General features: G+C 36.9%; 2 protein-coding genes and 1 long non-coding RNA gene across 9 annotated transcripts; 2 read left to right on the top strand and 1 right to left on the bottom strand.

The window, feature by feature from the left end:
* Nucleotides 1–18188: 18188 nt before the first annotated feature.
* Nucleotides 18189–24978, top strand: LOC128245879 (putative nuclease HARBI1). The gene is made up of 4 exons (XM_052964099.1): nucleotides 18189–18723; nucleotides 19176–19277; nucleotides 19519–19596; nucleotides 24800–24978. The coding sequence occupies exons 1-4, from the start codon at nucleotides 18189–18191 to the stop codon at nucleotides 24976–24978; spliced, it is 894 nt and encodes a 297-aa protein (XP_052820059.1).
* A 1123-nt stretch (nucleotides 24979–26101) lies between these two features.
* LOC128245478 (uncharacterized) lies at nucleotides 26102–44847 on the bottom strand. 2 transcript variants are annotated; one of them, XM_052963660.1, is made up of 5 exons: nucleotides 44763–44847; nucleotides 33082–33661; nucleotides 32330–32488; nucleotides 31881–31938; nucleotides 26102–29590 (listed from the first exon to the last, which is right to left on the bottom strand). In XM_052963660.1, the coding sequence occupies exons 2-5, from the start codon at nucleotides 33631–33633 to the stop codon at nucleotides 27312–27314; spliced, it is 3048 nt and encodes a 1015-aa protein (XP_052819620.1). In that variant the 5' UTR covers nucleotides 33634–33661; nucleotides 44763–44847; the 3' UTR covers nucleotides 26102–27311. The 2 variants fall into 2 exon arrangements, with proteins under 2 accessions (XP_052819620.1, XP_052819621.1); XM_052963661.1 differs by lacking the exon at nucleotides 44763–44847 and adding an exon at nucleotides 39059–39175.
* Nucleotides 44848–52557: 7710 nt separating this feature from the next.
* Nucleotides 52558–69098, top strand: LOC128203763 (uncharacterized). 6 transcript variants are annotated; one of them, XR_008256043.1, is made up of 6 exons: nucleotides 52558–53085; nucleotides 63082–63217; nucleotides 63464–63567; nucleotides 64618–64695; nucleotides 65593–65699; nucleotides 66996–69098. It is a non-coding gene; the product is annotated as an uncharacterized LOC128203763 (long non-coding RNA). The 6 variants fall into 6 exon arrangements; XR_008256040.1 differs by having other exon boundaries at nucleotides 52559–53085; nucleotides 67004–69098; XR_008256039.1 differs by having other exon boundaries at nucleotides 52561–53085; nucleotides 65593–69098.
* Nucleotides 69099–72089: the final 2991 nt, after the last annotated feature.

Here is a 72089-nt window from a genome sequence, read left to right as displayed (position 1 = left end):
TACTGTCACAAGTTAGCGAGAAATGCTGGCAATGTCAGGACTTGAATATAATTTATAAAAAACACTATATTAAACGACCCTGTCCACTGAAACACGGACCACATTATTATGTGAAAAACACAACCACTAAAAACGTTGAAAACACAGTCAGACGACGGCAAATCTTTCCCTCTACACGAGGGGAGACATAATAAAAGTATAACTGTTAGTATATTCTTATTTCTCTGCGAATAAATAAAGCGAAAAACTAACCTGTGTCTGTGTAAACACTTTCCTGCAAAAACGATGGCAATTGACCAGAATGCCTTCTATTGTGGTCTATGATATGTGTGTGTTTTGTTTTTTTTGAAATGCCATTCTGCATTCTTTGCATAAAGTCGGAGTCTTCATATTCTGAAATGAAACAAATGTTACAAAATCATAAGTCTATCAAATCAGCAAGCAATCGTAGACATTAAAAGTACAAGAACACTTTCTTTCTCAAAATTGAAAAAAATGAAGTGTTATTAAGCAGTTATGTGTTACTGTTTACCATGTATAATGAATACAAACACGCTTTACATATACGATGACAAAAAGAAGTGGAACACCCTTTACAAAAACTTCAAGCCCTTTATATGTCAATTGCGAATATATTGTTAAAAAACGGGACTGAATTTTAGTGTGATAACACATGTTTCCATGATTCATGAAAATGAGCCCATCATTTAGGCGACTCCGTCGGTCTAACTGTTAAAACGCGTTCATTCTTCCATTGCCACTGCATAACAATGCGTCTTTTCGAACATGGAGCAATGTTCAATAATGAATTTGAAATAATAAATAAATTTATAATAACTCGTTTTAGCACCAGTCAGTGAAATAATGAGTATATACACTGAAGGTTGTAAACGACCGTGTACTTTATCAAACCTAAAATGTCATTGTACTTTATCAATTTGGTTTTAGTTCATTTTCGCCTTTATAATAACTATGAGAAGTTCAACAATACACGCTGAAAACTTTAAAATAAATAAAATTTGCTTAAAATAAGATTTGTGTATGAATTATTTACGGCTAACTTGAAGTAAAGCGATAAATTTGTCAAAAGCCGTGTACTTTGCCTTAGCTTTCAACTCTGAGAAATCAGTTGGTCAAGATTTTCAGAATATTAGAGAAAGTTCTTTATTACCGTGGATAGAGCTCTTAAATGCGGGGTTTATGGTCTTTATTTCACAATTTTTTTTTCAAATATTAAGAAAGTTATCTTTAAAAACCTTACCTGAATCGAGACTTGTTGGCATTTGTTGCTGTGCACTTTACCAAATAAGTCACATGGGTTCTCCACCGTGATAATACTGGTAGAAATGTTCAGTATTCATTTATTTATTTTGAAAAAAGTTAAATAAAGACCGATATGTTCCCTACAAAAGTTGCACTTAAATCAACTACTTTTTCTCTTAAAAAAGCTTTGTTAATACTTAAAACGCCATAATTGGACATTTCGTATAATCAGTTTGTTTTTATTTAATTATTATGATAATAACTGGCTACTCACTTGATGTAAACAAGAAAAATACATGGACATGTTAGCAGATGTTCACTTATGCATTCATGACAATTTCCTATCAAATATTATCTTAAAAGTATTTTAAATTACGATTAGACACTAATACACTGTTTTACTAATTAAAGGGCAATAACATTTGTTAGACAGAGCAAAATGGGACAGAGGTGGCAACAGCCCGTGATGACCAACTTTCCTATGAAGTCTTATGAGTGAAGGTACAATACTGTTGGAGCTTAATTCTACACAAGATATGTACTTCATACACTGTTTTACTACTTAAAGGGCACAAACACCTGTTAAACGAAGTGAAAATTCATAAAAATCACAGATGCATAATTTCCCATGCTAACCAACATTTCAATGATGTTTCATGAAAGTAGGTGTAATACAATGCTGGAGATGATTTTAGTGTAACATTATGCACTTGAATATTCAATATTTTCATTTCCTTACATGACATGAATGTCAACATATTGTGGTTTTCTGGTGATAACATTTGCCTTTTGTTTATTATAAATTAAACAAAACTGAATCTGGCATCAATATTGTTATTACTCCTCAATGTGCTTTTATTTACACATTTGATAATTGTGTATATATACGAATACGAATAAAACAAATAATGTTTACTTTAACAAAACACATATATACATGTAAATACCACTTTTCTGATAAATGTGTAACAATGTTTCCAATCTACAGCATATCAATTAATACTAATTTTAAATTGCCTTCATAAAAATAACTTACAATGGGTTTTTACTATGATAATCCATTTGCGCCATAAGCGCCACGTTTTGTTGAAATAAGAAAATACAGCTTTGAAGTAATTATCATTTTTTGGAAAAAGGTTTTGTACATGTATGTTTTTTTCAAATGCAATTATCAGTTCATTAATGTGGACATATACAATACTGACTTACCTATTAACATTAATAAATGCATGGCCATATCACCATTATAAAATTCACTTTCAAAAACATTCACATAAATATATCCATAAATGTATTTAAATGTATAATCATAGAACAACAAATATAAACTACAATAAAACAAAAGAGAAACAGGCTCAGCCATCAAAATACACCAGCAGTTAAGACACCAAAAAATGGAAAGTGGACTCAAATGGTCCACCATTTTTCATCAATAATGTTTGTACTTGGTAACAAACTACAAATTTTTGTATCACAGTATATCCACTTAGTCAAAATGCAAACATTTCTATTAATTCAGATATGTACACTTTGTTATAATTACAGCAATTCTACAAGTTATGAAGATCTTAATATCACTGTCTATCACAGCGTGTGCACTGTGTCACAAATGCTATAACTTTGTATCGCGTACAGCAAATCTAGGTCTGGTTGGAATGGTTGGTATGGTGACGTTTTCCACAACAGTACAGTCTCCATCATTCTGAGCCTTAGCAACAGCTAGATGGATGCGCTGTACCCAGGGCTCAATGTTTTGTTGGCCTTTTGCTTTAAACACATAGTTCTGGTCTGTTGTGAAGATTTCAAACGCCTTTGGAATATCACGAATGCCTTTTCGAACAGCTTTCACACTCTGTATTTCTCGCACTGGTAATGTTTCTTTTCTCTATAAAAACAAATTAATTTCATGATATTATAGATGGTTAACGCAGATTTATTTTTATTAAACTAAGCCTTAACTTACATTGATAGTAATATTGCTTGCCACCGCACCATACAAAGATGAACAAGACCATCGGTATATTTGTAACATTCACATCCTTTTAATGTGTAAATTTAATTAAATTTGTGGTGAATATTTTAAGATGAATATTTTTTTTCATTCCTTATACAAGAACATGTAAGTTATCACATTGACACTCATAATCAGATATCTACTTGGCACTGCATGTTTGATTTGCACTCTATTTACAGGGATGTCAAACAAGCGAACGTCTGAACAAAATCCACACGGTGTGACCTTGACATTTGACCAAACAAAATGAGTTGAAATGCCTCCTTCTCATATGTGGAGAACATTTGTGATATTATAAAATCTCCTACTGGAATAATTACAGCCAGGACAAGACAAAATGAAGGTATTTTCACCTTAAATAAATCCTTGACATGGAATTTTGACCAATGACCTTAACGTGTGACATTGACCTTTGACGAAAAGTCTTTGGTCTTGCACTTAACAGCCAGCTTCACATGATGAACATTTGTGACAAATCACTTAAAACTTACCAAGTGCATTATCAAGTTGGACTTACTGATGGACAAACAACCGGACGCATTAACATACACCTGGTTGACCGCCGTTGTGGTAACTATGTCTTTCTCGCATACCGGACGTGTGTTTCCGGTCATGTGACCAGTGCTGGAAAAACCCTTCTTACATACCCCATGTAAGATGAGTCACGCGCAACAACGCGCCACTTCTTATTTCATTTATTTCAGTATGGTTTATGAAAGATATAGTATGCCATTTCAATAAAGCGCAATCAAATATATATGTTTGCAAGACTTTTAATTAAAATCAAAAATAATTCATCGTAAAAAACGCTATTTTTAGTTATTTAAAATTACTGCGCTCTATGACGTCAGTAAACAACGTCGCACGCGCTTTTTGGTGTAATTGTACAAACGTTCGTTTTTTCTACGTCATTTTTCCACAAATTTATAATTTTAGGTATGCAAGAAAAAATATCAATCATGTTTTTCCGTTCCGGATCGAAAAATCCGACCATCGGGCACGCTGCGTGACCGGTAACTCGGCAAGCCTCGTTACCGGCTTACGCACGTGCCCTCGGGTCGGATTTTTCTATCCTTACCGGAAACACATGATAGATACTTATAATCTCACTTCAAGCAGACGCAACAAATACAGAGTGGAATAAAATCTCAAGGTGATATATGTTTCACCATGCCCTTACCTTCAGCTAACACAATCTAATTCCAGTTAGACTTTGAAGTCACATAGGAATACGGTCTAATGTCAGTTAAATTTAGGTTATGTAAAGTGTTACATATGGAATTACTTACCTGTAGGTCTAATTTGAGTTAAAAAACAGTGAATATAAAGTGTAACATACCGAATCACTTTTGCTGTACTTTATCTGGCTGCCAAAGAGAGTGAAGTATCGGGTCTTCCACCGCTTCAGAAACTTCCAGCGCCCTTTCTTCTCCTTCAACTGACCCTGTCCAATAGAGAATAGTAAATATTCTATTTTAGAAATTATAAACAGCTGAGTCGTGACTGGGCTGCCAGCGGGCAGTGAAATCTGGCAAAATTCAAGTGTACAGAAACTATCATGCCTGGATTGCTATCGTGCATCAATCACCAGTATAATTCAAGTATGATTTAAAAATTCAAATATTTAAAAAAACTGTTAACATACAGCAATGACTGGACTTCCATCAGGCATCAGTTCAGACATTTTCTCCGGGTGGTTACACATGAAGCAGGCCCAGTACTTGCGTGGGGCGTTAAACTCGAACACATCAAAGTATCGGTCACCATGGAGCTCCTGAAGCAAGGCATCGTGGTCCTGGAAAATGTTTGGGTAAAACTGCATTCAAATGGAGAGAACTTTTATGTATAATTAAGAATACATTCAATATTTGCTTATAAAATATTTATTTTGGAGAAACATTTTTTAAACAGTAACAGATATAAACATTTTTTTTAAATCTAATTAGATTTAAATAACAAGCATATGCAAACCAAAGACATTTACATATATTTACTTTATTTACCGCCAATACATGATCATTAGGGATGTTACTTTTGCTGATGGGAAGGATGAGGTGACAAATGTGATATAGCCACTGTTTCCTTTCTCCGGGTAGAGCGCATCCCAGCAATGTTTAAGGCTGCTCATACTTAAATCCTGTTTGCTTAATGCCGAGGCTGACTGGGCCTATAAATAGACAGAATGTCATACAGTATTTCTATTCATAGCCACCATTTCCTTTCTGCCAAGCAATGTTAACAGCTGTTCATACATAAATCCTTCCGACTCATAGCTGAAGCTGACTGGGCCTATAAATAGATAGGATGTCATACAGTATTTCTATTCATAGCCACCATTTCCTTTCTGCCAAGCAATGTTAACAGCTGTTCATACATAAATCCTTCCGACTCATAGCTGAAGCTGACTGGGCCTATAAATAGATAGGATGTCATACAGTATTTTTATTCATAGCCACCATTTCCTTTCTGCCAAGCAATGTTAACAGCTGTTCATACATAAATCCTTCCGACTCATAGCTGAAGCTGACTGGGCCTATAAATAGATAGGATGTCATACAGTATTTCTATTCATAGCCACCATTTCCTTTCTGCCAAGCAATGTTGACAGCTGTTCATACATAAATCCTTCCGACTCATAGCTGAAGCTGACTGGGCCTATAAATAGATAGGATGTCATACAGTGTCGCTATTTACAGAACTTAACGCCTGCTGGCCCAGTGTAGACGCTGACAAGGTCTTTAAATAAATAGAATGACATGCAGTGTTTCTATCTAGAGAGATTAAATCCTGCTGGTACAGGGTTGACGCTGACTCGGTCTATAAATAGGATGTCATACAGTATTGCTTTATATAGATCCTAAATCCTTCTGGCCCAGGGTTGACGCTGACTAGGTCTTTAAATAGACAGGATGTCATTCAGTGTTGCCAGCTATAGAGCTTTAATCCTGCTGGCCCAGTCCTGACGTTGACTAAGTCTATAAATAGATACGATGTCAAATAGTGTTGCTAACTATAGAATTTAATTCTGCTAGCCCAGGGCTAACGCTGACTAGATCTATAAAAATGTGAACAACTACTTTAAACGTCAAGAATGAATTTCTTCATTAGTGTGAATTTCTTCACTTCAACTTGACTCAAAGAGTTCATACATGGACAGCCTGGAACAAGTGTGAATATTTCTTCAGAAGTGTGAATTTCTTTATTATAACTTTGAATTTCTTCACTTTGGACTTTAAAGCTTTGGACTAAAATATTAGGCTGACTTAATATATCCGGTACAAATGTCTTGACTTACACTTTAGACTGTTTGTAATCATAGCCCCAGGTCTTGAAAGCTTTTGAATTAAGTATCAAGCTGAATTTATAATATTCGGTACACATACTACTTTTTACTGTCATCCTTCAGTTGATGGACAAGTATTCGCACACTGCTAGATCCGCTCTGGGACAGGCGACTGATCTCCTGCATGTGGTCAGCCAGTAAACTGTGGTGTTTCAAGCCCAGGGCCTTTATCTCCTGAAAATACATGACGCTTTGTCGGTATATCATTAATAATACATACCTAAGGCTGTAGCCACCTCCCCAGTCTGTATATCATCATCTCATATACACAAAATAATGGTTGTAATTTAAAATGGTCTTATATTAAAATATGACGTAAGCAGTAAATGATGTCATAATGAAGCCCCCATGCCTTCACATGTATTGAAGGTCATAAAGATAAATAAATATTCTTTTTTATTTTTCTAAAAAATACAAGATGATAAAAAAGGTTCAGAAGAGACTTATATTCTCTTGTTGCAGTGTTATATAATATAATGAAACAAAGCCAAGCAATATTTAGTTGTGTGTTACCTGCAGGATGACCACAAGAGAGGCCTGGTCAGACAAACCTGATAACAGGCTGACCAGATAACCCATTGTTCTCACGGCGTGTGGCTGAAATAAAAAAATAATATAATTAACTATATGATGCAGGATTAGAATATTTATTGGTATGAAACCTGTAATGACCAACAGAATAGCTTTGTTTAAAGTCGTAGTGCACGTGAAAACAAGTTGTTTCAACTCCTTTTTACAATTCTAAATTTAAAATATTTGTTTTGGTAATTAGCAGTCTACCAACTGATTACAGCATGATCAACTATTGTATGTGTAACACTTAATGAATATCTACATATTATGAAATACAAATGTCGTCTTATGTTCAGCTATAATTGAGCCAACCATTAGCTCCCACAATATGCATGTACAATTGCAACTGCTAATGCTGAAAAATCAACTACTAAACCTGTGAGCACAGTACGGATTCTGCCGAATGTGCATTACTGCATAACTTGAAAATATATTAGTAAACAAATGAATATTAAACCATTTGCCATGGAAACTATTTAACATCAAGGCAGTGTCAACTACTTTAACATGTGTTTATGAATCCAGTTGCATCGTAAACTCAGCATTGAGACAGTGCACCTGCACCCTAAGCACTGCTTCAATTTAACCTGTTGTCATGGTAACCAATACATACCATTGAGACAGTGCCGATTCAGTAAGCACTGCTTGTATTTAAACTGTTGCCATGATAACTACTAAACCTTCCACTGAGACAGTGCTGACACCTTAAGCTATTGTATTTAACCGGTTGCCATGGTAGCCATTAAACCCAACAATTGAGACAATGCCAACAACTAAAGCACTGCTTGTTTTGCTATCTAACCAGTAGTACCTTCCAATGAGACAGTGCACCGACTGCTTTAGCACTGCTGGTATTTAACTTGTTGCCATGGTAACTACTAAACCTTCCACTAAGACAGTGAACCGACTGCTTTAGCACTGCTGGTATTAAACTTGTTGCCATGGTAACTACTAAACCTTCCACTAAGACAGTGAACCGACTGCTTTAGCACTGCTGGTATTTAACTTGTTGCCATGGTAACTACTAAACCTTCCACTAAGACAGTGAACCGACTGCTTTAGCACTGCTGGTATTTAACTTGTTGCCATGGTAACTACTAAACCTTCCAATGAGACAGTGCACCGACTGTTTTAGCAATGCTTGTATTTAACTCGTTGCCATGGTAACTACTAAATCTACCAATGATACAGGGACGATACGTTCTTAACCACGGGTGTATCATTCTGGTTGTCATGGTTGCCACTAATCCTACCAATGAGTTAATATAGACATTTTCTTAACAACTGGTTTATATTTATTCTCAATATCATCAGTTATGTTTCAAAATACAATTTAAATGAGATATGGTAAAGTATAAGTAAACATATATCATCAAGATTAAGAGAACGACGTAAACAACATTAACAAATATTTAAAATAAAATCTTCAAAAAACCCATTGAGTAGTGGATGGCACTAGCGTGTATAAAAATATCTCATCAGCATATTATGATAATCTACAGGCACTTTAGCCCCTCCCCAGCCCAAGCATTAATCCTGTCTTCGACCGAAAATCTGTATAAACCAGCAGGTTCAGTGGAAGGTTTAGTAGTTATCATGGCAACAGTTTAAATACAAGCAGTGCTTACTGAATCGGCACTGTCTCAATGGTATGTATTGGTTACCATGACAACAGGTTAAATTGAAGCAGTGCTTAGGGTGCAGGTGCACTGTCTCAATGCTGAGTTTACGATGCAACTGGATTCATAAACACATGTTAAAGTAGTTGACACTGCCTTGATGTTAAATAGTTTCCATGGCAAATGGTTTAATATTCATTTGTTTACTAATATATTTTCAAGTTATGCAGTAATGCACATTCGGCAGAATCCGTACTGTGCTCACAGGTTTAGTAGTTGATTTTTCAGCATTAGCAGTTGCAATTGTACATGCATATTGTGGGAGCTAATGGTTGGCTCAATTATAGCTGAACATAAGACGACATTTGTATTTCATAATATGTAGATATTCATTAAGTGTTACACATACAATAGTTGATCATGCTGTAATCAGTTGGTAGACTGCTAATTACCAAAACAAATATTTTAAATTTAGAATTGTAAAAAGGAGTTGAAACAACTTGTTTTCACGTGCACTACGACTTTAAACAAAGCTATTCTGTTGGTCATTACAGGTTTCATACCAATAAATATTCTAATCCTGCATCATATAGTTAATTATATTATTTTTTTATTTCAGCCACACGCCGTGAGAACAATGGGTTATCTGGTCAGCCTGTTATCAGGTTTGTCTGACCAGGCCTCTCTTGTGGTCATCCTGCAGGTAACACACAACTAAATATTGCTTGGCTTTGTTTCATTATATTATATAACACTGCAACAAGAGAATATAAGTCTCTTCTGAACCTTTTTTATCATCTTGTATTTTTTAGAAAAATAAAAAAGAATATTTATTTATCTTTATGACCTTCAATACATGTGAAGGCATGGGGGCTTCATTATGACATCATTTACTGCTTACGTCATATTTTAATATAAGACCATTTTAAATTACAACCATTATTTTGTGTATATGAGATGATGATATACAGACTGGGGAGGTGGCTACAGCCTTAGGTATGTATTATTAATGATATACCGACAAAGCGTCATGTATTTTCAGGAGATAAAGGCCCTGGGCTTGAAACACCACAGTTTACTGGCTGACCACATGCAGGAGATCAGTCGCCTGTCCCAGAGCGGATCTAGCAGTGTGCGAATACTTGTCCATCAACTGAAGGATGACAGTAAAAAGTAGTATGTGTACCGAATATTATAAATTCAGCTTGATACTTAATTCAAAAGCTTTCAAGACCTGGGGCTATGATTACAAACAGTCTAAAGTGTAAGTCAAGACATTTGTACCGGATATATTAAGTCAGCCTAATATTTTAGTCCAAAGCTTTAAAGTCCAAAGTGAAGAAATTCAAAGTTATAATAAAGAAATTCACACTTCTGAAGAAATATTCACACTTGTTCCAGGCTGTCCATGTATGAACTCTTTGAGTCAAGTTGAAGTGAAGAAATTCACACTAATGAAGAAATTCATTCTTGACGTTTAAAGTAGTTGTTCACATTTTTATAGATCTAGTCAGCGTTAGCCCTGGGCTAGCAGAATTAAATTCTATAGTTAGCAACACTATTTGACATCGTATCTATTTATAGACTTAGTCAACGTCAGGACTGGGCCAGCAGGATTAAAGCTCTATAGCTGGCAACACTGAATGACATCCTGTCTATTTAAAGACCTAGTCAGCGTCAACCCTGGGCCAGAAGGATTTAGGATCTATATAAAGCAATACTGTATGACATCCTATTTATAGACCGAGTGAGCGTCAACCCTGTACCAGCAGGATTTAATCTCTCTAGATAGAAACACTGCATGTCATTCTATTTATTTAAAGACCTTGTCAGCGTCTACACTGGGCCAGCAGGCGTTAAGTTCTGTAAATAGCGACACTGTATGACATCCTATCTATTTATAGGCCCAGTCAGCTTCAGCTATGAGTCGGAAGGATTTATGTATGAACAGCTGTCAACATTGCTTGGCAGAAAGGAAATGGTGGCTATGAATAGAAATACTGTATGACATCCTATCTATTTATAGGCCCAGTCAGCTTCAGCTATGAGTCGGAAGGATTTATGTATGAACAGCTGTTAACATTGCTTGGCAGAAAGGAAATGGTGGCTATGAATAGAAATACTGTATGACATCCTATCTATTTATAGGCCCAGTCAGCTTCAGCTATGAGTCGGAAGGATTTATGTATGAACAGCTGTTAACATTGCTTGGCAGAAAGGAAATGGTGGCTATGAATAGAAATACTGTATGACATCCTATCTATTTATAGGCCCAGTCAGCTTCAGCTATGAGTCGGAAGGATTTATGTATGAACAGCTGTTAACATTGCTTGGCAGAAAGGAAATGGTGGCTATGAATAGAAATACTGTATGACATTCTGTCTATTTATAGGCCCAGTCAGCCTCGGCATTAAGCAAACAGGATTTAAGTATGAGCAGCCTTAAACATTGCTGGGATGCGCTCTACCCGGAGAAAGGAAACAGTGGCTATATCACATTTGTCACCTCATCCTTCCCATCAGCAAAAGTAACATCCCTAATGATCATGTATTGGCGGTAAATAAAGTAAATATATGTAAATGTCTTTGGTTTGCATATGCTTGTTATTTAAATCTAATTAGATTTAAAAAAAATGTTTATATCTGTTACTGTTTAAAAAATGTTTCTCCAAAATAAATATTTTATAAGCAAATATTGAATGTATTCTTAATTATACATAAAAGTTCTCTCCATTTGAATGCAGTTTTACCCAAACATTTTCCAGGACCACGATGCCTTGCTTCAGGAGCTCCATGGTGACCGATACTTTGATGTGTTCGAGTTTAACGCCCCACGCAAGTACTGGGCCTGCTTCATGTGTAACCACCCGGAGAAAATGTCTGAACTGATGCCTGATGGATGTCCAGTCATTGCTGTATGTTAACAGTTTTTTTAAATATTTGAATTTTTAAATCATACTTGAATTATACTGGTGATTGATGCACGATAGCAATCCAGGCATGATAGTTTCTGTACACTTGAATTTTGCCAGATTTCACTGCCCGCTGGCAGCCCAGTCACGACTCAGCTGTTTATAATTTCTAAAATAGAATATTTACTATTCTCTATTGGACAGGGTCAGTTGAAGGAGAAGAAAGGGCGCTGGAAGTTTCTGAAGCGGTGGAAGACCCGATACTTCACTCTCTTTGGCAGCCAGATAAAGTACAGCAAAAGTGATTCGGTATGTTACACTTTATATTCACTGTTTTTTAACTCAAATTAGACCTACAGGTAAGTAATTCCATATGTAACACTTTACATAACCTAAATTTAACTGACATTAGACCGTATTCCTATGTGACTTCAAAGTCTAACTGGAATTAGATTGTGTTAGCTGAAGGTAAGGGCATGGTGAAACATATATCACCTTGAGATTTTATTCCACTCTGTATTTGTTGCGTCTGCTTGAAGTGAGATTATAAGTATCTATCATGTGTTTCCGGTAAGGATAGAAAAATCCGACCCGAGGGCACGTGCGTAAGCCGGTAACGAGGCTTGCCGAGTTACCGGTCACGCAGCGTGCCCGATGGTCGGATTTTTCGATCCGGAACGGAAAAACATGATTGATATTTTTTCTTGCATACCTAAAATTATAAATTTGTGGAAAAATGACGTAGAAAAAACGAACGTTTGTACAATTACACCAAAAAGCGCGTGCGACGTTGTTTACTGACGTCATAGAGCGCAGTAATTTTAAATAACTAAAAATAGCGTTTTTTACGATGAATTATTTTTGATTTTAATTAAAAGTCTTGCAAACATATATATTTGATTGCGCTTTATTGAAATGGCATACTATATCTTTCATAAACCATACTGAAATAAATGAAATAAGAAGTGGCGCGTTGTTGCGCGTGACTCATCTTACATGGGGTATGTAAGAAGGGTTTTTCCAGCACTGGTCACATGACCGGAAACACACGTCCGGTATGCGAGAAAGACATAGTTACCACAACGGCGGTCAACCAGGTGTATGTTAATGCGTCCGGTTGTTTGTCCATCAGTAAGTCCAACTTGATAATGCACTTGGTAAGTTTTAAGTGATTTGTCACAAATGTTCATCATGTGAAGCTGGCTGTTAAGTGCAAGACCAAAGACTTTTCGTCAAAGGTCAATGTCACACGTTAAGGTCATTGGTCAAAATTCCATGTCAAGGATTTATTTAAGGTGAAAATACCTTCATTTTGTCTTGTCCTGGCTGTAATTATTCCAGTAGGAGATTTTATAATATCACAAATGTTCTCCACATATGAGAAGGAGGCATTTCAACTCATTTTGTTTGGTCAAATGTCAAGGTCACACCGTGTGGATTTTGTTCAGACGTTCGCTTGTTTGACATCCCTGTAAATAGAGTGCAAATCAAACATGCAGTGCCAAGTAGATATCTGATTATGAGTGTCAATGTGATAACTTACATGTTCTTGTATAAGGAATGAAAAAAAATATTCATCTTAAAATATTCACCACAAATTTAATTAAATTTACACATTAAAAGGATGTGAATGTTACAAATATACCGATGGTCTTGTTCATCTTTGTATGGTGCGGTGGCAAGCAATATTACTATCAATGTAAGTTAAGGCTTAGTTTAATAAAAATAAATCTGCGTTAACCATCTATAATATCATGAAATTAATTTGTTTTTATAGAGAAAAGAAACATTACCAGTGCGAGAAATACAGAGTGTGAAAGCTGTTCGAAAAGGCATTCGTGATATTCCAAAGGCGTTTGAAATCTTCACAACAGACCAGAACTATGTGTTTAAAGCAAAAGGCCAACAAAACATTGAGCCCTGGGTACAGCGCATCCATCTAGCTGTTGCTAAGGCTCAGAATGATGGAGACTGTACTGTTGTGGAAAACGTCACCATACCAACCATTCCAACCAGACCTAGATTTGCTGTACGCGATACAAAGTTATAGCATTTGTGACACAGTGCACACGCTGTGATAGACAGTGATATTAAGATCTTCATAACTTGTAGAATTGCTGTAATTATAACAAAGTGTACATATCTGAATTAATAGAAATGTTTGCATTTTGACTAAGTGGATATACTGTGATACAAAAATTTGTAGTTTGTTACCAAGTACAAACATTATTGATGAAAAATGGTGGACCATTTGAGTCCACTTTCCATTTTTTGGTGTCTTAACTGCTGGTGTATTTTGATGGCTGAGCCTGTTTCTCTTTTGTTTTATTGTAGTTTATATTTGTTGTTCTATGATTATACATTTAAATACATTTATGGATATATTTATGTGAATGTTTTTGAAAGTGAATTTTATAATGGTGATATGGCCATGCATTTATTAATGTTAATAGGTAAGTCAGTATTGTATATGTCCACATTAATGAACTGATAATTGCATTTGAAAAAAACATACATGTACAAAACCTTTTTCCAAAAAATGATAATTACTTCAAAGCTGTATTTTCTTATTTCAACAAAACGTGGCGCTTATGGCGCAAATGGATTATCATAGTAAAAACCCATTGTAAGTTATTTTTATGAAGGCAATTTAAAATTAGTATTAATTGATATGCTGTAGATTGGAAACATTGTTACACATTTATCAGAAAAGTGGTATTTACATGTATATATGTGTTTTGTTAAAGTAAACATTAATTGTTTTATTCGTATTCGTATATATACACAATTATCAAATGTGTAAATAAAAGCACATTGAGGAGTAATAACAATATTGATGCCAGATTCAGTTTTGTTTAATTTATAATAAACAAAAGGCAAATGTTATCACCAGAAAACCACAATATGTTGACATTCATGTCATGTAAGGAAATGAAAATATTGAATATTCAAGTGCATAATGTTACACTAAAATCATCTCCAGCATTGTATTACACCTACTTTCATGAAACATCATTGAAATGTTGGTTAGCATGGGAAATTATGCATCTGTGATTTTTATGAATTTTCACTTCGTTTAACAGGTGTTTGTGCCCTTTAAGTAGTAAAACAGTGTATGAAGTACATATCTTGTGTAGAATTAAGCTCCAACAGTATTGTACCTTCACTCATAAGACTTCATAGGAAAGTTGGTCATCACGGGCTGTTGCCACCTCTGTCCCATTTTGCTCTGTCTAACAAAAGTTATTGCCCTTTAATTAGTAAAACAGTGTATTAGTGTCTAATCGTAATTTAAAATACTTTTAAGATAATATTTGTTAGGAAATTGTCATGAATGCATAAGTGAACATCTGCTAACATGTCAATGTATTTTTCTTGTTTACATCAAGTGAGTAGCCAGTTATTATCATAATAATTAAATAAAAACAAACTGATTATACGAAATGTCCAATTATGGCGTTTTAAGTATTAAGTGTTGTTTCTATTAAAGACAACACCATTTGCCTATGTTTTCATAATTACAGTTAATTATTTCGATTGCTGTAGTAATTTTTTTAGAATCTTGTAACTAACATGTGAAATTCTAAATTGTTAAATTTCTTTCAAAACCTAACACTTTTTATAGTTTTTTTTAGTTTTAAAGCTTCAGTTTCCATAAATTAATGCCAGAATATACATTAAGCATATAAGCATCTTTTAGAGTGCAACACAACAAATTAGGAAATTCTTGACTCTAAGGTAAAGGCACATTCTTTATTAAAACATAAATAAATCTGTAATAGGGCTCCAGTATGGGTCGTCCTGTATTGGTCTTCTGTAAGGGTCTTTGGTGTTCATAAGGACATTTTTATGTTGTTAACCTTTTCAAATAGAGGTGCAATATATAACGTTTGTAGAAGTAGTATTAAAATTAATCAAAACTGGTTTAAAGCATTTGAGAGTACTGCAGCCATATTTAATACACAATGCTATCACTATGAGCTAGCTTGACTGTCAGGGGTGTAGCTAGCCTTATATTCGTGTGGATTCATTATAAGGCGGCTAGGCTGTTCGCGGGCATGCTCCCTCGGAAATATTTGATAACCAGGGTGCATTCTGGGCGTTCCGAGGTGGTTTTTAGTACTGGAAAATGGACAGTTTTAGGATCAAGTAGTCAAGTACGCATAGTGCAACTTTGGCTGTTTTTTTTGTCAAAATCATGTGGATTCAGCCGCGTACTCGCGTATAGTCAGCTACGCGCCTGACTTTCAACTATTAACCTATGAACATCTGTGTCTTGTTACAATCCATACCTTAGTCGTTTTTTGTTAATCTTTATACTAACTATACTGGTTATGGAGCCTGACATTTATTTTGGTCTTTTTATCTGTCATCAATGTCGACAAATGTTCTTGACATAATAATTGTGATGACGTGTTTTCATAATAAAAAAACATATTCAAAAGTCGTGTTTGTAATTGATTGGTCTTAGATGTAAGAATATCTTATATCATAAATGTTATAATATCAATCAAAAAGATATGACGTTACATCATCAAAAAATATTAAGCGATATATTTTTTTTAGCGCTGTAAATTGTCTATAAGAACTTATGACATAAATGACCCTATATTCGGGGCCATCAATTTAGAAAGCTCGCTTAAAAAAAACGTATTAAATGACAACGAATGTGAACTGCATAAAGATTGTGCTTGCTGAAGGTTTATCCTCAAAACTAAATTAACAAAATTGTAACATAGAAAGAACCATTTTAAGCTAAGGCCCTAAAAACCAACGTTTGCGGTGTGGAACGGCCTTAAATTCACCGACAAAATTGTGTTTTAGCCTATGACTTTATCGTTTTGTTTATAAAAGCCTACCCATCAAAATTAGTATTTACATTTTGTGTTTAACCTATTTATATTAAAACTAATCAACTTGTTTATTATGACTCCCACAAATTAATTCCAAAGCAAAAAGTATGCTTGAGTTGTTGTTAAGAAACAAGGATTGTACCTAAATACATCTTTGACTGTAGAAAAGTATTCCCTTGGGATCTTGACCAAAGTCATAAATCAACATATTATATGATAAACTCCTTATCAAAGATGTAAACTCAAATGTTATTTTCAATAACTTCTGATGCTATGTGGTAAAATGAGCTGAGATTGAGATTTGACTAAAGTGTTTTCGTGTTATTGGGGCATGGTGTGATCTCACTTCTTCTCAAAATAGGCACCGGACCATTGTAAACAGCGTTTGTATCTCTTTGGCCATTTGTTGAAAATGATATCCCGAATGTACTCTGCCGTGTACTGGTGTATCGATGCGTTTGCAGCTGTCTTTAGCTCTCGTAAACTTTTAAATCGGCGAACTTTGAGGTGGGACTTGAACTCCAGGAAAATAGCAAAGTCAAACGGGGCCAGGTCAGGTGAGTACGGCGGATATGGGAGAACCTCCAGCGATAGGACGCTAATCTCATGCTCAGTGGTCGCTGCAGTATGAAGTGGGGCATTATCCTGATGGAGGATTATATATATTTAATACATATGTTACTATATATAGTAACACATTTGTACAGGGATTTCGCGATTATTTGCATGACTCAGCGATTATCAGTTTTGCGGCCCGGGCCAATTATCGATTATCCTTTTGCGGCCCGTAGAACGTTCGCACGTGAATTCAATTTTCGCCTTAAAATGAATTTTGGCGACTGTGAAATAATGTCCTGACTAAATAATCAAAATTTATTGATCTGCTTGAACATATTTATTGTTAAAATCCTAAAGGGAGGCAAACGCGAACGCAGTTTATTAAGATACAGTAGTGTTTGATAACCAGTGTGGACAGTTAGGGTGGCGTTTTTCATTCTGCGTTGACATTCAAAAACAAAACAAAGGCAGCGGCAAAATTGAATTTACTTGAAAAACAGCAACTGTTCATTCATGTTGACATCATTAATACGAGGTATTGATTTATCTTAGTACAAACAGTCGTTCTACTTGCTAGGTGTTCATGTTTATTGAATTGAATTCAGTTATTCAGACCATGAACAGAAAGATGTCAGTGAATCGTACAAAAAAATTCGGATAAACGTTGTGGACTGTTCAAAGTGATAAATTGAAATTGGAATTGGAACATAAAAGTGACAACAAAATGCTGTTTGCCTGTTTGGCTCACTCTCAAAAACGAAATAAAAGTAAATTTAATTTAAGAGTGAGTTAACTCATCGTTGTCAAGCGAGAGCAAAATAAGCACAATTGGATAGCAGGTAAACTTTAAAAAGTAAACTGCAGCCAATTGTATAAACGTGGATAAGTCCTAACCAGCGGTTATCTTTTGGTTATCTCCCTGGTTTGGTCAAGTTATCCGAAAACCGATTGTATAAAAATTAAGTTATCCTAACCAGCGCGTGATTCGGCTAACTTTTGGACAAAATTTAACCGGACTCGAAGAGTTTGGTTAGCTGATTTAACCAAAACAAAGATGGCCGACCTTGACATAGTGAACGCTAGGCGACCTCGACAATTTCGCAGGATAGATAGACAAACGGACGAAGACAACGATGAGGAAGTACGTAAACGGTATAGATTCACTCCGCACAACATAGACAGATTGGAACGACTGATAGGCCACAGACTTGAGCGACCGACTCGCAGAAATCAACCCTTGACACCACGGCAACAGATTATGATTGCTTTACGTTTTTACGCCACTGGGAAATTTTTACAAGTAATAGGGGATAAATTTGGGGTAGATGTTGCCACGGTTTCAAGGGTTGTAACTGCATTGACCGACTGTATTTTTGACATGAAGGACAGCGCGATTCAATTTCCGACGACAGACAGACATAGACACAGGACTAAGACTGGATTTCATGCCATAAGGGGATTCCCGTCCGTGATATCAGCGGTAGACGCAACGCACGTAAGAATACAAACGCCCAGTGAGGACGAGGAGCAGTATGTCAATAGAAAACATTTTCACAGCATTAACGTGCAAGCCAGCTGCGACCATAGAGGTAACGCAAATTTCATTGTACTGTTTAATGAATTAGTTCTGAATAAAAAAAGCAACTTTATTGTAGTAAGATTTATATGAAACATAGATACACTTACCTTAATTTTTATAATTCCATGTATGAATATTATTCGGAAGATGATGTAGTGGCGATGTCTGCATAATATCCCAGGAATCGCCACTACAGTCTACAACAGTCAACATGCCTGGCTGATTTAATTTTTCAACTGATTTAAACCTCAAACGTGTAGAGGTCGTGACGTAATTTTTACTGAATTCCATGTAATATTTTTCAACAGCTATCTATAGTCTTTTTCTATAAATGATAGGGGCACCATATGGGGTATTTGCATTGTACTATTGTTTAAGTACTAGATGTACAGTTTACAGTATGGTGATCTTGAAAAAAAGAAATTCTGTAAAGTATGATAATGAATTGTTTGTGTTTCACAGGTGTATTTACAAGCATAAATGCCATCTGGCCGGGCAGTACGCACGATGCCCATGTATTTAGGACCTCGGAATTGTTCCACTTCATGGAAACACATCATCATGGTAAATGTGATTTAATATAATTAAGGCATATATGTCACATTCATGAAGTACTCATTCCAACTTACTAATATAATGTATGAGCTTGTAGTGAATATAATTATTATTTGATTTCTTAATTCTGATATAATATATGGTAGAGATGAACTGAAATTAAATCATGTTTTTCATGAATATAAATTTAATTAATTGTACTTAAAAAATAGCAATTGTATTTAATAACATGAATATATTTCATTTCCAAGCCTTGAAGATGGCATACTGCTAGGGGACAGTGCCTACCCTTGCAAGCTTTACATGCTTACCCCATACCTGCACCCAGGTAATGTTGCATGCACTTGTGCAAAACATTCCTATTAATGCTGATTTTTATCCTTCTTATTTCTTTTATTTTAATTTGGATTAATATTTGATTATGATACCCAAGAATTAAGGCAGCGTAGTTACCATTGTTGATGGAAGCTGCTTATGTATGTTTGTTATAATGATGATGGTGTTGGTGGTGGTGATTATGATTTTGATGATGGAGTTTGTTCTTGTTGTTGTTGTGGTTTGGTAGTTGTGGCATTTTGAGGATTATCATGCTGCTTATGTCACGTTGATGATGATGAGGATGATGATTACAGTGGTGATGGCGATGGTGATTACGGTAGTGATAATAATTATGTTTACAGTTGTGATGGTGGTGGTGGTGGTGGTGATGATGATGACAATGATGATGCTGATAATGATGATGATGATGATGTATTTTCAGCAAATGAAGCACAGCAACTACGTCTCGGGACCATTATGAGTCACTCAGGCCAATTATCACTCAACGGCCCGGCTACGCCGTGTATTAACCTCTTTAATATCTAAATATAATGTGTTTCCGGTATGGATAGAAAAATCCCACCCGAGGGCACGCGCGTAAGCCGGTAACGAGACTTGCCGAGTTACTGGCCACGCAGCGTGTCCGAGTGTCGGATTTTTCGATCCGGACCGAAAATATCTAATTGATATTTTTCTTGCATATCTAAAATTATGAAATTGTGGAAAAAATGACGTAGAAAACGCCCTTTTTAACATTTCACAAAAAGTGCGTGCGAAGTTGGGTACTGACGTCAAAAAGCGCAGTAATTTTAAATCACTATTGACGTCAAATAGTTCCTCTTAAATCGGTTTTACGATTATTTATTTTCAATTTTAATTAAAAGTATTGCATACTTATATTTCTGATTGCGCTGTTTTGAAATGGCATGATATACTTTTTATCAACCATACAATAAAAGAAATAAGAAGTGGCGCGTTGTTGCGCGTGACTCATCTTACATGGGGGTGTAAGACGACTTTTTCTGGTTAGGCATTTCCGTAGAATTCAGCCATATGCCCCCCACCCAATGCCAGATGATTCACGCGCTGTGACGTAATATTGTTAATTTAGAAATGATTACACACTTTATGTAACCATTAATATGATATTTCAATAGATGAGGTTCAATAACATGAACTTTTAAACAAATATACATTGAAAACAAAACATAATAACCCTTAAAAGGCGTGAAACTGACGGGACTTCTTCACGTAAGCACTGAATAAAAAATACTGGGCGTCATGCCGTCAGTAAACATCATCGCACGCGCTTTTGGGGTGAAATGTACCAAAATGCGCTTTTCAAGATGTGCTAGAAAAATATCAATTATGAGTTTCTGTTCCAGATAGAAAAACTCGACCCTCGGGCACGTTGCGTAGCCGGTAAGTAGGCTAGCCTCGTTACCTGTCAACACAGGTGCCCTCAGGTTGACCGGGATTTCACTCCTCTTCTCTTCTAAGCGCCCGGATGAGATCACGGCCGAGTACCTGTTCACAATGTTAAAAATGTTTTAGGAGTCATACTGTTACCTTATAGTTAGAAATAAGGTCGGTGGTCAGATTTCTGTGTGCGGTTCCACAGCCGACATTGTCAGCGCGCTGTAACGCCGCATAGCGGCATCGCCGCATAAACGTGTTTTTGTTTTCGTTTATGAGGTGATTTTCAACGCATAAACGTTTATGCGGCGACGCTCAACGCATAAAGCAGAAATTGCTTATATGGGGTGCAACTGTGCCTTTTTGCCACATAAAGAGGATTAACCTAACCATTTATTATAAAGCTAAAATATATTTCAACAAAAAAACGATGGTGATTACGTTGATGATGATGATGATGATGATGATCAAGATGATGATGATGATGATAATAATTATGATAGTTATGATGATGCTGGCGTTGGTAATAATGATGGTGGTGGGGATGATGATGATGATGGTGGTGGTTGTGATTGTGGAGATGATGATGGTGGTTGTGATGATGATGATGATGATGATGATGATGACGATGATGATGATGATGATGATGATGATGGTTGTGGGGATGGGGATGGTGGTAGTGGTTGTGATTGTGGTGATGATGATAGTGGTTGTGATGATGTTGTTGATTATGGTGATGATTAAGATGAGGGCGTTGCATATTACTGTCATTTTAAAGAAAATATGGGAAAAGTGGCATGCAAGTTGAGCCAAAATGGAAGTTGAAAATAAACCCTTAGAGTGTTCAAATGACTTGTGCATTAAAACACAATCAATGAAAGAAAGAAGTCCATGATGACCCTATTATTAGTTTGAAATGACGTTGAAAGTATGTAGTTAGCGGCCTAACGGCCTGACGGCCTAAAATGATATTCTATTTTCTTATAAAACAAAGAAATATTAATTGAGTAATAAGCACACACGATTACTCTGAGGCGATTATCAACATTTAAAAAAAAAGTTGAACAAGCAGTCAGCCTGGCGGCCTAGCAGCCTAAAATGGTATGTATACATGCGTTTTCTTCCAAAACAATAATAAATCTATGGTTAAACAAATTTGCTAAATACAAAAAATAAAAATGCTGATATTCGCTATAATGGATTTTTTAGGCAGCTTGGTCGAGTTTTGGGCGAAATTCAGACATTCGTTAAAGGATGGTGATTTGTGATAGAAACCATAACTTTGTCATTTTTTAAAGAAGGAAAGGCATGTATAAATGGTTTATATTAGAAACCAATTTTAGGCCGCTAGGCCGCTAGGCGGGTGAACTGCTTGATCGACTATTTTGAAAAAAAATGTTAGTTGCTTGAAAGTGATTATTTGTGCATAAAATAGTAACTTCAAGTTGCTAGGCCGATAACTTCACGTCGCTAGGCCGCTATGACGCATGGCCGTTCACTTCACGTACATGTTGAAAGTGCGCATTGTCACGGGTACATGCCCGTCAGTCTGACAATAAGGCAAGAATATATGTTACGTCATAGGACGATTCAGTTTTCTGAATGTCCCTAATGACGGTGTTGTGCTTTGTCGTAACATTTATTCCATCCTTTAGTCGGGTTAAACGTCATTTCAAACGTTTTCGCAGAAAGATCAATTGGTTTGGTTCACATTTAAACCGATCTTACCAAATCTTTGTCAAAAATTACGTTTCTAAAAGTCTAGTTCAAAGCTTGGTTAAGTGGACATAAAAAACTAAGACCGATCTTGATGAAACTTTATCAACCACTATTGTACTAGTAAATGTTTTAATTGCTTTTTATGCGGCGAAAGTGTGCCGTCTTGCCCCATAAAAAAGTCCCTTTTTGAAAATCACCGCATAAACGAAAAACAACACGTTTATGCGGCGATGCCGCTATGCGGCGTTACACAGCTCCCACAGTACAGTCAATGTGCAGTCCGCTTTCAGTTTCTCTTCAATTGACGTCACGGCTAACGGTTCGATTGTTGACTTCCGTCCACAACCTGCATCATCTTCAATTGACTGTCATAACAGTGTCGATGCCACTTGAAAACAAGCGCACGGAAAACGCAGTTTTCTCCCCGTGTCAGCTTTAGTAGCTTATACGTTTCGGATTGTGTTTTCCCTATTTCTTTGCAAAATTAAATGTTTGAGCGAATTTCAAAACGTTCTTGTGACGACATATTTAATTTCTTAGCATGCGTGACTGTCTAAGAGCAGACGTTGTTTATTTCAAAATGCAACGGCCGATTGACGTCAAATGTTCAGATGACGTCGCGCAAACGTCGTCAAACAGAATCGCGGGTTTTTAAGATTTTCTGCAGCTGATGTTTATTTCATTAAGTTTTTAAATTCAGCATGCGTAGAACAAAACGTCACATGGGCCGGTAGCGCGTTACTATGGTTGCATTATAAAAACAATATTGTGTTGTTTCGTGCTCTGCTATGTCATGCTACTATTATCGAGGCAGTAAGGATAATATAAGTATCTTTCATGTGTTTCCGGTACGGAAAGAAAAATCCGACCCGAGGGCACGCGCGTAAGCCGGTAACGGGGCTTGCCGAGTTACCGGTCACGCAGCGTACCCGAAGGTCAGATTTTCCGATCCGGACCGGAAAAACGTGATTGATATTTTTTCTTGCATACCTAAAATTATGAATTTGTGGAAAACTTGACGTAGAAAACGCAATTTTGTACATTTCACCAAAAAGCGCGTGTGACGAGCTCCCGCATAGATTATTGCCTCAGCCAATCACCTTTGAGTTTTATCTCAAGTGGCACTGAACATCAAATCGCTATACCCTGTAGCCATTACTGAAATATTTTTAGCGTTGGCGAAAGCGTCGGCATTTTATTTTTCACAAAATCCACCACCACCATCTCCACCACCTACCCTTTAATTATCTTAACTGTTTTCATGTCAATATTTGATGGTGAACACATCGTTAACGTCCATGTTTTTCTTCATATTTTCTTACCCTAAGTAGTGTTACAGTTCTTTGTTTCTTTTCCCTTTACCACTTTTGTCTGGCACTATTTACAAAACATTATTTTTCTAGTAGGGTTGATTGTCCACCGGCCAGATATGTATTTCGGGAAATGTTATTATACACATGCTATTGACTCTTATATTTTGGTTTACGATATTTCGTAAAAACTAAAAACACTTTTATGGCATTCATTAATGCCGAATTTTCATTCAAAGCTTGTTTTACGTTTTCCCTATATCCATACGAGTTAGACCCGGCTTGGGACTTAGTACCTTGACCTTGGACAATACATATATATATATACTGTCGAACCCCGTTGGCTCGAACTCCCATGGACCGGCGAAAATACCTCGAGCCTCGGGAAATTCGAGCCAAGCGTGAATGCTTACATTAAGTAAAAAACATCGGTCCTTTAACTACAGTTCAAGCCAGCGAGGAAGTCGAGCCAATGGGTTTCGACTGTCAACACTATTTTTTTAAAATAACTGGTATTAACGGGGAAGACCAACCCAGTATATTTAAAATTGGAAAAATACGCCATCACTGCGAAAGCTACATATAAATATACATGTATATAGTGTCGTAAGCGATGGGATATCTGCAGTAAGTAAGATTCAATGCGTTGTACTCAAAATTCAATATTAAGATTTTGACAATTTGAAATTCTCCTCATCTTGCAAATGTATTATATATTGTCTTTTAAATATCTGATCTCTGATTTTTATACATTTGATTATCAGTTAGGTATCCCTAACGACGCAGAGGCCGTCCTCATCAGCGCTACGACATTACAACCGCCGTACAGTGAGAAATCGGCTAATAGAGCGGGGCATACGCTGCATGAGACCTATCGTGACATGATTCTCACGTGGCGTCACCGTCAAGTTTGTCGTCAGGGGACGGTCGACAATCGTGCTCGTTGATGGCGTTTCGTGACATTTAGTGATGTATCACGATTTAATATCACCAATGCTGACAAGGGACTGCGTTTATACAGGCGGCGTCATGAACGCAACGCACGTTACTGCATATGGCAATAAAGCCGTTTGGGTGGCGGCCTTCAATTTAAATTAAATTTCACCTGACAGCATTATGATTTATTTACGATTTTCTGCATAATTTGATTTCCACAGTATTGTTATTTTATATATTATTCATTTGTGGTTTGGTTATTAAATACAGCCTTAATTCAACCATTGTAGCTTTTTTATTTACATCCGTTTAGTAGTAAGGATTTGCGAAAGTGCTATGAGGCATAATATTATTTGTTCACGGCAGATCATGCAAAGAGCTTACTTTTCCTCCGAGACTGCGAATAATCCCGCTCAATATATTAAATTAACTTCATCATAATCATCATCATCATCATCATCATCATCGCCGTCGTTACCACGGCTACCACCATCATCATTATCGACATCGTCTCAAGCTATACCACCAACATCATCATCATCATCATCATCATCATCATCATCATCATCAACTTCATCATCATCATCGACGTCGTGGTTATTATCATACTTATACTCATCATTCTAACACATTTTCATACTCATCGTATTAACCACCATCATCATCATCATCATCGCCGTCGTTACCACGGCTACCGCCATCATCATCATCGACGTCGTCAACATCGTCAAATCCACAACCACCACCATCATCATCATCATCATCATCATCATCGACGTCGGCGACATCGTCTTAACCACAACCACCATCATCATCATCATCATCATCGACGTCGGCGTCGTGGTTGTAGTCATCATCATCATTCTTATACTCATCATTCTAACACATTTTCATCCTCATCGTATTAACCACCACAACCACCACCACCATCATCATCATCATCATCGTCGTCTCCGTTACCACCACCGCCATCACCACAATCATTATCATCATCATCATCATCATCATCATCATCATTCTAACACATCCTCACCCTCATTGTATTAAATACAAATCAAACAATATTTTCAACGTTTAATCATATATTCTTCAATTATAATCAAATTGTGTGATATGTTAAATAGTAGGCAATTATATATTCTATTATTTAGGTAACTAAATCTACTCAATGTTTGGTTATTCATTCATAATATCATTTTGTAGATTTCATAATAATGTGAAATTTATGTAATCGATTATAAACATAACTAGAAATGTGTCCATAGGACACGGATGCCCCCACTTCGATTTTTTGTCACAGAAAATAAGCCATAATGATTATTCAGGATAAATGATTAAAGCGATTTCCATGGCTATCGAACTTGATCAAGATATTGTGGTCACAAACATGTGTTAAAAGTTTGGTGAGGACTGGACAAACAGTTTTCAAGAAATAGATCGGAAACAATCTTCGGGACGTATTTTTCAAGTCTTTTTTTGCAAATAAAGGGCCGTAACTCCTAAATGACAAAAGCGATTTCCATGGCTATCGAACTTGATCAAGATATTATGGTCACAATCATGTATGTAAAGTTTGGTGAGGATTGGACACATACTTTTCAAGAATTAGATTGGAAACATATATTTTTGAAGTATTTTTGGCAATAAAGGGCCGTAACTCCTAAATGACTAAAGCGATTTCCATGACTATCGAACTTGATCAAGATATTATGGTCACAAACATGTGTTTAAAGTTTGGTGAGGATTGGACAAACGGTTTTCAAGAATTAGATCGGAAACAATCTTCGGGACGTACGTACGTACAGACAGACAGACGTACGTACGGACAAGGGCAACCCTATATGCCGCCACTTTGTGGGGGCATAAAAAGTCAACGTATTATTGGTATACTCCTCTAATACAGAATATAAAGAAAAAACTAAATATTCCCCCATTAATTCATAATCCATAAGCGTAGTAAATGATATCGCTTTAAACTAGGAAATGAGTTGCTTTATTAAGAGATTCTTTTAAAAAATGTCGATCAAGTTAAACCGACTATTGCACGTGTTGATTACGGACTGTTGTGTTACAATTAAAAAAGAAAGTTTTCATCCCCATCAGATATATTTAACAACACCTGCCCCAACGACATTGCTGTGTACAGTTAAATCTATTTTAGGATGCATGTAAATACACAACATAAATCAAATTAACTGAATACACATAGAAAGTAGTTGATGATAATTAGTTCCGGGAAAAGTGACATTTATTTCTATAAATAGACTGACACTTTCATTGATTGTTTCACTGTTTTTCATCAAATATGAATTCCCATAATCGATGCTAATTTTCAACTTATTGTTCACATTATGGTGGATTGGAAATGAAGCAATTGACACGTATCGTTAAATCTACACGTATCGTTAAATCTGAGAACCTTGAATGACGGCGAACTGTCCATATGTTCTCGGATATCTTTCATCTCACTGGCAGGTTTCACCGTGCAGAACTGCATGTCGCATGTAATGGTGTGTGGTATGTTCTTCATCGTCTCTATCAGACTCCGCACCGCCCCCGCTGTCATTGTCACCTGATTTAGTGTAATATCGGTGATGGAGGCTGGAGGGAGGAGGTGGAGCTCACCTAGATCTGTACGCCATATCTCAAGGCGTTGTAACTGAGGGAGACTTGGTAATGTGTCCACAAGTAACTGGACATTCTGAACGCTCTCTAACTCAACACGTTGTAGTTTACTCCACCTTTGATGGTGTTTAAATAATCTAAATATGTACATCTCAACATTCGATGATACACCATATAAGTTACATGATGTAATATGTGTTGGATCAACCTGCAAACGTGTTGTATAGCATCCCGATATACCCAGATATTCCAGCCTGTGACACTGGGACAGGTCATACTGCCCATCACGGTTCTCCAGTGACACTGCTTTGAGGGAGTCGGAGGAGGATGTGATCACCTCCTGCAGATTTTCCCTATAAACAGAACATTTACCGATTTCTAGTGACTGAATACGTTCCTTGTTTATCATCATCAGCTTTGTTAACACTTCCTCATCGTCGTTCATATAAATAGCAAAGTGTGCGAGATAGAGCGGTATGTCGCCATAGTTGTTCGCCCTGGCTTCACGGTGTCCGGAGAGAATCAGGGACTGTAATAGAAAAACCCCTCGATCGTCGAGTGATGGTTGGTATGAACTATTGATCCATGAAGACATTTGCACACCGAGCTCGGGCTTCATTCCACATATGAAAATAAATGTCTGAGAAACATCTCCCAAGATATTTTCCTTATTATCTTGTTCGTACTTGCTTGATAGCTGACTGAAGTCGTTTTCATTTAAACATAAATGAAGAGCCGCTAAAAACTCTTGAAGTGTTTTATGAAAGAATGAAAAGTAAGATGATCTCTTGATCAATGAGTTGGATTTCTTCTCCGTGAGTAAGCCGGACTTTAATGCAAATTCAACCTGCTCCCCGCTTAACAAAGCGTTGACTGTTTTGTTGCTGAATACTACAGACGAATCTCTGCACTCTGAATACAAAGTTGTGTATGCCAAATTTGCCAGCGCAAGGTAAACCATGGGATTTTTCACGAAGCATTCATGTTCCTTTAATAGAGATGGCAGTTCAATTTCCGGAATGTTATGCCCGCTTTGCATATAACTAAGTCTACATGATAGCATGTTTATCACGCCAGCATAAATGTCACACTTTGAATCGGTTAACGAATTGCCCTCGAACCACAGGCACACGAGCTGGGTGATACTGATAGGTGCTGATAATAATCCTTTAAGATCCTTCTCTGACACCATTTCCATGAAATCCTCTGGTGTCCGTTCATCCTCAGAATCCTCATTAAGAATGGTGATGATATTTTCCACGAGTTGCCTTTTGTCTGCAGCTCCTTCTATTTCAAGATATTTGTCGATCTTTGAATCCTGCACTCTGAACTGTGACATTCGCCAGGGACGCGTTGTCGTGAGGAGTGTGGCCTTGTTGGCCGAATTTCGGAAAGGGATGACTTTTTCCTCAGTTTTGCAGGTACAGTTTACGTTTTCCGGATGGGTCCATTCGTCGAGGCCGTCAGCTATGATCAAACATTTCTCACTTTCCAGCACCGTCTGCAAAAGCCGGAATCCATCATCGGCATCCATCTCGTGGTAGATTTTACGTATAAGTTGATCCTTGATCATTTCTGCTAGATCACACGTTTTACCTGAATCTCGTAGGGTGACATGAAACAAAAATGCAAACTCTTTGAAGAATTCTGGGTCGACATAGCTTGTTTTAATACCGACGTTTTCCTCCGCTGGTAAATACTGGTGAGTCCATTCCAGGGCACACATTACGGAGAATGTGGATTTGCCATTGCCCGGTTCACCAACAAGGAAAACATTTCTGAGCAACTGACCTTTTTCTAGGAAAACATCTGAAAATTTTACAACATCTTTACCGCTTCCTTCCTTGTCATTTTTGCCGATTTTTCTATGATTTTTCTCCACAATTTTCGGTGCCACGTAGAATTTGTTGAGTTTGGCATTCTTTTCTCTGAAAATGGGAGATATCGGCATGTCGGCCAAAGTGGTTCGGTAATAGTTTGCCAAACGTAGTCGTAATCCTGTAGTAATGGAAAAATATAACATTAAGAACATTTAAAAAAAAAGGTTAAGAACATATACGTATGCATTATCACAAAACACTTGGTGAGAAAACAGAAATCAGTTTTTTGACAAAACGCTTGGTACAAAAGATAAAAATTAAAAATCAGCAATATCACCAGACGCTTGAACCAGACGATAAGTAAAGCAATATCGCTATACGCTTAGTACAGAAGATAAGATGCAGAATTATCAAAAGACGCCTGTTACAAAAGAAAAGAAGCAGCCTTTAACAAGAGGCTTGGTACAAAAGATAAGAAGCATCATTATAAAAACGCTTGTTGCAAAAGATAAGTAGCCGCCTTTACCAAAACGTTTGGTAAAAAAGATAAGTAACAGCGTTGTCACAGGACGCTTGTTGCAAAAAATAAGTAGCAGTCTTAAACAAGAGGCTTGGTAAACAAGATAAGAAGTAGCATTATCGAAAGATGCGTGTTGCAGACGATAAGTAGCCGCCGTTACCAAGACGTTTTGGTACCAACGATAAGTAACAACATTAAGTAATAGCTTATTACAGAAGAAAGGGAGCAGCATTATTACAAGACGATTGGTACGAAAGACAAGGAGCAGTAGTGTCAAAAGACGCTTGTTACAGACAATAAAAAGCAGCATTGTCACAAGACGTTGGTGCATAAGATAAGAAGCAGCAGTGTCATAAGAAGCTTGGTACAGAAGATAAGAAGCAACATTATCACAAGATGCTTGGTACAGAAGATAAGAAGCAACATTGTCACAAGCTGCTTGGTAAGAACGATTAGAAGCAGCATTATAAGTATATATCATGTGTTTCCGGTACGGATAGAAAAATCCGACCCGAGGGCACCTGCGTTGCCAGGTAACGAGGCTTGCCAAGTTGTCGTCTAAGCAGCGTGCCCGAAGGTCGGATTCCTCTATCCGGCACGGATTCCTAGCATACCGTTTATTACATTCTTGTATAAAGAAAATACATAAAAAGGCGCATTTTTGTACATTTCACCAAAAAGCGCGAGCGATAATGACGTCATGACGCGCAGTGTTTTTATTACGTCATACGCCAAGAAGTTCCTATAGTATCCCGTCTTCAAATGTTTTGTTTTTGTTTTGTTTTAAGATATATTATATTGTAATGCACCAGTCTATTGTAACCACAGCCCCAAGGTCCGGGGTTATACCGGGGAAAGCCGGGGAAATGGGCCGTGTTTTTACCATCCTGGTGGCCCCGCAGTGCCGGGTAAATGCGGTGGTTTTGTATGTATAATTCGCGCCAAATAAAGCGGTGAATGTGCCTTACTTAGGGTCCCTTGGGTGCGGGAGCATTTGGCGGGGATTTGACCATCAGTTCGTCCCCGCAGGGCGAGGTTTTTACCCGGTCTTGGCTAGACCGAAAGTCAAAGTCCCAGCTCTTCCCCGGACCTGAAGGGGCCGTGGTTACATTTGACAGGTGCATAAAGTAGATGATGATGGAACAACTCATCTATTGTTATATCATAATTGTGATTACATTAAGTGTATTATTAAAGAAATTGAAAGTATTATGTCAGAGCGCGTGACTCTTCTGGCCTGGGGGTGCCAGATGGAATTTTCCAGCATGGCTGAAATCACCAAAAATGCCTTTCCGGTGTGCTAGATAATCACAAGACACTTGGAACAGAATATAAGAAGCAACATTATCACAAGACGCTTGGTACAGAAGATAAGAAGCAGAATTATCAAAAGACGCTTAGTACAGAATATAAGTAGCAGCATTATTACAAGACGCTTGGTACAGAAGATAAGAAGCAGCATTATCACAAGAAGCTTGGTACAGAAGATAAGAAGCAGCATTACCACAAGACGCTTGGTACAGAAGATAAGAAGCAGCATTAACACAAGACGCTTGGTACAGAATATAAGTAGCAGCATTATCACAAGACGCTTGGTACAGAAAATAAGAAGCAGAATTATCACAAGACGCTTGGTACAGAAGATAAGAAGCAGCATTATCACAAGACGCTTGGTACAGAAGATAAGAAGCAGCATTATCACAAGACGCTTGGTAACAAGATAGGTAGCAGAATTGAAGTGGTGGTATGAGTTTGAAGATGTATTAGTACATACAGAGTTTCAACACTATCTTTCATTCTTAATGAAAGTTATTGAGCGAAGGCCATGTTTCTTTTTTATAAACAGTGACCAACACCCTACTTCTCATAAGCAGACCCAAGCTAGCCACTCTACACACAGTTTCATCAATATCCATATACGTCACTTTGGTCAAAAAGCGTCTCTTACCTTCCTTCAACATCTCCCCTTCGTTCTCAGCAATAATCTTGAAATCGTCTGTTTGCAGCTGTCAACAAAACAGATCAAGACATAAAGCATCCCATAATTCAAAGGCTATTTTATAAAATAATATACAGACAAAATTTTAACGGAAAATAATTTGACTATATTATAATTTCTATGTACTATATCATAGAGATGACATGTGCAAAAAGAACTATTTTTTATCTCGTGATCACGACTAAATTACTCGTTCCTATGACTTGTATGTTGATGCCACGACTTAATAATTTCGAGGCCTCCATTTAGTACGTTTAAGACGTGGAAAGCCATACCTGTTTAATCTGTTTCGCGGCTTGTTTTGCCTTGGGCCAGTATGCTAGTTCAATTTTGTCATCTCTCTTGTAATGTCATACCAGTAACCTGCATAATATGTTTGCTATCTTGTAAATTAGTACCTTCTTAAGCTGTTCCACGGCGTGTTGTGCATCGGGTCGGTTGGCTAGTTCAGTCTTATCCTCCAGCAGGGTGCGTAGCTTGATCAGGAATTCCTTTAGATCATCGTCCGTGACCTTCTGGTCATTGGAGTGGCGTACGCATCGACCAATGTCCCGAACCTTAAATGTAATGTTTGAAATAAGGATTGACTAACATAGCTTGTAGTTGTGGTGAACATGGCCCAAATGGAAATTCATTCAATATGAGGAAACTAGTAAATGCACGTTAAGACTCCTTGGTTAATGTCATAAGTGGCAAATGTACAAAATTATCAATTAGATAGTGTATTTGTAATGGTTGCCATGGTTTTAATTGAGTATACATGGGAACTCCAAATGAATACAATTCTGCATTAATAACGAACATTTTTAAAGCGGTACTCTCACAAATTGACCGTTAAGACAACATTTTTTATATTTTGTCTGGAAATGAGCCAATGTTTGTGTTAATGTCTGGAAACCAGTGATATAATGATAATACAGTGAGATGTTGTATGGAAAAAAGCGTTAGTAACGCTTTAAGAAAAATGAGTTTTTCCGCAGTTCTTAAGTAAGTTATCTTATATGACTGATTTAAATGTATTGATGTACGAAATCAGCTAAATTTGAGATAAAAATATAATAAAAGTCAAAACTGTCAATCTGTGAGAGTGCAGCTTTAAAAAGTCAACGGAATCGTATAATATGATTATAGTGTGATTAATATTGTTTACCTCTGTTAATACATTTTGCGCTGTCTTAACAGACAGCTTAGTTTCAAAATCCTTGCAATTCATCATGACGCTGATCACGCCGTTGAAGTCACTGTCGTTGATGGCGGACACTCCCTTATAGCCATCAGGAGGCAGGAAACACTTGCCTATCTCCCAGGGAATGGTACACCATTTTTTGGCATTCGTATTCTTCCATGATGGTCCCGAAAACCTGTGATGTTTGACTATTTCATCACGGACGCCTTCACAAATCCCATTTGGACAAGGAACATACTGTTTTGAAGGGCCGTTATGAAATTTGCAGTTTTTTTTACTTGTGCATAGCTTAGGAGTGAAGCACTTCAACACGTTCTCGGTGAAACAATGTGCACATGCTGCCCCGCCTGGAAGACCCTTGGATGTTCTAACGTTGTGATAGATGTCCTGATGAACGCATGTCAGCACATCTTCAACAAAACCTTGTAAACCCTTCTTGGTGATGTTGAGGGCGAGGGCGGCCTTTATCCAGTTCTGGGCTTCCTTATCATTTAATAACTCCCGATAAGAGGCCATTGTTTTGCCATGAGATTGTCTTCAATACCTGGTAAAAGAAGCAATTCATTGAGTATTACTTACATTACATAAGTCCCCTTCGGATTCTTATACAATTTGAAAATACTAGCATTCAAATTAGAGCTGCACTCTCACAGATTTACTCCTTTGCCAACTTATTTATTATCGTTTGGAATAAGCCTTTTTGCGTAAATATCTGCAAACTAGTGATATAAGACTGCCGACAAAAGATCAGATTGCAGATTTTCATATTTCCATCGAAAATCGATGTTTTATGGCTAAAAGAGTTACTAACAGTTTAAGAAAAACGCATAAAACATAAAAAAGTAACTAAACTATAAAAATCTGCGATCTGATTTTTGTCAGCAGTTGTATATCACTGGTTTCAATTCATTTTCATATAAATTGGCTCGTTCCAAGACAAAAAAAAAATAGAAAAAAAGTTGTCAAAACGTTCAAACTGTGAGAGTGCAGCTTTAAAAAAAAGTGTTGAAATAGCAGCCACATTTCTCACGACGTAAATTAAAAATATTATTGGCATGCATAGTATCCTATTGCCCTCTATCCGCATATTACATTACATGAACCAAGTTTTTTATACTTCATTATTCAGGGCAAAGATCCAGTTAAGAGATTGGTATATTCACTGCTATAGCAGCCAAATGTATCATAGGTGCTATACAAAGATCCAGTTAAAGAGAATGGTGTATGCACTACTGTAGCAGCCAAATGTATCATAGGTGCTTTACACAGCAGCTTTTATAATCTTTGGATGACACTTTTGCTGTTATAATAGGACCCTTTTCAAGTGTAGTTAATTGATTATTTATGTTGCCATGGCAACCACATTTTTGTCTGGCGCTTTTGTCAAAGTTTCTAAACACTTTTTAAGTTATGTAAATATTGAGTTTAAAGTAGCATTATCACTATTTATGTTGCCATGGTTACCACAATTTTGTCGAATAATGAATAAAATGATGTGCATGATATTCGGACGGACATCCACTACGGTAAAATCGGTAGGGGGTTAAAATTATAACATAATATACAGCATAAACTAATTATTTAAACATAGCTCATTATTTTGGTAAATACATAGAGGATATTTGTTTATTTCAGTGTAAGATCGTATTTTATTTCACGAGTGTCATAGACACACATATTTTCACGAGTGGCGAAGCCACGAGTGAAAATGTAGTTTTTTTATGATCACGCGTGAAATTAAATACGATCTTACACTGAAATAAACAAATTTTCTGTTTCTTTTATGCTTATTTTCGGAGTTTTATTTGTTGTTTTTTATTTATTTCTGAATTACCCCCTTTTTTAAAAGGGTGGGCTTTACGCCGCTACCCGTGGGGCGCCCCTCATGCATAATTATATCTGTCAACTTTTCTCCTTTCGGTTTGCTGAGAAATAGTTCTCTGCTATTCATTCTTATAGCTTAATATTCGCTAGTTTTTTATTGCAAAACTTTATGGGCAGTAAACAATGAAGTATTATTTGTGCACATAATGTTCCAAAAAATAATGAAAACACTTTTAATTTTAAGATAGGCATGAATACATAACCAAATTACTACGCCGCGAAGAATGAAAATTTGGAAGGTCAAATGTGTTAGCAAAACAAATGTGGATACTCATTGGATTTTAACTATTCTTCTTAGTTTAAGACTGCATGTACGCGTGTTTTTATAGTAAGTTAATATTCAGTCATCTTAATGTCAGAGACCAGTCTGTTTCGCTTTAAAATGTTTGTTTTCCAGATAAAGAGTAAATGTCACGCTAGTTTGTTGACACATTTTGAGGTGTGGGTGGGGTAAAAAATATCGGATCTATCTGTAAATTGTTGTGTGAATTATCCAGGAAGCTCATTTTACGTACTACAACGATTAACAGTTCAAAATACAGTTGAACGATGATATAAAATTTTATTTATGTTCGAACAGTTGTTTTTGTCTGTAATTTGTTTAGTATGAAAGCAAATGTTCGAACATTAAGCTTCAAAGATCAGTAAAATGTTTGATAAACGGGATAACCGGCAATAAACGGTAAGTTGTTAATTTCCAATTATATATTTATTTAAATTTATAAAAAAACTCTTTTTTTGTAACATTTTTGGACATAATTTACTGAAGTCCAGTGTTCTGTTTTGATCAAGGCAAGTACATGTAACAACAAAGGAATTTAAAAGTAGTTCTGAAAGTTGATATTTTAACTCTTTATTTTGCAGTGAAAATATCAAATTGATATTTTCACTGTTGTTATTTCACTGTTAAAACACCATATTTCATCGTAAAGCATGAACAAATACTGACATTACCCTTAAATCAGCTTAGTATTCGAGATAATATTGTGTCTACTTGTCCAGCCCCTATTTAAATTCACCGATTTAAAAGATTAAAGTCAATAATTGGGCAAAAATATACTTTCGAACGCTTATTCGCTTCTCCATATAAAAGTATGCAAAACGTTCTGATCTGTTTTTGCTGATAAAACATCCAGCTGTCACCCTGTATATTAAACCGTTGCTGATCCGTGGCCTAGCGGTAACACACTTGACTTTCAACCCAGGGGTCGCAGGTTCGACTCCCATGCAGGCCTACAGCCTATGGTGTCAGGTATCACGAGATAAGTCAAATGTATTTTTCAGTACATGTATAAATGCATTGCTATTATATAGTTTTATTCATTGTATTATTTATAGTTATCCTTCTTTTCTACAATATATGTGTTTGTTTTATAAAGTTTTGTTTTATATGTTTCTTTGTATTATGTTCTGATTATCATGTGTCAAATCTCTTCATATCGGAGGAAATAAAGAATCACTCTCTCTCTCTCCCTCTCTCTCTCTACTTTTTGACATGACATGTTAAAATAATTAATGCGATGGTGTTAGAATAAAGGACATAGCCAGGGACGGTTCAATGATTCGGCGTTAGAGGGGGCGTAACTTAGGGGCATACCCTTTTTACTTGCGCCCCTCCTTCAGAAACGAAATATATTTGGTTTAAAGTGTTGCCAGGTTAAAGATCATGGATTACTTAATCTACAAATAGTCAATATCTTCAAAGGGTCATAACTCTTACAAAATTTAAGTTGGAATTATATAACTTGTAAAAAACACATTGATACCGAAGTTGATAACTTGAATGAATGTTAAAATTAATAAAATAAATGTTGATAAAAAGCGTTTCATTTTTCATTGAGACCTGGGAGTAGGATTTTAAGTATCTATCTTGTGTTTCCGGTACGGATAGAAAAATCCGACCCGATGGCACGTGCATAAGCTGGTAATGCAGCGTGCCCGAGGGTCGGATTTTTCGAACCGGACCGGAAACACATGCTTGATATTTTTTCTTGCATATCTATAGTTATCAATTTGTGGAAAAAATGACATAGAAAACGCACTTTTGTACATTTCACCAAAAAGCACGTGCGACGTTGTGTACTGACGTCATAAAGCGCAGTAATTTTAAATCACTATTGACGTCAAATAGTTCCTCTAAAATTCGCGCTTTTGCGATTATTTTTTCCAATTGGCAACCGAAATAACACGGAGTTTTATTGCATGTTTAATGTTTATGAATAAAAAAGCAATGAAATTCTTGAAATTATAAACCAAATCTTGACAAGACTTACTCTTTCACAGCAAAATGTATGCAAAAAACGTTTAAAAAAAGTATATTTGTCATTATATTAGCTATTTTGGCCTGATCTTGTATTTTTCCCAAAGTCAACTTTTTTCCCAATTTGCAAGGCACAGGCGGTAAAAATAATTCCAAAAAATCACTGAAGTTATACCACAATATGATAAAAACAATTTTTGATTTACAATGTCGTAACATCGGATTTTCTCAGAGTTTTGCTCATTTTCAATAAGGACTAAGCCTTAGTCGAAAAATAAATACGGAATAAGGAATCAGTAACTAGCTAACACCCATTATTTATTTGATGTCATTTAGGGTGAATACTTTGCACCCAAAATTGTGTCCTTTGATGATTTCAGAATTCAACAGGTGCACTGCCCAGGTTGATCTTTAATCTGACACCAGCCATCAAGCTGACCACAAGCGGATCCAGTGCCTGAGTGGGGGGTGGGGCTTGAATCATTGATGTTTTAAAGGATGATCTTAAAACTGACACCAGCCATCAAGCTGACAACAAGCGGATCCAGGGGGCTGGAGGGGGTGGGGGGCTTGAGTCCTTGATGTTTTCAAGGTTAATCTATTATCTGACACCAGCAATCAAGCTGACCACTAGCGGATCCAAGAGGAGGGGGGTCAACCGGCGCCCGCCCCCTAAAATCGTCCAAGTTTACTTTTTATTTCAGTATAGGAGAAAAAAAATAATGAAACACGCCACAAATGCACCTTTTTGAACACTTTTAACAAAATCAATTATTTAGATTCCCACGAAGGGGCGCAAGTCAAAACGTTTCGCTCCTTAGTTACTTCCCCTCTAACGTCAAATCCAGGAGCAGCCCTTGTTGACCTTGGGCCCTTGGCTTTATAATCTTTTTTCACACAACGGCTCGGCTACGCCGTGTATTAACCTCTTTAATACATGTTTTTTAATTTATAAGTTTTAAGTATTCTTTGTACGTTACCTGCAATCCACAGGCGCCTGACTCATTGCTTGGGTCTAAAATGTTGATTAATATCATGCGTTTGTCGATTTGTGATATTGTAATTGAATTGTATCATCTATAAACAGAAGCACGAAATCACTGAACTATTTCTGTGCATAGCGCTGTTTACACGGGGACACATTGAAGATTGGAATTTGCTGTATAGTTTCCGACTACAGATAGAGACGAGAATGTGACATTGACTTAGGCTTGTTTGTCTAACGCAATAGAGTAATACCAACATATGGCATACCATTTTATAGGGAATTAGCTCTTCGTTTCATGGCACATTTTAGTCATGGGATATTTCTATGCTTAATAATAAATTTGAAAAAGAAACAGACTCAATCGTGAAATCCGGTAAGTTTGAGATACATACCTCATTTATTTTTTTGTGCATTATATAATAATATAGGCATTAAATATCTTCAGGTGTGTTGTTTATCTCATTATACTAACCCAAAATGATATTCAACAAACAATGAGTCAGACGCCTGTGCTGCAATCTAGTTGTGCATTCTTATTTGCTCATGGCTTGACTTCGATGAGTAAACTCACAATTAAATTAAATTAAGCTTTTGCGAGTTAACGAAAAAGGCAAACAACATTTTGTTGTCATTTCATGTTCCCATCAATTTCAATTGTTTACCTTGAAAGTTTCACAACACGATATATCCGAAGTTTTCTGTACGAAACACTGACATCTGTCTTTTCATGTCTTGAATGTTACAATTCAATTTCATAAACATGAAAACGTAGTAATAGAATGACTGTTTGTACATAGATAAACAAATACCTCGTATTCCTGATGTCAACATGTAGGTAATGTCATTTTCAAGTAAATTCAATTTTGCCACTTCCCTTGTTTCGTTTTTAAACATTCGGAGCACTTCGGCCTTTTTTATCGAAACCATCTCGGATGTTTGCTGGTACATCAGTAGAGAGTAATTCGATATTTTTTTCGAATTATATCATTAATTAAATGCAGTGTTTAAACTTGTATTTATTATTCTTTGTTTAAATTGATTGCCAGTGAAGTGTATTCTCTAGAGTTTAGTCATTAAGTTTAACTTCTAAATTAAATTACTAAATGATCTACTTGCAGCGGACTAAACATATGGATTTCTGAGTTGGTAAACCGTCCAGGTTGTTTACGAAAAAAATAGCCGAGGAGTTCCGGATGTCAACACGAAATAAAAAATACGCCGCCCTAATACCCCACACTGGTTATCAAACTCTGTCTAGCATATGTTCCTAAACTGCTTTTGCTTTTGCCTCCCTTAAGGGTTTTACTTATTAATCTGTCCAATCAGATCAATGAATTGGGATAATGTAGTTAACACATGATTTTACAGACGCCAAAATTTGATTTTAAGACAATAATTAAATTCTACGGACGTACTTATGCATACTTAAGTTTGCCCGGGGGTTACTATGCACACTCAAGAACGCCCGGGCGTACCTATGCACAATCCAGTACGCCCGAGCGTACCTATGCACACTCCAGAACGCTCGTAAGAGCCCATGCACACACCGGATCGCCCCTTGCGTCCCTATGAATACGCGAGAACGCCCGGGCGTCTATATCCATTCTCCAGAGAGCCAGGGCGTACCAATGCATACTCAAGAAAGCCCGGGCGTACCAATGCATACACCAGAGTATCTATGCAAACTTCAAACCATCCGATAGTACGCATGCATAATCCAGAGTGCCCGGGCGTACCTATGCATACTCCAGAGTGCCCGGGCGTATCTTTGGATATGCCAGAGTACCCGGGTGTACCTATGCATATTACACAGTGCCCGGGAGTACCTATGCTTATTCCAGAACGGCTGGACTTACCTATGCATACATCAGAGTGCCCGGGCGTACCTATGTATAATCGAGGGTACCCAGACGTACATATGCATTTTCCAGAGTAGCCGGGCGTACTCCAGGTTCCCGGGCGTACCTATGCATACTCCAGAACGCCCGGGCGTATCTATGCAAACTACAGAGTAGCCGGGCGTACCTATGCATACTCCAGTGTACACGGGCGTACCCTTGCATACTCCAAAGTACCCGGGCGTACCTTTGCATACACAAGAGTACCCTGGAGTAACCTAGGCATACTCGAGAACGCCCGGGCTTGCATATCCATACTTCAGAGAGCACAGTATGCACACCACAGAGTGCCCGGGCGTACCAATGCATACTCCAGAGCGCCCGGGTATACCCATACATATACCAGAACGCCCGGACGTACCTGTGAATACTCAAAACGCCTGAGCGTACCTATGCATACTCCAGTACGCTTGGACGTACCTATGCATTCTCCGGAGTGCCCGGGCGTACCTAGGCATACTCAAGAGTGCAAGGATATACCTTTGCATACCCCAGTACGCCCGGGCGTACCTGTACATACTCCAGTACGCCCGGAAATACCTATGCATTCTCCAGAGTGCCCGGGCGTACCGATGGATACTCAAGAACGCCAGGACGTATCAATGCAAACTCCAGAGTGCCCGGGCGTACTTTTGCATACATCAGTTCGCCCCGAGATTCCTTTGCATACTCCACAGTTCCCCGGCGTACCTATGCCTACTCCAGAGTGCCCGGGCATACCTTTGCACACTTCAAAGTTCCCATGCGTACATATCCATACACAAAAGCGCCCGGGCGTACCTATACACACTCAAGAGTGCCCGGACGAACTATGAATACTCCACAGTACCCAGGTGTACATATGCATACACCAGAACGCCCTGGCGTACCTATGCATACTTTAGAGTGTTCGGGCGTACCATGGCATAAGCCAGAGTGCCCGGACGTACCTAATCATACTTCAGAGAGCCCGGGCGAACCTTTGCATAATACAGAGTACGCAGGCGTATCTTTGCATACTCCAGTACGCCGGACGTATATATGCATACTCCAGAGTGCCCGAGTGTACCTTGCATACTAAAGAGTGTCCGGGCATACCTTTACATACTCCAGAGTGCCCATGATGTACCTGTTTATATTCCAATACGCCAGGGCGTACTTTTGCATACCACTACGCCCGGGCATAACTCTGCATGCACCAGAACGCCCGGGCGTACCTATTCATTCCTCAGAATCCCAGTGCGAACTTATGCATGCAACAGAACTACCAGTCATACCTATGCACACTCAAGAACGCCCAGGCTTACATATGAATATACCAGAACCCCCGGTCTTACCAATGCATACTCCAGAGTGCCCGACCGTGACTATGCATACTCCAAAATACCCGGACGTATCTTTGCATACTCTAGCACGCCCGGTCGTACCTATGCATACTCCAGAATATCTGGGCGTATCTATGCATAATTCTGAACGCCGGACGAACATTTGCATACTACAAAGTGCCCGGGTGTACCTTTGCATACTCCAGAATAAAAGGGCGTACATTTATATACTAAGGAGTGCCCGGACGTACATTGGCATACTCCAGAGTGCCCGGACGTACCTATGCATACTCCAGAGTGTTTTTGGCGTACCTTTGCATTCTCCAGAGTTCCCGGGCGTACCTATGCATACCCCACAGTGCCGGGGCGTACCTATGCATAATCCAGTACGCCCGTACATACCTATGCATACTACAGAGCGCCCGGGCGTACCTTTGCATGTTCCAGATCGTCATGTTGCATTGCATACTCCAGAGTGCCCTTCGTACCCTTGCATACTACAGAATGCCTGAACGTACCTTTGCATTCTCCAGAATGACCGGGCGTATCTTTGCATTCTCCAGAATTCCAGGGCGTATCTTTGCATTCTCCAGACTGTCCGGGCGTACCTCAGCGCACCAGAAAGCCCGGGTGTATCTTTGCATTCTCTAGAGTGCCCGGGTTTAACTTTGCACTTTTCAGAGTGCCCGGGCGTACATATACATTCTACAGAGTTCGCGGGCATACCTTTGCATACGCCAGTACTAGCGGGCGTACCTATGCATACTAAAGAAAGCCCGGGCATACCGATTCATAATCCAGAGTGCCCGGAAGTACCTTTGCATACCCCATAGTGCCCTGGCGTACCTATGCATCCCCCATAGTTCCCGGGCGTACCTATGCATCCCCCATAGTGCCCTGGCGTACCTATGCATCCCTCAAAGTGCCCGGGCATACTCTAGAACGAACGGATATACCAAAACATACTCACGAGTACACGGGCGTACCTTTGCATACTCCAGTACGTCCGGGCATACTCCAGAGTGCCTGGACGTACCTATGCATACTCCACCGAGCCAGGCATTCATATACATATTACAGAGTGATCGGGCGTACCTTTGCATAATCCAGAACGCCCGAGAATATCTATGCATTCTCCAGAACGCAAGGGCGTACCTATACATAATCCAGAGTGACTGGGCGAACCTATGCATACTCTAGACTGCCCGGGCGTACCAATGGATACTCCAGAATGCCCGGGCGAAATATGGATATTCCAGTACGCATGGGCGTAACTGTTCTTACTACAGAACGGTCGGGTGGACAAATGCATACTCCAGAACGCCAGGGGGTATCTTTTCATTTTCCAGAGTGATTTGGCGTACCTATGCATATTCCATAGTGCACGGGCGTGCCTTTGCATATTCCATAACTACAGTGCATACACCAGAACGCCTGGGCGTACCTATGAACACACCAGAACGCCCGGGTTAACCTATGCATATACCAGAATGCCCGGGAGTACCTATGCACACTTAAGAACGCTCGGTCGTACCTATGCATACTTCAGATTATCTGGGCGTATCTATGCATACTCCTGAACGCCCGGACTTACCTATGCATTCTTAAACGTACCCGAGCGTAACTATCTTTGCATGCTCCTGAACGCCCGGGTGTATCTAAGCATACTCAAGAGTACCGGGCGTACCTTTGCATACTCCCGAATGCCCGGGTGTATCATTGCATTGTCCAGAATGCCCGGGCGTATCTTTGCGTACTCAATAATGCCCGGGCGTATCATTGCATTCTCTAGAGTGCCCGGGCGTACCTATGCATACTCCAGAGTTCCCGGGCGTACCTATGCATACTCCAGAGTTCCCGGGCGTACCTATGCATACTCCAGAGTTCCCGGGCGTACCTATGCATACTCCAGAGTTCCCGGGCATACCTATGCATACTCCAAAATGCTCGGGCGTACCTTTACATACCCCAGAGTGCCCGGGCGTACATATACATTCTACAGATTTCGCGGGCGTACCTCTGCATACTCCAGTACTAGCGGGTGTATCTATGCATACTCTAGTGTGCCCGGGAGTACCTATGCATACTCCAGTATGCCCGGGCGTATATATGCATACTCCAGTATGCCCGGGCGTACCTTTGCATACTCCAGAGTGCCAGGACGTACCTATGCATACTCCAGTATGCCCGGGCGTACATATGTATACTCCAGTATGCCCGGGAGTACCCATGCATACACCAGAGTGCCTGGACGTACCTATGCATACCCCAGAGTTCCCGGGCATACCTTTGTATACTCCAGAGTCCTCGGGCGTACATATACATACTATAGAGTACCCAAATCTTTGCATACTCCAGAGTTTCCGGACATACCTATGCAAGCTCCAGGACGTATAAATAAGGGATTCCTTTTCTCCCACCTCTGATAGGTAGATCCAAAAATTTAGCCATGCTAGTAATTAATTCTTGCCCACGGGCAAAGATAAAACATGAACCCGTTATGAAACTCCTTTTTGTATTGCCATCACACAATAACCTCCCTTTTTGAAGACCGTCGTCTGTAGCCTCATCGAAACATTATAATGGGACAATATTAAAAATCCTCATTAATGATTTTTCACTTCAAAAGGCTCCATTAATAGTCCCGCTCCACTGACGCCGGTTTTTCAAACTCAATCGGGTTTTTTAAAAATCTAAAAAAATCTTATAATTCAGAAATGTGAAAAAAATATTGATTTTTTTTTATTAATATGCACTTTGCACTGTATAATATACTAACCGTCGTCTGTAGTAACATGGAAAACTGGTCTTGTGGCAATATTTAGAATCCTTATTAATTATTTCTCGCTTCAAATGGCACCATTCAAGAAATAATGCTGCACTCTACTCAGAACTATTTGACGTTAACATAATCTGAGTCACTGCACGCATTTCCATGACAACCACGAATTATCACATACCTATACGCATTTATTTTCACTGTGCACAATAGAGTTCAAACGAAAAAATACACTGTTATTTGATTTTGTTCAACTGAGGTGGGAGAAAAAGCATCTACCATAGCCGCTCGTGTAAGATAGGTTCATCTCAACCCTCGCGCAGGGTTAGGATGAACCTATCTTACACTCTCGGCCATGGAAGATACGTTTATTCTTACACTCTCTGCCATGGAAGATATTTATAATATTCATATCCTCAAAGGTTTTGCAATTAAAATTTGGCATATATAATTGTTTGCGTAAATGTAAGAATAAAGTAACAATGTATTTTAGAGAATTTAAACCTAAATAAACAAGAACAAAGCAACTTACCAACATAAGCATCGGCCGCCCAAATGAATAATGAATGTGAGAAATATAGCGCGTGTGCAAGCACAATCAGACCAGTCTTTGTCTCGTGAAATACATCCAGTTTAAACTTGTCCAATCCAGATACAAATACATGTAATTTTAGTTCGTGCAGAGACATGAATAGATAAAGAGTTTGGATTTTTTTGGGTGTCATCCATTTCCATTGGTCACAAGTATGGCATAGGTACAAGGACACTACTTGGATGTTTGAATGGTGAAATAAAATAATGTTCCGATAATGCTAAATAATCGATCAATCGAGTGAAGCAAATCTAAGTTACAATGTAGCTGACCATTGTGTTTCTCATATTAGTTCGTTTTACACTTTACTTTTAGATTTTACAAATCACTGCTGCATTTCTTATTTCAATATTCTAAACACATGTACTTTAAAAAGAGTGTATTAGAACTTATCAATCGAGTGACCAACGACTGCGCTAAGATGCGATGTATTTTATTAAAACTGCATCCATATACATAAAAAAGAGTTGATAATTTGTTTTCTCCTTCAATACCTTGATGTTTGTTGGCACGTACAGTTAAAATGACCTGATTGTTAAGACAACAAACTCGTCCGTAAGATAGGCTTGAAAGTCACCTTCAGATTCAAATATCAGTAGTCATGGTCATATCATAAAGAGCAAATACTTCAAACACTTGTTACGTGCAAGTTCCCATGTTTGTCAATTTGTTTATACGCTGCAAATGTACTACTATATAGCAACATCTAAAGAACAGACACGGTGTATATAGTGTATATAGCTTAGTCATTTGGATAAGGTAATAAATTAACTCGTAACAAATACGGTTTTATTCTCGGAGTCTACGAAACCATCTGTTGAAGTCTAACGCGAATAGGCATACGAGGGATGATCCAAACAGCATTGTTATAATATAAAAAATGGTTAAATAACATAAATCAATATACATTTACAAGACGCGAATAGTATCTGCTATAAACACTGAAAATATGTTCGCAATAATATGTACGGTGCAAAAGTTACAAGGGTCTGGACAGGGTCTCTCACGCAGAAACGGCGCACGTCGGGTGCGTTCGAACGACGTTAACGTCAAACTAGTGTTTATCAAAAAACGTGCCGTCATATTAAATATTACGTTAGTGGGAATGAATCCATTGGTGTCGGAATCAAATCATTTTCCACCCAGAGTCATTATGTTAATTTGTGATGTTTGCCGTCATTGCAGGAGAATGTCAGCAAATCAAATCGAATTCCTTTGAATTAGGGAATGCTTGTCGGAAGATGGCAACCTCAAAAGGTGTTAAATTTAGAAAATATGGTAAGTGGGAAAATGTCTCGAATTCGTGGACCCCGATCTCTTAACGTGTCGTCACTGCAGTATGGGACGTTGTGTTGTCCATTTGCAATATACCATTTTCGAGAAGAATCCCCGGTAAATCATCAGCTGAATGTCTAAAAACATGATAAACATGTATTTCCTGCATCTCTTTGACATCTGGACCTTCTTTTAAGGTGGGGATCCGTTTAGTCACGGCCGACTGTAACTTAGTTTTGAAGAAGTCTCGTCTGTTGCTATTATTCTATTCCATGTATCGTCCTACCGCTTGAACCACCGAAGGAAAGCCCTAGCTGGAATCACGCATACGGCGTTCTTTTTCATGATCTTTAACAGACGTGGGACCCAGCGTGCATGAACCTTCAAGCATTATTTGTTTAAAGTAAAACTGATTTTTGTTCAAATGCATGTAATAAAAAAACATGAGTTAATACAATAAAGTTTTTACAAATCCTTAACCTTGACAAGTTTGTTTATTAAATAACTTTCGATTTTTTCCTGACCATATCGAATTAGATCTACGTTTCTTTGACATATAAATATTGTATCATTTATATGGAGTTACTTAAGAATGAATATTTTGATATCTAATTATTAGTGCACACACCTTTGAAATTTGTTGATCACTAGTAAGTATTCTATCAATTGTTCGATAGCCGATATTGAACACTTCGGATAGCGTCCTGACCTTTAACCGTCGGTCCTTCGCTAATAAGTCAGCGACTGACGTCACCAACGTCGCACCGTAATTATTTCATCCTCTACCCTAATCATCTTCAAGGCTCTTTCTGGCGTCATAAAAACGCCGATGCCATTCAGACACCAGAGTGCAACTGGCATTGTTCTTAACGCTAGTCTGTATCATGGTGTATGATTGTGTAGGTGTCTTCCCTAGTTTATTAAAAAAACCTGACAACTGCCCGAGCATATATGCGATCTTATGACGCCATTTTGTAGGTTGTGAACGTTGCTACTAATGTGGAATGCTACTTGTTTTTTACATGCTTTTCGATAAAACATGGAGTTTTATCAGTGAGATAACAACAGTGAAAATATAAACGTGATATTTTCACTGCAAAATAAGGAGTTAAAATATCAACTTAAATAACTACTCCATTGTAGATACTCACCCATGATCAAGAACTTAACACGCCACTATGAACCAGTAAATGTTGCCAAAAATAAGAAGAATATTAAACACAAATGCAAAAGGTTAAATAAAATATAAATTTGGATATAAACAACTTACCGTTTATTAAAAAAATGGTAAACCTGTTTTTCAAACATTTTCGTGAGGTGCTTCCCTTGTGTAGCGGCGTAGAAAACACTCTATTGGGATTTTGGCGCGACATAACGTAACGTGATGTATTGACGTAACGCGCAAAATGCATTTATACTTACATAACGTAACTGCCTGTGCATTGTATGCATGTATGTATTTCTTTAGACCTTGCGGTCAAGGATAACCCGTGAAAGTGCAAGCACTTATTTCCAACGGGGTCCTTTGTTTTTGCTGAAGGGACAGCACGCTGAAGAGACAGTGGTGGGATACAAGGAAGTCCGGGTGCGATACCCTAGATCTTTTTCGAAGAGACCCCTTGGATCTTTTACGTGCTCGGTGTAAAGCACCGATACACGGGGTACAATTTTCCTGTGTTAAACCAGTACTGAGTACACCACTTTTCCAAGCACTACCCTTTAAATGCCGAGCGCCAGGCAAGGGAGCTACTTGTACCAATTTTTAACGTATTTTGGTATGACGCGGCCATGGATCGAACCCACGACCTCCCGCTCCGTAGGCGGACGCTTAACCACTAGGCCACGGAGATTGTTACTGTATATATTACTTCAATAAAGGAAACGAACCTACATTATGTGTTTTACCGCGATCATCTCAAACATTTTGGTGCCGGATGAACGACCGGCCACTTACGTCCGTGTCTTCATCTAGAGCTGCCCCGAAAGCGCTCGATAATTCACGTTTATTGCACGAACGAAGATTGACCTGTTTACCGTCTGCCTACACAGAGGTTAACAACACAGGCTTTGATTATCACTGGGATGACGTCACAAGTCGCTCGATAATTCACATTTATTGCACGGACGAAGATTGGCCTGTTTACCGTTTGTCTACACAGAGGTTAACAACCCAGTCTTTGATTATCACCGGGATGACGTCACAACGCTTTATAATTCACATTTATTGCACGGACGAAGATTGACCTGTTTACCGTTTGCCTACACAGAGGTTAACAACACAGTCTTTGATTATCACCGGGATGACGTCACAACGCTTTATAATTCACATTTATTGCACGGACGAAGATTGACCTGTTTACCGTTTGCCTACACAGAGGTTAACAACACAGTCTTTGATTATCACCGGGATGACGTCACAAGTCACTCGATAATTCACATTTATTGCACGGACGAAGATTGACCTGTTTACCGTTTGTCTACACAGAGGTTAACAACCTAGTCTTTGATTATCACCGGGATGACGTCACAAGTCGCTCGATAATTCACATTTATTGCACGGACGAAGATTGACCTGTTTACCGTTTGTCTACACAGAGGTTAACAACCCAGTCTTTGATTATCACCGGGATGACGTCACAACGCTTTATAATTCACATTTATTGCACGGACGAAGATTGACCTGTTTACCGTTTGCCTACACAGAGGTTAACAACACAGTCTTTGATTATCACCGGGATGACGTCACAAGTCACTCGATAATTCACATTTATTGCACGGACGAAGATTTACCTGTTTACCGTTTGTCTACACAGAGGTTAACAACCCAGTCTTTAATTATCACCGGGATGACGTCACAACGCTTGATAATTCACATTTATTGCACGGACGAAGATTGACCTGTTTACCGTTTGCCTACACAGAGGTTAACAACACAGTCTTTGATTATCACCGGGATGACGTCACAACGAAACGACACGCTCTTCTACTTGACCACTACAGGCGCCGATAGAAGCACGAATACTTAAAATCGTAAAGGGAATATCAGACGAATAGTGGTATCCAGCAGCAGACGATCCGTAGAGTGGACATTGTGATTGTCCCAGACGATTTCATACATAGGTTGCAGTGGGACCTTGCAGTTGTAGACAAACACTTATGGTTATGACGGATTCTCGAGTTCCGCACGAATACGCACACATTCGGCAGTTACTGGAAACGATAGGAAATACAGTGCTGGTTAAAACAGCATATATATATATCGTTACACTTAACAACTGTATATTGCTTTGTGTAGGTCCGTCCGGTTTATTATGGTATTATCCCTCGTAGAAAACAAAACAAAAAATAGTATGTTTTTGGTGGTTAATGTGTTTATCTACTGACGAGAAATTCCATATTAAGTTAAAATATAATAGAACAATAAAAAATACCAATAAAATATAACAAAGACAATCATAACATAAAATAACATATAGTTTATTGTAATCTAAGGCCTCCGGCCCATAATACAGTTATTCATACATATACTTTTAACAACATAGATATAATACAATAATGAACAAGACATATGTTATAGCAATGATATATCAATAATATTCTTGAAAACTGTCTTAAACAAATGTTTCAAAATGCAAAGAATCAACATGCTGGTACATCAATATTGCATTCATAACTTTCCGGTATAAGAATAAGATGCATATATAATAATAAGGCACAGGTGAATAACACTATAGCGAGTTATCACTACGTTTAAGAAATGTTTCTCTTGTTATAAAAGCGTTGTGAATATATTTTGAAATCAGTACAATACTATTTTTTGACACTTCTGACATAATGTTGTAGAAAACTGCTTGCGTGGGAATAGACAAAATCCAGTTAGGTTTGAAATATTCATTTCGCAAATTTGCATACAACGGACAAATCATGAACATGTGGAATTCGTCTTCAATGACATATATATGTTCGGACAAACAATATGGGCAAAATCTAAATTCTCGCTCAATATTCAGGTGTCGACCCTTTTCAATCATCAGGGGGTGAGTTGAGCACCTTAAGTTCGACAAGTGTCTTTTCAATATATATGATAGATCACATGATAAATATCGTTCAGGATCAAGAGCAGTTTTGAAATGTTTATAATGGACTGCCTTAGGTGAAGCCTCTATATATGAATACAGTTGTTGCACAGCACAATCTTTGAGTCTTTCAATAAATAGCCTTAAGAAATGTTCTTGGTTTCCAATCTCTTGTGAAATCCACGCATAACCAAAGCCGTTCTCAAATAATAATTTCTTCACACTTGTTGCCCATGTTGTACGACCTGATTCATCCAGTGATTTAAGCATAAGATAACTCTGTCGTGTATAACGGTTTTCTGGCATGTGTATCAGTTTTAACCAGTACTTAATGCAACGTGTTGTATATTGGATGGACATAGGGTTTTTTCCACACTCACTTAATGCAAAAAAGTTGGCAACAGACTGGTTCAAACCACAAATCCGTTTACAGAAGTCAATATGGACTTTCTCCGTACATTCAGAATAACGGTATCCCCATATATCGGCAAAGTAACACAAAATAGGTTGTACAATTGAGTCAAACAATTTAAAAGCGTCTTTCGGGTGTAAATAACCAAAATGTTTTTGATATCTTAATATGTTTGTAATGGCTTTTGTCGCCTGTTTCGCAAGTGTTTCCCTAGTCAGTGTCCAGGAGAGCTTTGGAGTGAAAAACGCTCCTAAGTATTTATACTGGGATACAACTTCCAATTGAGTACCACGATAGTACCATTTTTCATAGTGTCTTAGAATACCACCGTTTCGGAAAACCATTACTTTCGATTTGTCAGTATTAAGTTCCATACCAGTATATGCACAGAATGATTCAATAAGAGTATTTTGTCTTTGTAAGTTTATAGCTGTGTCTGCGAAACTCGATACATCGTTGGCAAACATTAGAGCGTATAAATTACCTATTTTGTCGGTTACAAATATCCCATTCGTAGAATTAGCCGTAAGATAGTGAACTAAGTCATTCATAAACAATGAGAATATTACTGGATATGACACACAGCCCTGCTTTGTCCCAATGGAGCACCGGAAGTAGTCCGTAAAACCGCCTGTTGCTGTGGATCGGATATCATCGGTAGGTATACGAGCCTGGCCGTTGGAACCTGGTACTTTCACGCAAGATTTTAATTGTTCGAACATAGATTGTAATTTCACTTTAAAATTACCATGGACTCCATTTCTGTACAGACATTGCCATAGTTTTTTATGTTGACAGCTATCAAACGCCTTTTTTAAGTCCACGTAAAGGACGTAAAATCTCCCTCGTTGTCGTGAGATATGTTTTTGAAACAATGATTGTAACGTAAATATATTGTCTATTGTAGAGTATTTACTTCTAAACCCTGCCTGGGCCTCGTCTATGATCCCATTTTCTTCACACCATTTAGTAAGACGCTTTGTCATTATATTAACAAATGTTTTGCTAATACTATTTGTAAGCGAAATTGCTCTATAATTATTGGTATCCTTCAATGGGCCCTTTTTGTGAATAGGGGTGATAACATTTTCACTCCATCCCGATGGAAAGTTACCCGTGTTAAATATGTTATTAAATAGATCAGTCATATACGGGGTAATCAATTGGGAGGTACTTTTGAACATTTCCATACAAATGCCATCAGTTCCGGGTGAACAGTTCCCTCGTAGGTGTGCTATACTTTCCCGTACTGCACTTTCTGTTATTACTTCATTCAATATGTCACCGTTTACAGGTCGTGTAATATCATCAAAAACTGATCGATTATCCCAATTATCGTAATTATTGGGGTCGCAAAATAACTGTTTGAAGTATTCGAACCATTCACTGTCCGATATACAATTGATACTCGGATGTTTATTGTCTGTTATGCTTTTCAATGTACTCCAAAAGGCTTAAATCAACAGCTTAGGAAAGCCATAACATTTCACATTTTATTTTGAACAGAAAGGCCTACCCATAACATTTCACATTTTATTTTGAACAGAAAGGCCTTCAGCCCGTTATACAACACGAACACACACAACATCAACATATACATTTTTTTCCTATCAATCAATTAACAATACCTCAGTTTGATTCATAATAACATTTACATAAAAATGTGTGTTTTTTTTCGATCAAACATAAGATAGCAGACATTATGGAATTCACGTAAACTACTGCATCATCAATATTTATAAAATGGTGTTTCTTTTCTTAAGTTATGACATTTAAAGCGTTTCTTCACATTAAGTATCAAAATAAACAAAACACTACAAACGTAGAAGGTCCTCTCTGGAAATTATTTAATGTCGATCAGTTTGAATAAACAATTTAAGCCGCTGGACCATGACTTACTCACACAAAAGGGTTAACTGATATATATATATATCTACTACAGATATTAAGGTGACCATATATATATTAATCTAGGCATTATGGGGACCGTTGGATTAAGGCGACAAAAATTGGTCTCCTTAATATTTTCAGTCCAGATTTGATGTATCAAATGTCAATAAAAATGTCCATTGACAGTAAGTTGATAAGCTTGAATGTTTATTTACGAGATCATTTCATTGTTTTAAATATTATTCTCTTTTAATATTAAAAAAAATATTCTTAAACTTTTGTGTTAGTATATTTGTGTATCCATAAAAATAGCTATTAAGGCGACCAGGGAAAAAATCATAATTTTGGTCAAAAATAGCTATATACTAAGCATTTTTTATTTGTTTTACTTTATTTAAAGCTTATTGTATATTATCCCGAAGTTTCATTCCATAAAAAACAGAAATGAGGAAATTCGATATTTCGTGTACCATCAGCATCCAAATTTTCAAGTATACAGAAATTTAACTTTCCGGAATATAACGGAAATTTTCGGGTATCTCCGTGGTACCATCTCCGTGCAATTATGCAGTATGGCGTTCATCTCTTACAGAAGGAGAATGGTAACTTGGTAAGTGTTTAAAATACATATTCAACGTTTTTTCGTTTATTTTTATGGCTTTTGTTCAGTTGTATAAATTGTCCACCCTTTGGATGAAAAGCAAATGATTTATCCGGATTTTGTTCATCCGAAACTAAATCACAAGTATCAACATCCGGTGTAATTTTTGCTTGTATTTTGGAGAAACTCGATTGATTTCTAGCAAACTTGGTTTACCACTACTGTACATCGTCGCTTATTATTATTTGGTATGTTCCAATCTAAAAAGTGATTTGCTCCCATAACATCTCAGTTTTTAATAAATAAAAGACGAAAGGATACAAATGCCTTACATTTTGTTTGTCAATGTCATGTCATTAGTCAGTCTCATCACCTTTGAATAGCAGAACAGAACGAACACTATCACCAATTCGTATTGTGGCTTTTTGCATGTGTCTTAAATTCTCATATTTGATAATAAATGCAACAATAAAATATTTCCCTTATTCTGCCACAGTTATGCACCAGTCAATTGTAACAGTGGCGCCCAGGTCTTGTTTATACCGGGGATAGCAGGGGAAATGGGCCATGTTTTTACCTTCCAGGTGGACCGGCAGTGCTGAGTGAATGCGGTGTTATTGTTTTTGCGCTGATAACAGGGAATGGGCCTAACCTAGGATGTCCCCAGGGGCATTTGACGGGGATCTGGTCATTTCGTAACCTTACCATTTCGTAACTGCTGATCTTGGTTATTTCGTAACCATTCTGTTAGTCAATTCGTAACCATCAAGTAATCAATTGCTCATATAATAACCACCATTTAACAAGGTGATAAATAGTACACTTAGCACCTCGTTAAGTGTATTGTTCAAACCTGGATGTATATGGCACAGCAACCAAGACACCAATTGGGAGACATTACTCGAATTCTCACTAGTAACAAGCCAATAATTTATGTTACTCAATAGTTATTAGATATATATATATCATGCTAAAGTAGAAATGATTTGTTATACTACCAAAATATGTTAATTATTTTCTTACATTTTGCTTACTTATAAACAATAATTAAAAACTGATCGCGATGTATTTTTGAGTAAAATTACGTTTACATAAATGATCATTCTTGACCTATTTCATTGACTATATTTGTTTGAATTGTTTAAAACGAACAAAATTTTGTTCTGTTTTTTTCTCAATTGATTCATATTCTGCATACTTTATATCCGAAACCGACAAAAAACAACCTTAAATTATTTGTTAGGCCATATAAAAAATAGGTCTGTTTCAGGTTACCCGACCGACCCTATTTTTCCCGCCGACCCTAACCTAGTTTTCCCTAAAAAAAATGTGATTTGGGTACGAAAAGCATTTGTTACGAAATGTATGTACGTAAAGTTGACAATATTAGAGTTGGATTTTTTGAATGTATTTACCGTACTTCACCTTAGAGTTCAGACACCTTAAAATAATTAATTTTTCGCTCTACGAATTCATAGAAAATAACCATTTTTACATTTTATTTACATGTATGGTAAACCTGCCTTTTTTCTTCATGTCTGTATTTTACCACTTATTAATTTATCCGTAGTTATCAATGGTTATTACGCCTATAAGTCACTGTAGCTCCTTCATCAAGATGGTTAAAATCCCATTCAACACCATTTTATACATGCATTGAAATGAATAAACACCTTTTATCGGCTTCAGATCAAACAGTCCCATTGTGTGACGTCACATAACTCAGTTATACCCACGAGGATCTCATGGAGAGCATGGATATTGTTATGCAGGATTAATGTGTCTGGTGTTTTTTTATTGTAACTTGAGTATTGCATTTATAACTTTAATTCATCACATTTAATAGTTACCTGTATCATTGAATGTGTTGACTTTATTGTTTTCATGCCAAGAAATCCTATCCAATTTTCAATTAAGAAGGAAACCCCTGTATGCCAGCATATACCTGGATTTTAGCAGCATATGCATTATGTTCCATTCAGTGGTTTTGTGCTAAGGGTAAAAGGACTGACTTGGTTCTCCATGAAATTTTTATCAGTTATCTGCTGTTACAGCTAATTCATTTCATTTAATGGCCATTACGACCAGCATGAAATTCAGGGGAGCAATAATTTTGGTCATTTTTCGGAAAAATCTTTCTATAGTGCATGGTTCTTAGATTTAACGCTTCATCTCATTTTGTTGATTACAACACTTGTCAAAAATAAAAATAAAAATTCAATAATAGTTTATTATTAAGTATTGACATGATTTTCTTAACTATAAAAAGTATAATTATTAATTAACTAAGGCCATCCTTAAAAAATTGAATGTTTGCTGTAACGCGACCGACTCACGAAATTACCGCGACTCAACTTTTTTTTTACGCCCTCCAGGACGAAAATATTTTTTTCGCATCTCCGAGCGTACGGAAAATAATCTTTCCGCTCATTATATTTTCTTTCCGCTCATTATTTTCCTTGGGCTCATTTATATTACGTCATGCGGTTGACTTTTGTTTTTATCGACAAAATGGCCGACGAAGGCGAGCGTGTAACCTTTGCGGTTACAGTTATCGAGAAAAAGGGGCCTGAAACCATATTCCATGCTCGAAACTCCATTAGACTGTCTTCTGCTACCATTTAATGACATATTACTTTCAGGAGCATAATAACAATGTTTATAGCAAATTAGCAACTTCCTTCTTTAGACTATCAGTCAAATAAGCAGACTGCATTTCTGCACCTGCTGAGTCTACTGCCTTGTTTACAAGAAGCTTCCTAACTTACAAGTCCAATTGCATAACTGCAGGACATCAAACATGTCTGCACCCTGAGTGGGACCTGAAGTTTAGCTTGCCTGTACCTACTTATTTGTCCACTGCCTAGTGTATCCATTAAAATTAAGGGTCAATACACAATTTCAAGAGATTAGGGTGTCTGCAAGGTAGCAGGGGTCCGGCCCTAGGCTGTAAATTCCTTTAGGCCCAACTGACTTCTACTGTCTCGCCTGGTTTGTCTAGCCTGACTAATCATGAGCAATCAAAATGATGTAAGCTTTACTTTAACATGGTATATCATAGGTCAGCCCAAAATCCAGGTTTACAACACATTCATGGGTCATGATTTGTACATGATTTCTACAGCATTTTGGTCCCTCTTGCTGTTCTCAGTTACTGATAGGAGTATGGGAACTTTATAGAACTGGTAAACAACTCAGGATGACTGAGATTGCCCAGGAACATTGTGAGTAGGTTTCTAAAAATGTTACTCAAACAAAGCCAATAAACAAAAATGATGCAATGCATTAGACTTTATTAACAGGAAACTTATTTTGGATGTTCATTATAAATACCAAATTATTATTATAATGTTCTGTAACTATTTATATTGTAATCCTAAGAGTTTGTTGTACAACTATGTAGACACACTGATGAAGTATCTAAGTCTGTGTCCATGGGATCTGTCCAAATGAGGATGATGGAATGAGACATGTCTGATGATAGTCATCACACTGTACTACATGATAATGGATTAATGGATGAGGTCTGTCCAAAATGAAGTGTCAATCAATCTGAAATGATAAGGAACTTATTTACTGAGTAATTTAAGGCACACAATGGGAAAAAAAAAATCCCTACCTACCTACTCACTGTAAAAATGATGGGTAGCGTTACAGCAAACATACAATTTTTTAAGGATGGCCTAAGCTAAGCATTACATCTTTGATATTGTTTATGAACAATCTCCTTGATAACAATATTTAACTATCTAAACCACACTCTTGTTATTATGTTTAATTATGTTTAAAGATTGAAAACATCAAGTACAAATGTACTAACTATATTTCTTAGTTCCCCGACAGCTAAATATTTTCCTCACGCCGGCCAAATCCTAATAGCCTCTTATAGAACAATACCGTAATCAAGTCGTTTAATTTAACAACTTGAGTACGGTATTGTTCTATAAGAGGCTCTTAGGATTTGGCCGGCGTGAGGAAGTTTTTTGAAACAAATAGAATCACAAACCCCAGTCAAACTTATCAACTTCCGGCTTAAAATGTTATGACTCATGTATATTTAATAAAATGATACCGGGGAGTTGTTTATCTGTGGATGTCGAAAATCTGCTTAAAGAGGCTATACTCCGTATGATAAAATAGCTGAAAAAAAGAGAAAATTTTCGAAAACTGACATAAACTTGGCATCGATGTGTACAATGCATTGAAACTTACTAACTGAAGAACCCGGTCTCCGACACAGTTTTTTTTTTACATTTTGGTACTTTTTTTTTTACAATTATGATAAAGCGTAACACAGTCCATTAGATAATTGTCCTGAGATTCGTTACAGAAGAAAACTTTTTTGGTGCGAATCTGGTGTACAGTCCCTTTAAGGGTTCATTGTACTTTGCGCTCATTATAAATTGATAAATGAAGGGTCTTCGCATTGATACAAAAAGCTTAGTTCCTTCATTCACAGCAACATATAATTGATTAACGCAAGATTAGCAGCATCAGTAGAAGTTATATGATAGTTAGTAGAAGGAATAGTAGTAGCTGTTGTTGTAGAAGTGGCAACAACAACAACAACAATTCAGCAGGAGCGGCAGTAGTTTAGGGGTATCATCATTATCATCATCATTATCATCATCATCATCGGTGGTGGTGGTGGTGGTTGTGGTGGTGCTGACGGTGGTGTTGTGGCGGTGGTGTTGACATTGGCAATAGCAGAAGCAGTAGTGGCAGTATCAACAACAATAGCTGCAGCATTACCACCTGTATTACTAAGACTTAAGAGCACACATATTAAATGACCAACATAGTCGGTTCTGTTCGGTGGGGTTAAATACCTATTTACAGTAACGTTCTGAGTCATGTTATTATTTGGGGTGGGGGTGGGTCAATATTTTACAGAAAAGGAGTCACTCAAGGACAGCGACCATTGTTGTGAGTTTATGTCGGTCAAAACATGTTCTTTCACAGGTCACGGTATGAAGACAATGCCAGATGAACACAAAACTAAGCAATTTTTTAGATTGAAACATTGCAAAAACAAATCCCAATCAGTTATACGAAAATGCATTTTAACCGCCTCATGTGTTCATGATAATATGAACAAAATTGAAGTAAATTTAACATTCGGAGATTCAGTTTCGCCAATGTGATATATTTTTTCAAGTTTCGTTTGTATTTCCCATTTTCCATGGTGTATACGTATACTTACGAACTCAATATTTTTTACAGTGAAATAAAAACAACAAAGCTTTAAAAATGAACAATAAGAGTGTGTGTTTTTGTTAAAAAATGTGAACCCAATAAATCTGACATTTTAAAATCAATATCCATACGCTTAGTAAAGCATACCCTTAAATATAATTCGACCTACGAGACGGCCAGATTCATATATATTGTAATATAGGTTACATTTTCATTCCAAATAAAACGGTTGGTTAAGCATACCATTTTCATTAACATCTGTCATACACATGTATGTCTAAAACGATAATGTTACTCATTAAAAACATCATATTTTTGTTTAAGAATAAGTAAATAATAAGTTTTACTAAATTAAGTACTCTGTAATTTTAATTAATTGTAGTTAACACTTGATACTTCTTCACGTCTTTCTGGGCAAAATTAAATACATTCTTCCAAATCTTGACCCAAACTACAGCAACTCCCTAGATATGAAAACATGATTAAACACATGGTCAGATTCTCGGTCAATTATGGGTTAATGTGTAGCTGAAATTGGCTCTTGTGTAGAAATGAAAAGTGGAAAAAATGGCTGGTATTTCTTGGCATGATTGATGTTTCAATGAGTATTACTGTACGATTATTGCTTCATAAAGTCTATATTAAAAGTGTGATACAAGTTTCAAAGTTAATTGGCGGATCGTTTTACAAACATGTCATGTCTGTGTTTTAATCTCTGCATTGCCCTTGATGTTTCTTTAATCCTCCATTGAATATATCACACATCCTTTTCACCAGGCAATAAATCGTTTAGGATGGGTAGTAACCAACTAACTTATCACAGTGATGTATACGGTTAGGTAATCTAGCCAGGCATTGTAACGATAAAGATCAATAATTTTTGTCTGTGAGACTTAGTAACTGTAAAAGTTCAGTCGATGTCCTTTGGGTGTCCGAAAATTAGGTACCTAAAATAAATTATTTTTGAAAATAATAATGGATGTCCGAATTTATAGAATGTCCGAACTCTTAAGGTGAATTACGTTTGTGCTTGTGTGGCAGGACTATGTTTCAATTCTTGAACTATATTTTCTTGTCAGATACAAATGTGTCAGATACTGACTTTCGGATTGATATGTCAGACTTAAAGTGTGCAATTTTGGCAATAAAACCTGCATGTTACTTGTTCTTCAAACCTGAACCCCCAGGTCCTCTTGACAGCATTGAGGTTTCCTTGGCTAATGGCTTATATGGTAAATTTGCTGTCCCACTCTTCATGTAATTATGTTTCAGGGAGGTTAGTATTCTACAGAGGGTGATTGAAAGCAAACGGGTGCATAAAGAAAAGTAAAACCGTTCCTGGAAAGTCTCAAATAATAGCAGAGTGGTGTACCATAACTTAGTTGAAATCCAACCATCATTGTCAAAAGTATTTAACCAGACAAATAAAGAATGTTTCATTTGAAGCATGTAACATGTTTAAAAACTACTGATAAACCTGAAAATTGATGACTTTTATTTTTGTTACTTTCTGAGTCAACAGTTACTGAAATAAATATATCAAAAAAAAAAAAAAAAAAAAAAAAATATTCCGACCTACCTACCCTATTTTTTTTAGCAGTGTTACCTGAAACACACCTATTTTTTTATTTGGCCTTATGGTATTAATTTCCAATAACAAGATACAAAATTAAACATATCGGCACATTTTTAATACAATAAGCATATAAAAAGCGCATAATCTCATTCGGCAAACTCACTACATTTTACAATACTTCTATGCAATTTAATAAAAAAGAAATTCTAAAGTAATATGGTCTATATATTTAAAAAATATTGGCTTAAGGTCACAATTCCTCTCAATGGTAGAACATCTATGAATTAAAAAATTATTACATTTAATATTCAGCCTGCTTATAATATTTTCTTCGCAACATAAAAAAATAGCTAGTGTGAATGTTTCTATTTGTCATAGTTTCAGAGTTTATTGGCAAATCGCACTACACTATTAGGAATAAAGAAGGAATACAACTACTAGATTTAACTTTGTTTATGTTGTTATTTTTATGTTTTATACTTACAGTAAACTTATTTTGTAAATTCAAATGGTATTAAATTAATTCCTCATAATTATAGGAGTCAACGGTTAAGATATGACCATTCGATTTCTTAACGGTTACGAATTGACTAACACAATGGTTACGAAATGACCAACAATGAGCGGTTACGAAATGATCATAATTCATTTGACAGGGCTTTTACCAGCTGTTTGTCTGTGCAGAGCGGGAATTTTATCTGGGATTGGCTGGACCGAAAGTTAAAGTTCCCGCTATTAGCAGGACCTTGGGGGCCTATGGTGCAATTGACTGTTGCATTATTTGGATTTTTTCTTAACTTTACGACACGCCCCCCTACAGTATTTTATAGTCATATATAGTAATATTTTTTTTACAGAAATTGGATAACTTAACAAGTAAAGTAAACTGTACTGAGCTTTTAAACAAACCTACATACTTATAAATCAAAATTGATATTTTAGGGTCTACACTGAATAAACCCAAAATGTTAGTTTTGATTTGCTAAATTCGAACAGTATTTAGTCAATCCACACAAAATTTACAGGATCATCAGATAACAAATTTTCTAAAAATTCTCTGTTTGCCAAATAGGGAAGACAGGTTTAAGTGGGATTAAAAGGTTGCTATCTGTGACCAAAAAAATACTGTTCAAAATTGTGAGTATTCATTTATCTTTCGTTCAGTAAAGAGCATGCAATGGCATAGTGGTTGGATTAGATAATCTGACAGCGGTGCTGGACGTCAGGAGTTCAAATATTGTTGTGAGTTCAATGTACCAAAAGAATACCTTTGGAATACACTACCTGGTATTATCTATAAAAATGGCAGAGCAAATTGCCCATATTGTAGTAATGTCTTAGATCCAGCTTGGATAACTTGGACACAGTAAGCGGTTCACACCCAGGGAAATTCTCAGATAAAACAGCGCCTATAAACTTGAACATTACATTTTTCATTGAGACAATTAAAGAAAAAACATTATTGCTGATCTTCTGAAAACAAATCCTCTAACATTCAAATATTTTATTTGTTGGATGAACTAAGGTTTATATTGATAAGAGATTGCTTCAGTTGGATTTAAACTAATCACCAACAAAAATATATGCATTTAAATCACACAATGTAAACAACTGCGCCACATATCTTATCTGTATGTTTTGGGTTTTTAAAATTTAGCAGTTAAATATAGATTAGCATACTGGTAGGTCTGGTTGATCTGTTGCTTTAGTTGCTAAGTAAACATAATGTCAGTGATTTCATCACTATTTCTATTAAAATATCAGTTTTCCTCTTCAGGGCTTCTCACATTTGCACCATTTTTTTACCATTTGAATCATAAAAAGATAACAAACACAAGAACTTAACACTTTGTGAATATTTAAGGAATGTAAGGGGTCAGATTTCAGATTGCTCATTATTGCTGGAACACTAAATACTTTATTTGATTGTGTACACTGCACTTTCTTGTTAAGCATTTATCCAAATCATTTGGGTAAATTTTGGCAGAAAAACTGCTTTTGGATTTATACTGGTCATCAAAACCGGCACTGACAAAACATAAGACGTGTTTAATTAATGTGCGGGAAAGAGGTTTAAAGGTGTCGGCCCACAACGAAAGGCTTGCGGGTTGCAGTACCCCTTTAAGTAGTTCTTGAAAAAAATGATTCTCTGAGGTAGCATTTGATTATGTGTACATTGTATTCTTGTATGTATTTTCAAGTTAACACATGATTTATATAAGGTTTGTATAATTTTAGTTTTATTTAAGTTTTAAAATTTTGACATTTTTTTTAAGATTTGCCTGCCCCTGTCTAAACACTTAAATTCTTGGTCTTTGGACTATTGTCTGCAACTTCAAAACACACTTTTTGGAACAGGACACATTTTTCTGATATTTTATCCAGAGCTGGAACTTTTCAGTACACAACATGCAAACTGAGAATGAACTGTGTGTGCCGGCTTTGTGAACAAAAACGCAAGGCGGCTATGGTAAGTTGCGTCAAGATAACCTTGGACCCCCCCCCCCCCCCCCCCCCCCCCCCCCCCGGACACGCAATACAATTCGTGTTTCGCTGATCTGTTGGCTGGGATCAGATCATCCTTTTAGGGATTTAGATATGTTACCCCAGCCACCAGGCTGAATGTTTAACCGTCACCAGACACTCTGCCATGAATGTGAGAGAGTTTAAAGCTATTTCTTATTTTCCTGTGTAACTATATTGATGTTTGATTAAATTTACTCCGTCGTGTTACTGAGTAACAATTTGAAATTGGGCCAAAATCATCAAGCTAGAGCTTTGCATAATCTTTTTCAAACTTCTGGGAGATTTCTGCCCTTGAAAGTATTTGCTCGCAGCCCGCCTCAAAGTTACACTTCGTTCAGTATTTAAAGCTTTCGGATACACTTTTTTGTTAATTTGAGATCTTAATGACGCTACATTGTACTTCTAAGTAAATAGATGCTCAAAGTAACAAGATGCTCTGGGTGTTCACTGGGTGACAAAGGCTACCCAGTATTGGTTGTTTCTTTTTTCTGAAAAGATGTTTCTAGTGAATTGCCAAGTTGCAGTGGTTTTGACGCCACAGAACCAGCACAGCTCCATGACAGATATATATGTTTTCGTCATTGATGTCAGTACTGCTGTATTGGTGGCCTCACAATTTCTGTGTGGAAATGTCATCTGATACACTCATAACGGTGTATTTCTAGCATAGCTTTCATAAGTGCATGGCCATTCTCTGTCATTTTCAGATACACTGTGTTGTGTGTGGATAAGAAATGCAGAGTGGTACCACCAATCACCTAAGCCACCATTCCCCTAACAGACAAAAGGCTCATGGGGACAGTTCCTGCAGTTTACAGCAAATTGTAGCCCTACAAACTTCAGGTAAGTGATAAATCTGGGCTTCAAGATATCTCTGTACTCACTTTAAGTTTATACTTCATTTGAACAAAACTTACAATTTCAGCATCAAAATCCAGGTTTAGATCCCAGACCGAATCTTGTCTCCTTTATTAAACTTCATTTCAGATAATCTATAAGCCACATACATGTTCACTACTTATGGCGGATAAGAACTTTCGCAAATTGATTATAAATGCGTTTTCCCAGATATACACCCTCCTCTTGCAGATACTGCCAAGCTTGGGTGCACTGGGCCGGTTATCCAGCCGTGTGGAATCAACATCTCCAGCTGAACTTGGGCCGGGAATTATATAAGAATCCTTAGCAGCATGGTGAGCTTTTGTGTATTTATTTCCAGGCTCGTATACCCGTCCAGACTTCTGCGTTTAAGCTTTCCTTTCGTCATTTTTTTAAATAAGGTATCTCAAGTCTTTCAATGAAATCACAACTTTGGAGGCTAGATTTAAATTAAGGAACCATTATGTGTAGAAAGCCTTTTGGGTGATTTAAAATCAAATTAGTAAACAGGATTCTCATGGTTCATGGTTTATAATTGGCCTTGTGGACCTTTCATTCTTTACTTTGGTAAGAGCCGCTTAGGTATGTAAGAAGGGGGGAGGGGGGGGGGGGGGGTACAACAGATGTGATAGTAAACAGTGTTTAATAAGGTATATTTGTTTTTATTTTATCACCATTTTGAAGGTAATGATTGTGTTATCAGGGATAAGTAACAAGTTTAACATAAACACTGTAACATGTTCTTTATTTCAAATAAAGCTATAAATTATCTCTGGAGAATTTAGTCTGATCTCCATTTCTCAGAAAATGTAGCTGTCTAAGTGCCTATTCCATCAATGAGTATCACTGTCTTTAAATTGCTGTTGTGGTACAGTTTAAATGGCAAAAGTTTTATGGCCCTGCTTGTTTGCAACTCCTCATTCATTTTTGTACAGCGAGAAAAGTAAGGGAATTCTAGAGATTTACTAGAATTATGGATTGTTTTTACTAGAATTATGAATTGTTTTTCTTGAGTTACACAGTACATAAGGAGGAATTAGTGTGTACACAACTCCTCATTTTATTCCTGTTTATTATTTATATATGTAACATAGATGTGTACAAGACCTACGGTACTGTAGAAACATGACATAAAAGAGCTCACTTTGATTAATTTCCTCAAAAAAAGATATCTTTACTGTTAAAGTAAGAACTTTACTGCATAGTAAGTAATGTCTTCTGCTCATCTTTATGACATCATTACATGGAATGATGTCAACTTCCCAAGACACATTTCCACGCAGCTCATTTATATATATTGCTGATGGATTGTTTAGAATGGGACAGTTTTAATAGGACATAATGTTTTAATCGCCATTTTACAGAGTGCCAGCCAGTCATTGCTGTTCTTTGCATTGCTGAGGAGGACAGTCCTGCCAACATAATAGTTTGTTCAATAACAGGTAAAAAACTGGTCTCACTTTACATTTTCAACCACTGTTTGATCGTAACAATTATCAAAGGACCGGCTAGTCTCAATCATGAAGCCGCTCTAATTAGAGTCAATGAACGATATAGATCTGGATACAAGCGTCTAGATGATCGAGACTAAATTGGCAACATGAGAACATTTATTTCCTTTCCTGATTCTTGAAAATTACATGAACAAATGACAATTCTACTACCATTTAAAGCTTGATTAATTTTCGGACAAATGTGTTTGTTTTAATTTGCCTTCCGCTTAAAGTAAACGTATATATACTGGGCAAGAAGTGCTGAATTTCATCGTGAATCACAGTGATTATCCAAAGTTTGAATTTGGTTCGGACATGTTTGACGGGAATTCAAAGACATTTTTTGTCAGCCGTCTTATATCACAGGTTTCCATGCATTTTGCATACATTGGTTCATTCCAAGATAAAAATTATAACCTTTTTCAAAACGTTCAATCTGTGAGAGTGCAGCTTTAATAGACCTGTAAAGACTTGTCGATGTGAAACTTAACTCTCAATCAAACTAAGGTAAAAGATCAAATGCGGGGCTCCGTGTGCGGCATAGACTGCTAATTTTTATTTAATATGATGAAGAGCTAGTTAAGTTATCTTTTTTAAAAGTCTTCATTTGAAGAAAAAAAATGTTTCAATACCCTGTATGAATTTTCTTCACCGGATATTGATTCATAAAAATCATTGCTCCAGGGTGCGGAGCTACTTTTTGTTATATGTCTATATGGAAAAATCTTCTCCTCAGAAGTCAACTTTGTTCCCCAATGTGCAAGGCACAATCGGTGAAAATAATTTCAGTAAAAGTCACTGATTATTATTATTGTGATTATTATTAATAAACTTTTACTATTTCAGGAGACAAACAGAAACACAGAGGTGCTATACATTCCGATGGAAAATACAACAAAAGCATCTCCCATCATTTTGGCGTGGCTCAGATCAAGAGGAGAATTTTAAGAAAGGTAATAACTGAGCAACTAAGAACATGCACGTTGCACTGGTCAGAGTGTAAGACCCATCTCGCTTCATAAGAATTGATAATCATCAATGTATTAAATCAAGAAATTGAAACGTAAGTGTCTTGCTTTTGTAGTGTTTTTGAAATAGAATATAATTTTTAAAAAAAACTAAATTATTTTTTAATATGATTGTGAATGTGTGATGTTTTCTTCCGATCATTCTCTCTCAAAAACCAGATACAAAAAACATATTTGTAGATTTTTATACGCCCGAAGGGTCGTATTATGTTATGGCCTCCATCGTCTGTCCGTCTGTCTGTCTGTCCGTCCGTCTGTCCGTCCGTTAGCAATTCCGTGTCCGGGCCATAACTTGGTAACTAACAAAGCAATTTTCAAATAACTTTATACAAATCATCACTACATTAAAAGGATGTGTCGCGCGCAATTTCCAGGTCCATACCTCAAAGACTAGAATCACCATGGGGGGCGTTAGCAATTCTGTGTCCGTGCCACATCTTTGTTACTCGTCCGTTAGCAAGTCCGTGTCCGGGCCATAACTTGGTAACTAATAAAGCGAATTTCAAATAACTTTATACAAAACATCACTACATTAAAAGGACCTCGAGCCGAATCTTCTTCGGGCGTATAATGCTCCGTTTCGCGGTGCTCTTGTTTTGTTTTACTTGTAAATATAGTTTTAAGTTTGTATTTTAGGCAAAGCCTTTTATTCTGCTCAATACAAACTTAAATATTGTAAGAGTTATGGCCCTTTGTAATTTTTAAACAAATACATTTTATTTCATGTTTTTGTAAGCCCATTATTTAGGGACTTTTAATATTTTCACCAGCAGCATTATAAAGTCAGACCAAAAGTGTCCAGTTAGTGTCCAAACAATAACTAAGTTAGAATCCTTTCTCAAATCAGGTGAGCGATATAGGGCCATCTCTGTGTTTGTCTGACAAAAAAACAATAATCAATCTTTGAGTTGAATTGACAAAATATTGTTGTAGAATGTTTTGTGAAGACATACTATTGGATTACTTTTGTGTCAATAGGATTAAGGTTTCTGCACATATAAATTATTTAGAATAGCATTTGGGTCAGTTGGTTCACGTTCAATATTACTGATAGTATAAGTGGAAGCAGTGACTTAAAATTAATTACCAAACAGTTTCTCCTCAATTGCTTTGAGTTAACATACGAGTTATGAAACTTGGAATACTAGTTCTTGGTGGCATAAATGAAAGACCTTGTTTTGTCACATTGACTTGTAATCAAGCACTAACTTCCTCTAAAAGAATTTCAGGTGATGGTTGGGCACACACAAGAAGACATAGATCACATGTGTCCAGGCATATGAGTAGACAGGAGTTTCACACTCTGCCAAACTTACTTCATCAGAGGAGCAGAAAGCTTCTCAAGATCCCGCAGTGCACACTTAGATATAGTCTTTGACTACAACAAGGGGATGAAAGTACAGAGAGGTCCAATTGAAATCAATTCTGTGCTGCGTCATTTCTTCATTCTGGAAGTCGATGGACATGATTGATCATGGCATCAGGTGTGCAGTTTGTCGACTATCAGCAGTCTTGTTCACCAGTTGTGCAACTTGAGCTGGTAGCTTTATTGCTTGAAGCCACAGCATAAGAGGGGGAAGGTGCAGGCTCATCAAAAAGTCTCAAAAGTTGAAACTAGGAAAAGAAGTTTGTCAAGAGTGTGAATCTATTTGCTTTGAAAACCATTGTTACGATGATTTGGTTTCCTTTGAAACTTGATACATACTATGTGTATGTTGAATGAATTGAGATGCTTAAATAAAGAACCGCTATTCAAATATAAGGAAACTGCATTTTTCATACTAAAGGGTAAATGATTTCGCCATTTCCTGTATGTATTTAAATGAGATATGTTTCCACAATTAATATTTTTAGGGAATTTTTCTCATCCTAATGAATGAGATTAAATTGTACAGCGTTATATGAGCTTAATATGTGTTTTCTGTTTCTTTAAAATTGGTGAAAAATTGTCAGAAGATAATTAGACCAGTATCCATTACTGCAATCATACAATCAAATATACAGGGACAAACCCACTGGGCATATAATATAATTAAACCCTGTTTAGGGGCACGAGGCAAACAGAGTTACTTTCAAACGTTAAAGCTGCACTCTCACATTTTGGACGTTTTGACAACTTTTCTCATATTATGTCTTGGATTGGAACCATCCAATTTTTGCGAAAAATTAAATGGCAGATTTTTCTATTTAAGTTAAAACATTGATGTTTTATGCACTTTTCTTAAACCGTTAGTAACATTAATTTTTGAACGGAAATATGAAATCTGTGATCTGATCTTTTGTCAGCAATCTTTTATCATTGGTTTGCAGATAATTACGCAAAAAATTGCTCATTCAAAAACAAAAAAAGTTGTGAAAACGGTATATCTGTGGGAGTGCAGCTCTAAATGTTTAATTTCTTGATTTTACTACTGTATTAGAAATTACAGGGGTTGGGGCATATTTTTAGTGTTTTTATTGCTTTTTATTTTCATACAGTCATACTTTATTCCTCAGGGCATAACTTACAAATAGACAAAACTGGAAAATGGTCGTTTCAAAAGGCCAAAGATAATGCAAGTTGAACAATCATATTGTTCATGGCTTGTATTTTTGGTGTATTTTGTTGCATATGCTATAGAAAAGTTGAAAGTTAAAAATAAATTCATAGTTGAAATGATGGCTTTGAATGGTATTGTCAGATGAGAAACGGCACTTTTAAGAAATAGGTATAATGGTACTTTATTTATTTTGATCAATTTTAGATATTGTATGAAAATTATAATCTTATTTAGTACATGAGACCTAAACAGTTATTGACAATATAACAATGTGTATATGAAGCTTTAGATCAACACTTAAAGCTGCACTCTTACAGATTGTCAGTTAAGACACAAAATTGTCTCAAAATCTGCTGATTTGGTTATCATTCCTTTAATTCAGTCATATTAGATAATTCACAATAGAACCCATCAGAAATGTAAAAGTGCCGAAAATTTCATTTACATTAAATTGTTCGTAATGCTTTTAGCCATAAAACATCATTTTTTTAACATAAATATGATAAACTGCTATCTGATCTTTTTTCAGCAGTCTTATATCACTTAAAATTGGGTCTAGACATTTATGCAAAAAAATTGTCCATTTATAGACAAACAATAAAAGAGTACCGGTAGTCAAAACGATCAATCGGTGAGATTGCAGCTTTAAATACACCTTTTAAGACCGCTGTAAAATTCCAATGGTTTGCCTAAATCTTTAAAGCTAGCATACTGTTTAATTAACAACAATACTTATTGTTTAAAAGTGTCATGATATCTTTGTACAATAATTTTATATAATTCATTAAAGAAGTCAAAACAAATTTGTTTATCTTGTAAATTGTTTTCTATTATTTAAATGACCCGGACAAAAATGGGAACGTCAGTGCTAGTTCTTTTACTATTAACATCCCATGAAGTTTCTATTGGTGTAGCAGCAAGGAGGTGTTATATTAAGGATGCATCATTTAAACCAAATTATACATTCATATGCACAACATACAGGCGTGTAGCCGCCTATACGTGAATACGCGGCTGAATCCACATGATTCTGACAAAAAAATCAACCAAAGTTGCAGTATGCGAACTTGACTACATGAATCTAAAACTGGTTATTTTCCAGTACTAAATAATGCACATCGGAACGCCCAGAATGCACTAGATTGCACCATGGTTTTCAAAATTTTCAAGTTTGCCCCGAACCCCCAGCACATTTATGAATCCTCATGAATAGAGGGGTAGCTACGCCCCTGACATAATTGAAACCACAGTGTGGCTAAACAACACTTGTATGTTTATCCTACGCAGTGATCTCCCATGGAAATGCAATCGTCAAAGAATCTGAAGGGGATGTTTATATGGACTACATTTGAAATGCACCAAGTGTTTAAAAAAGTTGATTTCAGTCACGAAGAGAATCAACCATACCCCACACTTGTTGGAGTAAGATGAAATGTCCACTTTCCGCGAGAAAGAAAGTACATTGAAAATGTTCATTTGATTCAAGTGACTATTTTTTATAAATATGTTACAATACATAAAATACGTTATTTTTTTATAATTGTTTACCCATGTTGAATTTTATTTGGCAAATTTATAAGAGATTTATATACAAGGGCATAGCCAGAAGTTCGTGGAAAAGCTTGATAAAATGAAAACAATATGCAGCATATCTTTTAAACTTTCATACAATAATAATGAGGTAATTTGAAATTAAGAATGCGAGATTCATCGTAAAGCATGTTATAACGACAACGTAGTGATCACTATGGAAACAGGTGGTCGCGCATTCCTCCGCAGTTGCTAAAATAACCCATGACAATATCTTGTTTTGTTGACCACTCACATTGAAACCAATAAAACGGCGCGAAGGTTTGCACATTTGACGTGACGTTAATAACGTGTGATGAAGTGAAGTTTTAAGTCAGTGCGTTTGTTTGTTTATTTCAAAGGAAACATTTTAGCTTGAACGGAATAGTTAAATTTTGTTTAAAATGACGCCAGAAGACAGATTGATAAAACGGGCAGTGATACAGTTCTGTGTAAACCTAGGGAAAACTCCATTGCAAACACTAAAACTGATGAATGAAGCATCGAGTGAAACTCAAGTGAAGCGAATGCTGGTTTACAAGTGGCACAAGCGGTTCAGTGAGGGGAATTAAGGAATTCCACGAACTTCTGGCTATACCCTCGTATTAAGAAACTCGGAAAGTATGTGAATGGTTTGGACCGGCTTCCTCAGCCGCTAAAGAGGATATGATTATGACATACTTTTTTAATCTTTCGAACATGAGTTTTTGAGTGAATATAAGCGAAGCGTTAAGGGTTTTAAAAATGCATCTTTTACTTGGATTTTATAGATTGTTATTACGAAATAAAGTATGGCGTATCAAACGAAGTGTTAAAGCTAAGCTATTGATGGCTGAAACCCTTCAATAAATGTTGATATGTGCTAACATATAGTCTTTGAAGTCCAATATTTGGAAATGCGTTACTAACCCGATTCAACAAAAGGCTGTTGCACAATCAGTTGATTGACATAATCACGTGATAAACCAATAACTTCCATTAAGGTTAAAATATTCAACACCTTAGTATGAGTCCCTGTGGGCGAGTGGATAAGAGATCCGTTTTTTATTCTATGTGTTATCTGCACCCCTATGTGCTTGCTCCCAACTTGAACAAGATTAATTTTTAATACTTCAATCGTTTTTTAAAAATGCAATTGAAGTAAGAAAATCAACCTGGTTACTATTATTTCTGCAATTTCAGTACCAAGGAGTAAAATAAATATACATGTAAGTGTTTTCAGATGCATTACGAGAAAAAATATGTTTGGTGCCAAAACATGAGAGAGTCTCTTTAACGGAAAAGTTTTGGCAGTTACTCAGTCAGTCAGATGGTGATAAATATAATGCATAGCATCATCGCTCTGGAGTACGAGAACGTTGTATACAGAGCATTTTTTTACTGAACATGCGTCTGTTTATGTTGATGACATAAAAGGTTTAAACTGTTTAAAGGAACAATAACATTATGAAACAACAAATCTGATTACAGATATCAGTGGCAGATCCTGGAATTGACTTAAGAAGGGGTACGTGAAACTCATGGGCTTAATCTTTCCACATCCGTCCCTCCCTCAGAACAGAAATTGAATGGCTTAAAATGTTGGACCGGGGTGGGGGTTAGACTCCCCCAATTTATAGTCCGAAATAGTGCATTTTTATCTTAATATTGTATTTTTCCCGATATTGACTGAGAACATATTATAAACGGACGATTCAAAGGGGTGGGGGACGGCGCGCGCGCTGGGACCGATTCCCCCCACCCCCAACCCGCCCCCTGAATCTGCAATTGAGTACATGCATTAAAACCGTCTCCGTAGCCTATTGGTTAAGGCGTTCTATACCCTTCATTAAATTGACTTAATACTTCACACAATTGTTCAGGACCATAAGCCAATGAGGTTACATAACTCCATATCCTTAATACAAGTTATGGCCCCTGATTGACTTAGGTTAAACTTTTAGGCAAGTAAAATTTAAGGGGAAGTTGGAATTTAATAAAAAAAACTTCCATGGGTCACAATGAACCCAATGAACAATGTTCTTTAATCATGAGCTATATAACTGTTCAAGCGTTAACAGACACATTCGTGTGCAGACGAAACTTTTATTGTTTTTACAAGCACAGAACTTGTATTTAGCATTTACAGTTTCTATATAATTCAACTGAAAGTTCTATTTAACCATAATATATCAAATATTAAGTCACCATTCACTAGCGGATTGAG

Source organism: Mya arenaria, chromosome 9, assembly GCF_026914265.1.
Source record: "Mya arenaria isolate MELC-2E11 chromosome 9, ASM2691426v1".
Lineage (NCBI taxonomy): Eukaryota > Metazoa > Mollusca > Bivalvia > Myida > Myidae > Mya > Mya arenaria.
This window is presented reverse-complemented; position numbering and strand designations above follow the sequence as displayed.

Excerpts from the sequence above, each read along its gene's own strand:
- LOC128245879 (XM_052964099.1), top strand. The coding sequence starts at position 18,189 with ATGGCCGACCTTGACATAGTGAACGCTAGGCGACCTCGACAATTTCGC. Across the intron at positions 18,724-19,175 it reads AGCCAGCTGCGACCATAGAG|GTGTATTTACAAGCATAAAT; the intron begins GTAACGCAAATT and ends TGTGTTTCACAG. Across the intron at positions 19,278-19,518 it reads CATGGAAACACATCATCATG|GCCTTGAAGATGGCATACTG; the intron begins GTAAATGTGATT and ends TTTCATTTCCAA.
- LOC128245478 (XM_052963660.1), bottom strand. The coding sequence starts at position 33,633 with ATGGCCTCTTATCGGGAGTTATTAAATGATAAGGAAGCCCAGAACTGG. Across the intron at positions 31,939-32,329 it reads CCGTGGAACAGCTTAAGAAG|CTGCAAACAGACGATTTCAA; the intron begins GTACTAATTTAC and ends TTTTGTTGACAG. Across the intron at positions 29,591-31,880 it reads AGGGGAGATGTTGAAGGAAG|GATTACGACTACGTTTGGCA; the intron begins GTAAGAGACGCT and ends CCATTACTACAG.